This window comes from Pongo abelii, chromosome X (genome assembly GCF_028885655.2).
Source record: "Pongo abelii isolate AG06213 chromosome X, NHGRI_mPonAbe1-v2.0_pri, whole genome shotgun sequence".
Classification (NCBI taxonomy): domain Eukaryota; kingdom Metazoa; phylum Chordata; class Mammalia; order Primates; family Hominidae; genus Pongo; species Pongo abelii.
Genome location: NC_072008.2, coordinates 100314680 through 100386768, shown reverse-complemented (window position 1 = coordinate 100386768; position 72089 = coordinate 100314680). Strand labels below are relative to the sequence as shown.

At 35.0% G+C, this 72089-nt stretch overlaps 1 pseudogene; it reads left to right on the top strand.

The window, feature by feature from the left end:
• Nucleotides 1-32349: 32349 nt before the first annotated feature.
• Nucleotides 32350-63003, top strand: LOC112130736 (bifunctional phosphoribosylaminoimidazole carboxylase/phosphoribosylaminoimidazole succinocarboxamide synthetase-like; annotated as a pseudogene).
• The last annotated feature ends 9086 nt before the right edge of the window (nt 63004-72089 follow it).

Genomic DNA, 72089 nt, shown 5'->3' with positions numbered 1-72089 from the left:
GGTTTGAGAAATAAAGATATTCCAAGCTAGTACCAAGCACCAATAGATTTTTTCAAAGGTCAAGGCAACCTCCATTCAGTCTCTTCTATTGGTTGCCAATTTGTAAACCAGAAAGTATATGAGACGGGTCTCAATCAATTTGGAAATTTATTTTGCCAAGGTTAGGGACATGCCCAGAATAAGAAACATGTAATCACAGAAACAATCTTTGGTCTGTGCCTTTCTCCAAAGATGAATTTGAGAGCTTCAATATTTAGGAGAAAAAAGTAAGCTGGAGGAGAAAGAAGAAGAGTATGGTAATCCACATGATGAAAGGGAAAAGAAACAGGTAGAGGAATAGTAAATTTTGTATGTCTCAAACTCAGTAAATCAGCACTTTACATAAGATACAGTGAACACAGAGTAGCAACCTGTGGAGATATTTAACCTTTTATCTGTAGGTATCTGCTTAGGAACAAAATGAAGGCAGTTAATTGGATGACTCAGCTTTCAGTGTATTTTTTTTTTTCTAACTTTGGCATAGTTAATTGGGGTCCTGAGTTTTTATTTTTTTGTCAGAGCATAGATTTCAGTCCAGATCTAGAGGCCTGAAAACCAGAAGCCCTGAGGGTATGGAAGTTCAGGTAGAGTCAGCAGTCAGGTAGAGTGCTAATTCAACCTTCTTCCTTTTTGTACTATTTAGTCCTTAAACAGATTAATGATGGCCCTCTGCTTTGCTTAGTCCAGCAATTCAAATGCTAATTTTACTCGGAAACACCTGCAGAGACATTCCCAGAAATAATGTTTCATGTGCTATTTGGGCATCCCATCAGCCAGTCAAGTTGACACATAAAATTAGCCATCAAATCAGATATATTGGACTAGATCCTAGCCATGTGACCTCACTTAATTATCTATTTAAAGAGCCTATTTCCACACACAATCATATTTTAAATGGGTACTGGGTAATGAGACTTCAGCATACGAATTTTAGAATGACACGATTTACTCCATAACAATTGAAGATTTTAACATCGTTCTAGTAGTAATTGACAGATTTATCAGGCAAAAAGATTGCAAGGATATAGTTGAACTTAATAGCCTTATCAATCAAGTGGATGCATTTGACATGTATAGGATTTTTTTACCAACAATAGCAAAAATACATTTATCTCAAGCCACACGGAACATTCAGCAAGAGAGACCACATTTTGGGTCATAAATCACCAGGTATGCAAGATAATTCAACATTTAAAAAGCAGTCAAATTTAGTCAACTGATCTTTGACAAAAAAGAAAAGGTAATTCAGTGGAGAAAGCACAGTCTCCAACAACTGCTGCTGGAACAACAGAATGTCCTTATGCAATAAAATGAATATTTTATTTTCACCTGAGTTTCGGGTGATTACTAATACCTGAGTTTCAGGAACAAAATAAACCTTAGATATCAACAAAACATTCAGGGACGAGAAACTCAGGTGTAAGTACTGTCTAGAGCCAGGGAATGTCGCTCCCAGCAAAAGAGCCCAAAATATCAAGTAAATTAACCCATACTTTGTGCAGATCATTGGAGAGAAAACACAAAGAGTTTATAGAAAGGTGACGCAGACACTGAGGCTGAAGAGAAAGGAGGCTTGGAACCCTGCATGGGTTTACCAAATGCTAGGGCTAGTTCCAGGCTTTGAATGGCTGCAATTCAGAAAGCCAGAGTATCTTCCCACTTTCAAATCAGTCGTTTAGTTTCCAGAGGTATGGAGGATGGAGCTGATTGAAATTACTTAAATAAAAGACATAGAATTTAGAAGCTGGAGTGCAAGGAAGCTTATCAAGATTCAGGAGAAAGTTAAAAGCCAATCCAGGAAATCCAAGGAAGTGAATAAAATGACGCAGGGTCTAAAAGGAAAAAAATAGCCATTTTAGAAAAGAACCAAAGTGAACTTCTAGAACTAAAAAAATCACTACAAAAATTTTGTAATACAATCAGAACTATTAACAGCAGAATAGACCAAGCTGAGGAAAGAATCTCGGTGCTCACAGATTGATTAATCAAATAAACTCAGTCAGACAAAAATGAAAAATAAATTCTAATAAACAAAAGTGAAGCAAAATATAGGATTAAGTAAAGAGACAAAAACTATGTCTCATTGGCATTTCTGAGAAAAAAGAGAAAGTAAGGAACTTTGAAAAAATACGTTTAAGGATATAGTCCATGAAAATATCTTCAATCTTGCTAAAGAGTTTGACATACAAAGTCAACAAATACAGAAAACCCCTGCAAGATGATGTACAACCAAATCACCCCCCAGGTATGTAGTCATCAGACTGATCAAGGTCAAAGTGAGAGAAAAACTCTTAAAGGCAGCTACATAGAAGGATCAGGTCACATAAAAAGACAACCCCATCAGGCTAGCAGTGGATATCTCAGAAGAAATCTTACAGGCCAGAAGAAATTAAGGGCCTATTTTCAGCATCCCTAAAAACAGAAATTCCAACCAAGAATTTCGTATCCTGAAAAATAAAGCTTCATGAGTGAAAGAGACCTAAAATCCTTTTCAGGGATGCAAATACTAAGGAAATTAGACTAGCCTTACAAGAGGTCCTTAAGGGAGTGCTAAACATGGAAACAAAATAACATCTGCTACCACAGAAACACACTTCAGCACATAATCTAAAGACACTATAAACAACTACACAATTAAGTCTACAAAACAACCAGCTAACAATGCAAAGACAGGATAAAAATTTTACATGTCAATGCTAACTTTGATTGTAGATCATCTAAATGTCCCACATAAAAGACATAGACTGGCAAGTTGAATAAAATGACAAGCCTCAACTCTTTATTGCCTTCAAAAGACCCATCTCACATGTAATGACATCCACAGTCTCAAAGTAAAACAGATGGAGAAAATCTATCATGCAAATGAAAAACAAAAAAGAGCAAGAGTTGCTATTCTTATATCAGAAAAAAATAGGCTTTGAACACAAAATAATTAAAAAAGGAGGAAAAGGGAAATTACATAATGGTAAAGGGTTCAATTCATCAAGAAGAGTTAACTATTCTAAATGTATATTCACCCAATATTGGCGCACACAGATTCATTTTAAAAAAAGTTCTTTTTAACCTGTAAGAATATTTAGACAGATGCACTATAATAGTGGGAAATTTCAAAACCCTACTGACAGTATTAGACAGAGCTTGAGACAGAAAACTAAGATATTCTAGATTTAATCGCGATCCTTGACCATTTGTACATAATAGACATTTAGAATATTGCATCCAACAACTACAGAGAAAGATTCTTCTCATTAGCACATGGAACTTATAGTAAGATTTAACGTAGGCTTGATCATAAAGCAAGTTTCAGTAAACTAAAAAAATGTAAATTATACTAAGCACAATCTTGGACTACAATGTAATAAAAATAGAAAAAAAATCAAGATCTCTCAAAACTACACAAATACATAAAATTTAAACAACTTCCTCCTGAATAAACTGCTAAATGAATGATGAAATTAAGGCATGAAGAAAAAAATTAAAATTAATGAAAATAGGGAAACAACTTACCAAAATTTGTGGGTTGCAGCTAAAGCAATATTAACAGGAAAGTTTATAGCACTGAATGGCTTAATCAGGAAGTTAGAAAAATCTCAAATTAGCAATTTAACATTGAACATACAGGTATTGAGAAAAAAGAAATAACAAACTCCAAAGCTAGCAGAAGAAAATAAATTTAAACCACAAATAAAATTCTAAGGCATATCAACCATCTGAATGGACCCCTCCTCTTATCCAAGGGCATTCCAGAGTCAACCTAAAAATCAAGTTCAGGCCATGATGGGAGAGACGGAGTTGGACATGCCTCATTATTCCCTACTGCCTTTTGGAAATCAGGAAAAGCTGATCAGCATTAACATCAACACAGACCTTAAGTCTGATAAGAAGCATTTATAATCTATTGTCTCTGAAACTTGCTATTTGGTGGCTTCATGTGCATCATAAAACTATCTCCAAAAACCCTCATTTTAACCTAGACATTCTTTTCTATTGATATAACTCTTTCAACCAATTGCCAATCAGAAAAGTTTTAAATCTTTTTATGACCTGGAAGCCCCCACTTTGAGTTGTTCCACACTTCCAGATCAAGCCAATGTAAATCTTACATGCATTGATTGATGCATTATGTCTCCCTAAAATGTACAAAAAGCTAGCTGTACCCTGACCCCATTGGGCACGTGTCATCAGGACCTCCTGAGACTGTTTCACAGGCATGTCTTTAACCTTGGTAAAATAAACTTTCTAAATTAAGAACAACCTCAAATATTTTATATATATATATATTTATATATTTTTAGAGGGAGTCTTGATCTCTTGATCTATCACCCAGTCTTGAGGGCAGTGGCGTGATCACAGCTCACTGCAACATCTGCCTTCAGGCTCAAGTGATCCTCCTGCCTCAGCCTCCCAAGTAGCTGGGACTATAGGCACATGCCACCATGCCTGGCTAATTTTTGCATTTTTTTGTAGAGACAGGGTCTCAGTATGTTGCCCAAGCTGGTCTCAAACTCCTAAGCTCAAGCAATTTACCTGCTTGACCTTCCAAAGTGCTGGGATTACAGATGTGAGCCATCATGCCTGACCTGTCTCAGATATTTTAGGTTCACAAATTGGAAACCATGAAGGGATTCTGAGCGGAGGTGCCCCTGACTTTAGACAAATCTCCTATCAGTGCTTCGTATTAGCTTTAGCTATTTTTTTGGCTCAAACCAATAGGACAATTTGCAGACACCTGGGTGCTCCCCCTCACTACTCCAGAGAATCCCTGATCTCCCAAAATTTGGTTGAGATATAAAGTTTATTTTGTTGCACACCTTCAAGACATATAGGAAACAGATTATCTAAGAATGACTCCTTCACACACCTATTTTGTTTTACGATGCCTCTCCTTGCAAGTGGATGTGTAAATGAAAGAACATGTCACGTCTTCTAATATTCCAGTTTACTTAAACATTACGTCTGTTCTTGTGCACATTTTAAACTAACAGGGAAATTACATCAAGGAAAATTCAGAGCCAAAAAGTTGACCTGCAACTATAAAGTTTCTAAGTCCTCTGTCAATCTCTCTGTTTTCTTTTCTTCCTGCTTTTTACATGTCCTGTTAATTTTCTATTAGATAAAATCCACTGTTTAAATCCAAATGTTTCTTTTCATTATTTTCTTCTGCAAACCAGTGAGTTTGTATTAATACTTTATGGCTAGAGTTCTGAAGTAAAAGCTATAAGATTTTTGTTTGTATAAGTGTGTATGTATTTATGTGTATGTATTGTATTAGTCCATTTTCACACTGCTGATAAAGACATACCAGAGACTGGGTAATTTACAAAATAAAGAGGTTTAATAGACACATGTAGAACACGGCTGGGGAGGCCTAACAATCATGGTGGAAAGCAAGGAGGAACAAGTCACATCTTACGTGGATGATGGCAGGCAAAGAGAGAGAGCTTGTGCAGGGAAACTACCACTTATAAAACCATCAGATCTTGTGAGACTTATTCACTATCATGAGAACAGCACAGAAAAGACTTCATGATTCAATTACTTCCCACCAGATTCCTTTAATAACACATGGGAATTTGAGATGAGACTTGGGTGGGGACACAGCCAAACCATATTATTCTGCCTCTTGCCCCTCCCAAATCTCATTTCCTCACATGTCAAAACCAATCATGTTTCCCCAACAGTCCCCCAAAGTCTCAACTCATTTCAGCATTAGCTCAAAAGCCCATAGTCCAATGTTGCATCTGAGACAAGGCAAATCACTTCCGCCTATGAGTCTGTAAAATCAAAAGCAAGTTAGCTACTTCCTAGCTACAATGGGGGTACAGGTATTGGGTAAATACACCCATTCCAAATTAAAGAAATTGGCCAAAACAAAAAGGCTACAGGCCCCATGCCAGTCTGAAATCCAGGAGGTCAGTTAAATTTTAAGGCTCCAAAATGATCTCCTTTGACTCCAGGTCTCATATCCAGGTCACACAGACACAAGAGGTGGGTCTCCATGGTCTTGGGCAGCTCTGCCTATGTGGCTTTGCAAGGTGCAGTCTCCCTTCTGGCTGCCTTCACAGGCTGTCATTGAGTGTCTGTGGCTTTTTCAGGCACACAGTGCAAGCCATCAGTTGATCTAACATTCTGGGATCTGGAGGACTGGAGGATGGTGACTCTCTTCTCACAGATCCACTAGGTGGTGCCCCAGTAGGGACACTGTGTGAGGGCTCCAATCCCACATTTCTATTCTACACTGCCCTAGCAGAGATTCTCCATGAGGTCCCTGACCCTGCAGCAAACTTCTGCCTGGACATCCTGGCATTTCCATACATCTTCTGAAATCCATGTGGAGGTCCCCAAACCCCACTTCTTGACTTGTGTACACTCACAGGCTCAACACCACATGGAAGCTGCCAAGGCTTGGTGCTTGCACCCTCTGAAACCATGGCCTGAACTCCAGTTTGGCCCCTTTTAGCCATTGCTGGAGTGGCTGAGACATAGGACAGCAAGTCCATGGACTGCACACAGCACGGGGATCCTGGGTTCAGGCAGCAAAACCACTGTCTCCTACTAGGCCTCCAGGCCTGTGATGGAAGGGTCTGCATGAATACCTCTGACACGCCCTGGAGGCGTTTTTCCCATTGTCTTGGGGATTAACATTTGCCTCCTCATTACTTATGCAAATTTCTGCAGCTGGCTTGAATTTCTCCTCACAAAATGGGATTTTCTTTTCTATTGTATTGTCAGGCTGCAAATTTTCTCAACTTTTATGCTCTGCTTCCCTTATAAAACTGAATGCGTTTAACAGCACCCAAGTCACATCTTGAATGCTTTACTGCTTAGGCATTTCTTCTACCAGATACCCTAAATCATCCCTCTCAACTCTGAAGTTCCACAAATCTTTAGGGCAGGGTCAAAATGCCACCACTCTCTTTGTTAAAACATAACAAGAGTCACCTTTGCTCCAGTTCCCAACAAGTTTCTTATTTCCACCTGAGACCACCTCAGCCTGGACTTTAATATCCGTATCACTAACAGCATTTTGGCCAAAGCCGTTCAAAAAGTCTCTAGGAAGTTCCAAACTTTTATTGTCTTCTGAGCCCCACAAACTGTTCTAACTTTTGCCTGTTACCCAGTTCCAAAGTTTCTTTGACATTTTAAGGTATCTTTTCAGCAGCTTGCCCTCCACTGGTACCTACTTACTGTATTAGCGCATTTTCACACTGCTGATAAAGCCATACTTGAGACTGGGCAATTTACAAAGAAAGAGATTTAATGGACTTACAGTTTCACATGGCTGGGGAGGCCTCACAATTATGGTGGAAGACAAAGAGGAGCAAGTCACATCTTATGTGGATGGCACCAGGCAAAAAGGGAGAGTTTGTGCAGGGAAATTTGGGTGGGGACACGGCCAAACCATATCACATATGCCTATTTTGTTATGTGTTTTTGACCACAAGGTACCAAGTTGACTTAAAGAGTACTCATAAATTAAATAAACAGCCAAACTGCTTTTCAAGTTCATGGGGCTTAAGTAAACTCTAATAAATTAGTTGGCTTTAAAATCATTGGTAAAGTAATATTAGAAATGTTTCAAGAATTGTCAGCCTATATTTCTGTTTGCATTATTGATCAAGTGATTTTATACTTATCCCTGCCAAATACTATAAGGTGTCAAAATTTGCCATAAGGGTTAAAAACTATAAACTCAGCCAAAAACAGAATGACTTTTGCTTGTATAATTTTTTGATAAATAAAACATTAATATTATTGGTTTAATGGAAAGAGCTAAAGTTTGAATTATTGGTAAAATAACCATATCTTTCATCTTAAGATTCTTATGTAAAAACCTGAAATTTGCAGGACTTAAAAATGGTTGACAGGTAAATAACTTTAAATGATGACTATCACATTTTTAATAAATAATCTAGGTAAACTATCAAATAAAATAATTAGGTAACTGTAATGGAATGAATACTTGCAAACCAAGCTTTCATAATTAAGAATTTAAAGTTATATTAGATGAATAATAAATATTTCATTACATTTCTAAATATTTTACAATTTAAAAAAATTACAGAAAAACATTCTAAAAAATGTGTTCTTACTAAAAAGTAAATTGTTTTTGTGTAATTAAAACTCATTTAAAGGTTATGTGTAAAACAAGGTAAAAAGAACCAGAAAATAAAATACATGTAAAGAAAGTTATAAAATCAAGAGTTATTTTTAGTTAGAAAGTTTAAAAAAGTAATTTTATATTAAAAGTAATTATACGGTGAATTTTTGGCTTAAAATAAAATTAGTTTCTTAAGAAAGAGAACATTTAGAAAAAACCTGAAAGTCCAAGCATGCTATGAATAATCTGATTTATAATAAAATTAGTAAAAAAATTATAAAAATGTTATGTAATTAATTGACAATAATTAAAGAAAATTATAATAAATTGTTTTTCTAAAAATTGGACTTTGACATTAAAAATACACTCATACAAACTAAACATTGGGTTAGAGCAAGATTTTTTGAAAATATGGAGTTACTCAATGCAAGAGGGTTTTTAATTTTAAAATTCTATAATATATTTCTTTTTGAAATTATTCATATTGATATCTCAGAAGCTGTACCCTGATGCTTCTGCCAATTCTCTCTTTTGAGAACGTGTAGGATGGTAATTTTTCATCCAACTTTTGGTGGCTTCTGTAATTTTTTAACTAATATTCTAAAATGAGGGGGATACATTTTGAAAACAGGCAAAATAAATAATCTTTTGGATCTGCTTTTGTCTGCCCATCTGTTATATGTATATGTTTATATTTGTCATGTGGAAGTGATGGTTTACTTCTAAACCATATGAAAGAACTCTAAGCAAAATTGTGTTAAAGAAAAGTAAGGGCTTACTAAGCAGATAGAAGTTATCTCAGTTTCCTTTCCATTCACATGATCTTGGTAAAATTAATTAGGTAAATTTAATCTCAAAATTCAGTTTAGTAGTTTAAAAGCTTATAGTAATGTTATGTTAAGTTAAGTAACTTTTCTTTCTGGGAATTAGGACTACTAGGAGATAAAATAGTAGGAGTGTAAAAGGTGTTTTTGGTTAATAAAAACACAAGGATGTGGTTTTTGCCAAAACAAAAATGTATCTTTTTGTGATGCAAATATATGTCATCCAAACACTCTGGAGGTTATTCCTGAGAGAACAACCAGCCTAGTAAAGCAGAGACTTGCCCCTGTAAGGTCTATTCACCCTGAGAATTGGACTGCCCAACTCCCTATAAAATACCAAGTGGAGCACCCCGGATGAACCAGTTGATATGCTTTAAAAGACTAGTTAAGAGTCACTTTAAAATAAAGAAAAAGTTTTACAAATTAAACTAAATGGATAAAGAGAAAAATTAAGCCAGGGCAAAATGTTACCTCTGAGATCTGTGGTTACCAAGAAAATAGTCAATGTGGGGAAGAGCAAAACTAAGTAACTATTAAAATCAGAAGGTATAATGTAAATAAATTGTTTCATTTTCTAGATTGGTATCATCAGCTTCCTGTGAAACATTTGCTATAATGGATTGTAGAAATAACTACTTTAAGGACAGAATCCTTCATTTAAAATGCTACAGAATAAAAGAGCTTGTTTGGTTTAATGCAAGACCAGCAGATTACTATTAAACAATTGCTGATAAATATATGTGATCCAAATACACAGATTATTCCTGAGAGAACAACCAGTCTAGTGAATCAGATAAATGCTACTGTAAGGTCTATTTACCCTGAGAATGGGACTTTCCTACTCTCCCTATAAAATACCAAGTGGAGGACCCCACATGAAACAGTTGCTATGCTACATATGCAAGCCAGTTGGGACTGGCTTTATAATGACCAGGATATTCTCCCACTGAATATGCCTGTTACCCAGTTCATGGTAAATTTTTGTTAAGGGGCTCCTTTTACATGAGTGCCCTGGATGACATTACTCACACAGATTCATATGACTGTTTGAGAAGCCTTATCAAATTTGCTGTCCTTCGTGGGTTTTACAGTTGCTTAATAAAATATTGGAGATAATTAACAAAATAAATGGGAATAGAAAAAGGGAGTCAAACGTTTTGCCACAGAAGTGTAATAGAAAATTTTGGATGGTTATTAAGAAATAAAATAAGTAAAATGAAAATTGAGGAGTTAAAACAAAGAGCTTTCAAACACTATTTGCCCCAGATTGGAAAATTTAAGAAAAATCAAAATGCAAAGATTATAATGAGAAAGCTGACATTGGCTGGACAATGATGAGGCAAATTAAAAAGATTGACAAAACAGCCTGAGTCTCTTGTCCCAATCCTATGTTCAGGACCCAAATCATTTTTATATAGAATCTTGCTACCTGGACCACATAAGGAGAAGAATATGCATAAGCAGAGTCTTTCTTTTCCCTAGGAGGGATTCTAACTATTTGAGAAACTGCTAGATTCCACCATGCCTGATAGACTGCTCTCATGTCACAACAGCTGTTAGGCTTGAGGGAAGCAGTTTCAAGGTGAACAAGCAACATCCTGTTTGAAAGCTGCTCCTCTGATTAAAGAAGAGTCAGGGAAATCTAGTGAAGTATGTTTTTGTGAGCAAATTCACTTTTCTCTTTGAGTTCTCCAAAGTTCAGAAACTGTTCATGAGTATTCTGATTTTATGGCAATATAGTTACTTGCATAAATTTAGTGAGAGTCTTTTCTTTTAAAACAGAGCAGTTGCAGACACTGTTTATTTTACCAAAGCTTTGAGTAGAATAACGTATTTTTAGGTAAAATTCCAGCAAAACTAACTTAAGAAAAGCCTATATAGCCAATCAATTGTTGTTGCACCTTATGTGAATATAATATTCACATATTTGCCAAGTATAATAAGACAAAAACTTATTTGGCACACACACCCTAAATTATCTCTCTCAAGTTCAAAGTTCCACAAATCCCTAGAGCAGGGGCAAAATGCCACCAGTCTCTTTGCCAAAACGTAACAAGAGTCACATCTGCTTCAGTTCCCATCAAGTTTCTCATCTCCATCAGAGACCTCCTCAGACTGAATCTTATTGTCCATATCGCTATCAGCATTTTGGGCAAAGACATTCAACAAGTTGCTAGGAAGTTTCAAACTTTCTCACATTTTCCTGTCCTCTTCTGAGCCCCCCAAACTGCTCCAATATCTGCCTGTTACCCAGTTCCAAGTCCCTTTTACATTTTTGTATATCTTTTCAGCAACATCCCACTCTACTGGTACCAATTTAGCGCATTAGTCTATATTCACGCTGCTGATAAAGACATACCCAAGACTGGGAAGAAAAAATAGATTTAATTGGACTTACAATTCCACATGGCTGGGGAGGCCTCAGAATCATGGCAGGGGGTCAAAGGCACTTCTTACATGGTGGTGGCAAGAGGATGAGGAAGAAGCAAAAGTGGAAACCCCTGATAAACCCATCAAATATCATGAGACTTTTTCACTATGATGAAAATAGAATGGAAACAAATGGTCTCCATGATTCAATTTACCTCCCCCTGGGTCCCTCCCACAACACATGGGAATTCTGGGACATACAACTCAAGTTCAGATTTGGGTGGGGACACAGCCAAACCATATCAACTTATTACTAGACTTTAGCCCTTATTTTTATTTTTTGAGAGCATATTGAATTGTAAATCATTTTTTGGCTGCAATAATCCACTAATGAATATAAGATTATCATTTTTCTCTATATTTTTAGTTTGTGCCCTAATGGAATATGTTCCTTTTTCTCTTCCGACCCACAAATACTCTTTTGATTTTCAAAATATTAATGTTATTTATCTCTCTTTATTTCTAAGGAAACTAGAATCATAGTATTCTAAAGAATAGAAATGCAAATCTCCCTCATTTGGCATCCCACTAGGCCCAATCTGTTTTTCACCATAAATGCCCTGCTGCTAAGGCCATACAAGCACCCTCCCTCTAAGCCCAGGGACTGCCACAATAGAGGTGGGTGCATGAGATTGCAAGGGCCAATTTTGAAGGAAAAAATCAGCTCAGACCCTCCAAATCAAGGATGGGTACACTTTATTCGCTATCATGAAAATATCTCCTGATAAAACAAAAGACTGCTTTCTGAGGTATTATATGGCATCTTTTTATTTATCTCACCATAAAGAATTTCTTGCTTCCTGTAAAATTAGAAGAAAATAATAACTGGGAGGATAAAGGTACCTTGTGGCAAATCCTCCTGGGCATAATACTCTCAGTTATGAGTTGTGCAGATAGATATATATTATTTTTTTAAATTCAGAACAATGCTTATATTTTGTAATGCTAATTGCTATACGTCTGTAACTAAAATCAAGATTAGAGTAGCTCAATGCATAGAAGTTAAAAATCAATCAGTTTTGTGACCTTGCCTTTGGCTTTTTGTTTTTTGACTTTTTACAAAAAAAAAAAAAAAAAGTAGGTAATAAATACCTGTTCACATTTACATCTATTTGGTGTAGAATATTTAATTAGAGTTTTTTGACTCTAAGTCTCTTGACCATAAAGTGTCCCAGCGAGAGACAGGATAAACTTGGGGCAGACAGCCATGCCAGCCTAACGATGCTATGGAATCAAATAAAAATTTGCTGGCTACTGATATTGCCCCTGGCAAATCTTGGGCAGAAGGGGGAGAATGTAAACTAAAAATAAACGTCTAAGGCCTTTCAACCATCTAAATGAACCCTTCTTGTTGGCTAAGGGCATTCCAGAGTTAACACAAAAAACTAGTTAAGGTCATGATGAAAGAGGTGCTTGGATATGCCTTATCATACCCTCCCTTTTGGAATTCAGGGAAAGTTGACCAGCATTAACATCAACACAGACCTTAAGTCTGATAAGAAACATTTACAATCTGTCCTCTCTGAAGTGATAAAACATTCTTCTCTACAATCACTTTTCATAACTTGACATTCCTTTCTATTGCTAATAACTATTTCAACCAATTTTCAGAAAAGTTTTTAATCTACCTATGACCTGAAAGCTCCCACTTCGAGTTGTTCTGCCCTTTCAGATCGAATCAGTGTAAATCTTACATGTATTGATTGATGTATTATGTTTCCCTAAAATGTATAAAAGCAAGCTATACCTCAACTGCTTAGGGCATATGTTGTCCAGACATCCTGAGTCTGTGTCACAGGTGCATCCTTAACCTTGGCAAAATAAACATTCTAAATTGATTGAGACCTGTCTTAGAGACTTTTAGGTTCATAGAAATAACTAAATTAGAAGGGAACTGGGTGAAATTGAGATGGAATAATTCATAGAAAACATCAATGAAACAAAGAGTTGGTTATTCAAAAAATAAAATAAAATAAAAACAAAAAGCATAGACCACAAGCTATATTAGCAAAAATGTAAAGAGAATATTCAAAAACTACCATTAGAAACAACAAAGATGACATTACAACTGATTACACAGAAACACAAAAGATCCTCAGAGACTATTATGAACCACTCTATACATACTAATTAGAAAACCTAGAAGAAATGGGTAAATCCCTGGAAACACACAATCTCTCAAAATTGAACCAGGACAAAAGTGAAAACCTGAAAATACAAATAACAAGTTCCAAGATTGAATTAGTAATAAAAACCTACCAACCAAAAAGAGCACTGGACCAGATGGATTCATAGATTAATGCTACCAGGTGTACAAATAGCTGGTATTAATTCTAATAAAGGTATTCAAAAAATTATAAAGAGAATCCTCCTTAACTCATTCTATAAAGCCAGCTTAAGCCTAATCCAAAATATGGCAGAGACACGGTGAACAAAGAAAACTTTAGGCCAATATTCTTGATGAATATAAATGCAAAAATTATCAACAAAACACTACCAAACTGATTCAGAAGCACATAAAAAAGTAGGCTTTATTCCTGGATTGCAAGCCTGGTTCAACATATGCAAATAAATAAATGCGACTTACCAAATAAACAATTAAAAGCAAAAACAATATGATCATCTCAGTAGATGAAAACAACAACAACAACAACAAAAAAAAAAAAAAACGAAAAAAAGCTTTAGATAAAACATCCTTCATGGTAAAAACTGTCAACAGACTACCCATCAAAGTAACAAACCTCAAAATAATCAGAGCCATGTATGACAAACACACAGCCAACATTACAGTGAATGTGACAATGCTGAAACCACCCTCCTTGAGAACTGGAAAATAATAAGGTTGTCCACTCTCACCACGCCTATTAAACATAGCGCTAGAATTTCTAGACAGAGAAACCAGCCTAGACATTTTTTTTAAAAGAGAATTCAAATAGGGAAAAAAGTCAAGCTATCTCTTTCTGTTTATAATATAATTCTATACCTAGAAAATCCTGAAGATTCTGCCAGAAGGATCCTAGAACTTATAAGCAACCTCAGTAAAGTTTCAAAATATAAAACTATTGTACAAAAATTAGTAGTATTTCTGTATATCAATAACATTCAATCTGAGAGTAAAATAAAGAATAGTGAATAAAATTAAACATTTTGAATTCAAAAAATGAAATACCTGGGAATACAGCTAGCCAATCAAATAAAATATCTCTACAAAGAGAACTACAAAACACTGCTGAAATATATTAGAGATGACAAAAATAAGTGGAAAGGCATTTCATGCTCATGGATTGGAAGAATCAGTATTGTTAAAATTGCCATACTGCTTAAAGCAATCTATAGAATAAATGCTATTCCTATCAGACTACAAATGTCATTTTTTATAGAATTATACAAAAAACTCCTCTAAAGTTCATATGTAACCAAAAGAGACTGAACAGTCAAAGCCATCCTATGCAAAAAGAAGAAAGCCAGAGGCATCACACTACCTGACTTCAAAGTATAATATACTACAGTAACCAAAACAGCATGGTATTAGTACAAAATCAGACCAATACACCATTGAAACACAATAGAAAACCCAGAAATAAAGCTTCACACCTACAACCATTGGATCATCAACAAAATCATCAAAAAAAAAACCAAGAAAATAAACAAGGGGGAGATGACTTTTTATTTAATAAATGGTGCTGTGATAACTGGTTATTTTTCTCACATAGACAGAAGAATAAACTGGATCCCTACATTTCATTATATATACAAATTAATTCAAGAAGGATTAAATAATTTAAAACACCTCAAACACTAAAAATCCTAGAAGACAAGCCAGAAAATACCTTTTCAACATCAGCCTTGGTAATAAATAGTTGGCCAAGTCCCCAAAAGCAACTGTAACAGAAACAAAAACTAACAACTGGGACCTAATAAACTGAAAAGCTTTCACACAACAAAAGAAACTATCAACAAAGTAAACAAACAACCTACACAATGGAAGAAAATGTTTGCAGACTCCTCATTGGACAAAGATTTAATATCCAGAATCTATAAGAAACTTAAGAAATCAACAAACAAAAATTAAATAAATTAAATTAAAATGGAGAAAGGACATGGACTAGGCAATTCTCAAAAGAAGACATGCAAACGGCCAATTAACATAAAAAATGCTCTTTATTTCTAATAATCAGAAAAATGCAAATCAAAGCTACAATGAGATACGACCTTGTATTAGTCTGTCCATGCACTACTATAAAAGAATACCTAAAACTGAGTAATTTATAAAGAAAAGAAATTTAATTCTCACACAGTTCTGCAGGCTATGTAGGAAGCATGGCTAGGGAGAACTCAGAAAATTTTCAATCATAGCAGAAGGTGAAGGGAAAGTAGGCACATCTTACATGACCAGAGCAGGAGGAGAGAAAAGAGGGAAATGCCACACATTTTTTAACAACCAGATCTCATGAGAACTCAGTCACTATCACAAGAATAGTAAAGGGAAAATTTGCCCCCATAATCCCATCACCACCCACCAGGCTCCACCTCCAACATGAGGGATTACAATTTGACATGACATTTGGACAGAGACACAAATCCAAACCATATCACAACTCATGCCAGTCAGAATATTATTAAAAAAATCAAAAAGTAACAGATGCTGCTGAGGCTGCAGAAAAAAAGATAATGCTTATGCACTATTGTTAGGAATGTAAATTAGTTCAACCACTGTGAAAAGGAGTTTGACGTTTTCTCAGATAACATAAAACACAGCTACCATTTGACCCAGTAATCTCATTACTGGGTATTTATCCAAATGGATATAAATTATTCAAATAAAGACACACATGCACTAGTATTTTTACTGCAGAGCTATGCACAATAGCAAATAAATGAAATCAACCTATGTGTCCATCAATGATGGATTACGTAAAGAAAATATTGCATATATACACCATGGAAGACTACACAACCATAAAAAAATGAAATTATGTCCTTTGTAGCAAAATGGATGCACCCGGCGGCCATTATCTTAAGATAATTAACACAGAAAGAGAAAACCAAATAGTGCATGTTCTCATTTATGAGTGGAAGGTAAACATTGAGTACACATAAAAATAAAGATGACAACAATAAACACTGCAGACTACTAGAGGGAGGAGGGAGAAAGAGAGGCATGCATTTAAAATCTATCTATTGCTATGGGGTGTGGTAGATCATGCCCATAATCCCAGCACTTTCATAGGCCGAGGTGGGAAGATCACTTGAGCTCAGGAGTTTGAGACCAGCCTGGACAACATGGTGAAACCCCATCTCTACCAAAAATGCAAAAAAAAAAAAAAAAAAAAAGCTAAGCATGGTAGTACAGGCCTGCAGTTTGAATTACTCAGGAGGCTGAGATGGGAGGATGGTTTGAGCCTCGGAGGTGGAGGTTGCAGTGAGCTGAGATTATGCCACTGCTCTCCAGCCTGTGTGGTGAACTTGAAAGGCTGTCTAGGACAGGAGAACTGCAATTCTTAAAAAAGTCCTGATGCTGTTCTGGGCTTAGAACTGCTGGACTGAGGTGGCATGTGACCTAGTGAGACACAAGACAGAACCACTGGGTGAGTGCTTGAGCCACCACTCCTTCAACCTCAGACAATGCAGTTAACAGTAATGAAAATGACTCTATTTCTGCTTCAAGAATGGAGAGAAATTAGTAAAGATAACTTTGCTTTGCATCTTAGATACCAGTTGAGCCACAGTAAGGTAAGACAACTGTAAGAGCCTTGATGCTCCCATTCCAGGCCCTAACTCCAAAATGACATTTTTAGACACACCCTGGGGCAAAACAGAACCGACTGCCATAAAAAGAAGGACCATAAAAAGAAGGACCCAGTCCTGGCAACCTGCATTACCTGCTAACTGAAAAGCCCTTGGGCTCTGAATTACCAACAGCAATATCCAGGTAGTACACCATGGGCTTTGGGTGAAACTCTGAGACATGTTGGTGTCAGGTACCAGCTTACCCACAGTGGGATAGAGCACCAAGTGGGCTCTTGGAGTCCCTGAGTTCAGTATTAGGCTCTTGGATGGCATTTGTGGGCCTGCCAGGGGCCAGAGGGGAGACCAATGCCCTGAAAAGTGAGTCTCAGGCTTAGTAGTGTTCAACGCAAGCTGACTGAAGAGCTCTTGGACCATAATTGAACATTGGCAGTCGTGGGGCAGAACTTTCTCTGGGACAGTGTTGGTGAGGGTCATAGGGAGAGGCTCATCTACCTGTGGAAAGGGGAGAAAAGGAGCAGGCAAGGCTTCGTCTTGTGTTTGAGTGCCAGCACAGCTGCATTGGAATAGAATACTAAGGTGTTTTATTTCAGTCCCTTGCTTGCAGACAGCATCTCTGGACCTGCTTGGGGCCAGAATAAACTTAGTACCCTGAAGGGAAAAACACTACCTGGCAGACTTTGCCAACTAATGATTGTAGAATCCTAGGGCCTTAAGCAAAAATAGGTGGTAGCCAGGTAGTGGTTACAGTGGACCTTGGGTGAGACTCAGTGATGTGCTGTCTTCAGGTTTGACCCCATCCAATTCCAGTGGTGGTGGCCACGGGACTGCTTTCATCACATCACCCTCAGCTCCAGGCAGCTCAGCACAAAGAGAGAGACTTTGTTTGGAAAAGAAATAAAGAAAACGAACAAGAGTTTCTGCCAAATAATTCAATTTTTTTTAATCTTATCCAAGAACATCAAGGTGGTACCTCTAGGAGTCTGCAAGAAACACAGCATCACTGTGCTTGGTTTCCAAGTTTCTTCAAATACCTGGAAAGCCTACCCAAGAAAGACAGGCACAGATTGCAAAATCCAGACTGCAAAGACTACAGTGAATTTTGAACTCTTCAATACCCAGACACTGATGAACACATACAAGCATCAAGAGCAGATAGAAAAACCTGACCTCACCAAACGAACTAAATATGAAACCAGGAGTCAATTATGTAGAAAGAGAGATATGTTACTCTTCAGACAAAGAGCTCAAAATAGCTATATGGAGGAAACACAACAAAATTTAAGAAAATACAGAGAAGGAATTCAGCATTCTATCAGATAAATGTAGCAAACGGATTAAAATAATTAAAAAGAATCAAGCAAATATTCTAGCACTGAGAAATAAAACTGACATGCTGAGGAATGCAGCAGAGTCTCTTAATCGCAGAACTGATCTAGCAAAGGAAATAATTAGTGAGTTTGAAGAAAGCGTATTTGAAAATACACAGAAAAGACAAAAATTAAAAATTAAAAAAGAATGAGGCATGCATACCAGATCTAGAAAACAGCCTCAAAAGAATAAATCTAAGCGTTATTGGCCTTAAAGAGGATGTAAAGAAAGAGATAGCAGAAGAAAGCTTATAAAAAGAAAGAATATCAGAGAATTTTTCAAACCTAGAGGAAAATATCAATACCCGAGTTCAAAGAGGATATAGAACAATGAGCAGATTTAACTAAAAGAAAACTATCTAAAGTCATTTAATAATTGATATAGTCTGGCTCTGTGTCCCCAACCAAACCACATCTTAAATTGTAATCTTCAGGTGTTGGGGGAGTTGCCTCGTGGGAGATGATTAGATCATGAGGACAGTTGTCCCATGCTGTTTTCATGACAGTGAGTTCTCATGAGACCTGATAATTTTATAACAGGGTTTTCCCAACTTTATTCTGCATTTGTCTCTCCTGCTGCCGTGTGAAGAAGGACGTGTTTGCTTCCCCTCCACCATGATTGTAAGTTTCCTGAGGCCTCCCCAGCCATGCAATATGTGAGTCAATTAACCTCTTTTTTTTCTTCTAAAATACCCAGTCTCAGGTATTTTTTCATAGCAGCAAGAAAATGAAATAATACAGTAAATTGGTACTGGGAGTGGGGCACTTCTATAAGGAATACCTGAAAATGTGAAAGCAACTTTGGAATTGGGTAACAGGCAGAGGTTGGAATAGTTTGGAGGGATCAGAAGAAGAAAGAAAAATGTGGGGAAGTTTGGAACTTCCTAGAGACTTGGAAGGTTCAAAAAACAGGAAGATATGGGAAAGTTGAAACTTCCTAAAGAGTTGCTGAATGTCTTTGGACAAAATGCAGATAGTAGTAGGGACAATGAAGTCCAGGATAAGGTGGTCTCAAACAGAGATTAGAAACTTGCTGGGAACTGTAGTAAAGGTCACTCTTGCTATGCTTTAGCAATGAGACTGGCAGCTTTGTGCCCCTGCCCTAGAGATCTGTGGAACTTTGAACTTGAGAGAGATGATCTGAAATTGAAATTTATGTTTAAAAAAGAAGCAGAGCATAAAAGTTTGGAAAATGTGCAGCCTGATGATGTGGTAGAAAAGAAAAACCTATTTTGGGGGGAGAAATTCAAGTCCGCTGCAGACATTTGTATAAGTAATAAGAAACCAAATGTTCAAATTGCCAAGACCATGGGAAAAATATCTCTAGGGCATGTCAGAAAACTTCAGAGCAGCCCCTCTGAGGCCCAAAGGCCTAGGAGAGAAAAATGGTTTTATGGGCCAGATACAGTGCTGAGCTGTTGTATGCAGCCTGAGGTCTTGTTGCCCTGCATCCCAGCATCTCCAGCTGGGGCTAAAAGAAACCAAGGTACAGCCCAGGCTATTGGTTTGGAGGGTTCAAGTCCCAAGCCTTGGCAGCTCCCACATGGTGTTGGTCCTGCAGGTCTAAAGAAGACAAGAATTAACGTTTGGGAACCTCGGCTGGATTTCAGAGAATGTATGGAAATGCCTGGATGTCCAGGCAGAGGTGTGCTGCAAGTGCAAAACCCTAATGGAGAACCTCTGCTATGGCAGTGCAGAAGGGACATTTGAGGTTGGAGCCCCCATGCAGAGTCCCCACTGTGACACCACCTAGTGGAGAAGAGGGCCACTATACTCCAGACCCCAGGATGGTAGATCTACCAACAACTTTTACTGTGCACCTGGAAAAGCTGCAGACAATCATGGACAGCCCATGAAAGCAGCTGGGAGGGGGCTGTACCCTGCAAAGACACAGTGGCAGAGTTGTGCAAAGCTGTGGAGCCCACTGCTTGCGTCAGTGTAACCTGGATGTGAGACATGGAGTCAAAGGAGATTATTTCAGAGCTTTAAGATTTATTTACTGCCTCGTGGAATTTTGGAATTACATGAAACCTGTAGCCCCTTTGTTTTGGCCAATTTATCCCATTTGGAATGGGAATTCCACATTGGGAATTGTATTTACCCAATTCTTTTACCTCTGTTGCCTCTAGGAAGTAACTAACTGGCTTTTGATTTTACAGGCTCATTGGTGGAAGGCACTTGCCTTGTCTCAGATGAGACTACAGACTTGGACTTTTAGGTTAATTCTGAAATGAGTTAAGACTTTGGGGAACTGTATGGAAAGTATGGAAAGCATAATTGTGCTTTGAAATGTGAGGAAAATGAGATCTGACAGGGGCCAGTGGCAGAATGATATGGTCTGGCTCATGGCAATTCCCCCATGCTATTTTCATATTAGTGAGTGAGTTCTCCTAAGATCTGATGGTTTTATAAGGGGCTTTCCCCCCTTTCACTCTCCTATCCTCTCCTGACACCCACATGAACAGAAACACGTTTGCTTTCCCTTTTGTCATAATTGTACATTTCCTGAGGCCTCCCCAGCCATGTGGAACTGTTAGTCAATTAAACCTCTTTCCTTTATAAATTACCCAGTTAGAGGTATTTCTTCATAGCAGTGTGAAAATGAACTAATACAATAAGCAAACTCCCAAAAGTCAAAAATAAAGGATCCTAAAAGCAGCAAGAGAGAAGGAACAAATAACATACATACAATGGAGCTCCAGTACATCTCTCAGCAGACTTTTCAGTGGAAACCTTACAGGCCAGGAAAGAGTGATATATTTAAATTGCTGAAGAAAAAAAAAAACTTTCACCCTTGAATAGTATATTTGGTGAAAATATCCTTCAAACATGAAGGAGAAGTAAAGACGTTCCAAGACAAACAAAAGCTGAAAGATTTTATCAACACTAGACCTGTCCTACAAGAAATGCTAAAGGAACTTCTTCAGTTTGAAAGAAAAAGATGTTAATGAGCAATAAGAAACCATCTGAAAGTATAAGACTCACTGCTAATAGTATGAACACAGAAAAACACAGACTATTATAACACTGTCGTAGTGGGTGTATACCATGCTAATCTTAAGTAGAACAGCTAAATGATGAACCAGTCAAAATAATAATTAAAACAACTTTTCAGGACTAAGTACAATGACACATAAAACTTAACAATTAGAAGTTAAAAAGTGAGGGGATAATGTCAAGAGTTTTTATTAGTTTATGTTTTGCTTATCTATTTATGCTATCATGTTAAATTGTTATCAGGTTTAAAATAGTCAGTTATTAGATAATATTTTCAAGTCCCATGGTAACCTCAAATCAAAAAACATACAACAGATAGGCAAAAAATACAAAGCAAGAAATAAATCATATCACCAGTGAAAATTACTTTCACTAAAAAACGCACACCAAATAATTATTAGCCGGGCATGGTGGCATGCGCCCGTAGTCCCAGCTACTCGGGAGGCTGAGGCAGGAGAATTGTTTGAACCCAGGAGGCAGAGGTTGCAGTGAGCCAAGATCATGCCGCTGCATTCCAGCCTGGGTGACAGAGCAACACTCCGTCTCAAAAAAAATAATAATAATAATAATTAAAAAACAAATAACCACATGGGACCCAATGGCTTTACTGCCAAATTTCACCAAGCACTTAACAAAAAATGATACAAATTCTACTTAATATATTTCAAAAATTAGAGGAGGAGAGAATACTCCCAAACTCATTCTAAAAGGCCAGTATTACCCTGATACCAAAGCCAAATTAATATAAATAAATAAATAAAAGTTACAGGGCAAGATCTTTCATTAATATTAATGCAAAAGTCTTCAACAAAATACTAGAAAACTGAATTCAACAGTACACTCAAAAGGCCATTCATGTTGATAATGTGGAATTTATCACTGGGATGTGATATGGCTTGGCTCTGTGTCTCCACCCAAACCTCATCTCAAATTGTAATCCTCACATATCAGGGACCTGGTGGGAGGTGATTGCATCATGGGAGCAGTTTCCCCCATGTGGTTCTCATGATAGTGATAGTGAATAAGTTTTCAAGAGATCTGATGGCTTAAAAGTGTAGCATTTTCCCCCTTTGCTTGCCTTATCTCTCCTGCCATACTGTAAGATGTGCCTTGCTTCCTCTTCCCCTTTCACCATAATTGTAAGTTTCCTGAGGCCTCCTCAGTCGTGAGGAACTGTGAGTCAATTAAACCTATTTTCTGTATAAATTACTCAGTCTCAGGTAGTTATTTATAGCAGTGTGAAAATGGACTGATACAGAAAATTGGTACAAGAGAAGTGGGGCAGTGCCATAAAGATACTCAAAAATGTGGAAAGGACCTTGGAACTTGCTAACAGGCAAAGGGTGAAACAGTTTGGAGGGCTTAGAAGAAGACAGGAAGATGTGGGAAAGTTTGGAACTTCTGAGAAACTTGTTAAATGGTTTTGATCAAAATGTTCACAGTGGTATGGATAGTGAAGCCCAGGCTCAGGTGGTCTCAGCTGGAGATGAGAAACTTATTAGGAACTGGAGTAAAGGTCACTTTTGCTATGCCTTAACAAAGAGACTGTCAGCATTTTGCCCCCACCCTAAAGATATGTGTAACTTTGAACTTGGGAGAGATGATTTAAGATATCTAGTGGAAAAAATTTCTAAGTAGTAAAGCATCTAAGATGTGACCTGGCTGTTTCTGAAAGTGCACTCCCATATGTGTAAAAAAAGAGATTCTGAAACTGAAACTTATATTTAAAAAGGAAGCAGAGTAGAAATGTTTGGAAAATTTGCAGCCTGACCATGTGGTAGAAAAAAGAAACTTATTTTCTTGGAAGATATTCAAGCTAGCTGCAGAAATTTGCATAAGTAATCAGAAGCCAAATGTTAATAGCCAAGACAATTGGGAAAATACTTCCAGGGCATTTCAGAGATCTGTGGCAGCCACTTCAATCACAGGCCTGAAGTCCAAGGAGGGAACATGATTTCATGGACCCCACGGCTCTGTGCAGCCTTGGGACTTGGTGCCTTGAATCCCAGCCACTTCAGCTCTAGCCATGGCCAAAAGGGGCCAAGGTATAGCTCAGGCCATTACTTCAGATGGTGCAATTCCCAAGCCTTGGTAGGTTCCACATGATATTGGCCCTGTGGGTGCACAGAAGGCAAAAATGAGGTTTGGAACGTTCTGCCTAGATTTCAGAGGGTGTACAGAAATGCCTGGGTGTCCACGCAGAAATCTGCTGCAAGAGCAGAGCCCTCATGAAGAATCTCTACTAGGGCACTGCAGAGGGAAAATGTGAGGTTGGAGCCCAAACACTGAGTCGCCACTGGGGCACTGCCTATTGGAGCTGTGAGAAGTGGGCCATCATCATCCAGACCAGAGAATAGTAGATCTACCAACAGCTTGCATTGTGCACCTGGAAAAGCCAAGGCACTTAATACCAGGTTGTGAAAGCAGCCATGGAATCTGTATCCAGCAGAGCCACAGGCGTAGAGCTTCTCAAGGTCTTGGAAGCCCACCCCTTGCATCTGTGTGACTTGGAGGTGAGATATGGAATTAAAGGAGATTTTGGAGTTTTGGAGTTTTAAGATTTAATGGCTGCCCTGCTAGGTTTTGGGCTTGCATGGGGCTTGTACCTTTTTTGTTTTGGCCAATTTCTCCTTTAAAAATTGGGGCATTTACCCAATGCCTGTACCCCATCATATCTTGGAAATAACTAATTTGTTTATTTTATTTTTAAGTTCCAAGGTACATGTGCAGGTTTTTTACATAGGTAAATGTGTGCCATGGTGGTTTGCTGCACCTGTCAACCCATCACCTAGGTAATAAGCCCAACATGCATTAGCCCTGTTCCCTAATGCTCTCCCCAACCTCCTTCCCCAGACAGGCCCCAGTTTGTGTTATTCCCTCCCTGTGTCCATGAATTCTAATTCTTCAGCTCCCATGGGTGAAGATGGAAGCCGTTATCCTCAGCAAACTAACACAGATCGGAAAACTAACTTGTTTTTTATTTCACAGCTTTATAGGTGGAAGGGACTTGCCTTGTCTCAGATGAGACTTTGAACTTGAACTTTTGAGTTAATACCACAATGAGTTAAGAGTTTGGGAAACTGTCGGGAAGGCAAGCTTGGTTTTGAAATGTCAAAAGAACATGAGATTTGGGAAGGGCCAGGGACAGAATGATATAATTTGGCTCTGCGTCTCTATCCAAACCTCATCTAAATTGTAATCGCCATGTGTCAGGGGAGGGAATGGTGGGAGATGATTGGATTATGGGGGCAGCTTTCCCACAGTGAGTGAGTTATCATGAGAGTTGATGGTTTAAAAGTCCAGCACTTCCCCGCTTCACTTGCTCTGTCCTGCCACCGTGTAAGAGGTTCTTTGCCGCCCTTTTGCCTTCTGCCATGGTTGTAAGTTTACTGAAGCCTCCCCAGCTATGCCGAACTGTAAGTAAATTAAACCTATTTTCTTTATAATTATCCAGTCTCAGATAGTTATTTATAGCAGTGTGAAAATGGACTAATACAGGATGCAAAGATGGTTTCACATACAGAAATCACTAAATGTGATACATCATATAAACAGAATAAAGGACAAAAACCATATGATTATTCAATTGATGCTGAAAAAGCATTTGGTAAAATTCTATATTTCATCATGATAAAAATCTTTAACAAACTGGGTAAAGAAGATATACTTCCACATTACAAAAACATATATACCATTGGTATTCAATGTAGTACTGGAAGTCTTAGTTAGAGCAATCAGACAAGAAAAAAGAAAAAGACATCCAAATTGGAAAAAAAGAAGGCAATTTTTTTGTTTATATATAATATAATCTTATATTTGGAAAAATCTAAAGAATCCACAAGAAAACTGTTAGAACTGATAAACAAATTTGGTGAATTTTCAAGATACAAAGTCAATATAAAAAAACTAGTAGCATTTCTAAATGCCCACAGTGAACTGCCTGAAAAAAAATGAAAAATTAGCCCACAATAGCCACTATGAAAATTAAATGCCTAAGAATTAACCAAATATATGAAAGATATCCACAATGAAAACAGTAAACATTAATAAAAAATTGAAGAGAGCAACAAATAATGAAAATATATTTCAATTTTTGGATTGGAAGAATCAATACTGTTAAAATGTCCATAGTACTAAAAGCAATTTACAGATTGAATTCAATTCTTATCAAAATACCAATGACATTCTTTAAAGAAAAAAAAATTCTACAATTTTATTTGCAACCACAGAAGACCCAAAGTAGACAACCTATCCTGAGAGAAAAAAAAAAAAAAAAAAGAATCAAATTACCTGACTTCAAACTCTACTATAGCACTATAGTGAACAAAACAGCATGGTACTGGCATAAGTCCAGACACATAGGCCAAAGGAACAGAATAAGCATTTTACAAACAAATCCATACACCCACAGTGAACTCATTTTAAACAAAGGTGCCAAAAACATACATTGGCAAAAAAAGTCTCTTCGATAAATCATCCAAGAAAAACTGTGCATCTATATGCAGAATAATGAAACTAGACATCTGTCTCACATCATATAAAAATAAAAGCAAAATGGATTAAATACTTAAATTTAAGACCTCAATCAATAAAACTCCTAAAAGAAAACTTTGCAAAAACTTTGATTGGGCAAACATTTCTTGAATTTAACCCCACAAGCACAGGCAGCAAAAACAAAAATGGACAAACTGGATTGCATCAAGTTAAAAAGCTTCTACACAGCAGAAAACAAAAACAAAAACAAAAACAAAATCAACAAAGTGAACGACAACCATTGAATGGGAGAAAATATTTGCAAACTACCCATCTGAGTAGGAATTAATAACTGAAATACATAAAGAGTTCAAACAACTCTGTAGAAAAAAATCTAACTATAGGATCTAAAAGTATGTTAAAGATTCGAATACATTTTTCAAAAGAAGACATACAAATGGTGAACAGTCATATGAAAAGGTGCTGAACATAATTGATCATCAGAGAAATGCAAATAAAAACTACAATGAGGTATTATCTCACCCCAGTTAAAGTGGCTTATATCCAAAACACAGGCAATAATAAATACTGGAGAAGATGTGGAATAAAGGGAACACTTATACGCTGTTGGTGGAAAATTAAATTACTACAACCACTATAGAAAACAGTTTCAAGTTTCCTCCAAAAGCAAAAATACAGCTACCATAGGATTCAGCAATCTCACTGCTTGGTAAATACCCCAAAGAAAGAAAATTAGTATATCAAAGAGATATCTGTACTCCCATGTTCATTTCAGCATTATTCACTGTAGCAAGACTTGGAAGCAATTTAAGTGTCCATCAGCAGACAAATGTATAAAAAAATGTGATACATATACACAGTGGAGTACTATTCATCCTTAAATATAATGAGATCCCATCATTTGCAACAACTTAGATGGGACTTGAGGTCATTATGTTACGTGAAATAAGCTAGGCACAGAAAGACAAATATCCAATGTTCTCACTTATTTGTGGGAGCCTAAAATTAAAACAATTGACCTTCTAGAGATAGTGGAAGGATGTTTACCAGAGGCTGAAAAGAGTAGTGAGGGTGTGGGCAATTTCTGGATGGTTAATGGGTACAAAAACTGATTAGAAGAATTAATAAGACCTGGTATTTGATAACACAGGAGGGTGACTATAGTCAATAATAATTTAGTTGTACATTTTAAAATAACTAAGAGAGTCTAACTGGATTGTTTGTAACACAAAGGATAAATGCTTGAGGGGATAGATACTCCATTCTCCATGATGTGATTTTTACACATTGCATGCCTGTATCAAAGCATCTCATGTACTTCATAAATATATACATATACTATGTGCCCACCAAATTTACAAATTAAAAAAATAAGTTGGATTTAATTAAAATTGAAAACATTTATTTTTTTGTGAATGATAATGTTGAAAAATTTAAGACAAGCAACAGACTGTGAGAAAATTTTTTCAAAAATTTGTCTGATAAAGTGCTCATGTTCAACTTATACACAGAGCTCTTAAAAATTAATATGTAAAACAGCAAACCAATTGAATAGTAGGCAAAATATCTGAAAAGACACAACAAACAATACATACAGAAAATGATATAAGCAAATGAAAATATTCTACCATCATTTTTATTTCATTATAGTTTATTATTACTATTATCATTATTATTACTTTGAGATGGGGTTTTGTCCTGTGACCCAGGCTGGAAAGCAGCAATACAATCACAACCATAGCTTCAACCTCCTGGACTTGAGAAATCTTCCTACCTGCCTGAGCTTTAAAGAGGTCAAACGTAAGGAAATTTTTAGGAGTATAAAATGATTATGTGACACTATCATGGTGGATAATACTAGGCATCTGTCAAAACCCATAGAACTTTACAGCATAAAGAGTGAACTTTAATGTCTGTAAATTAGTTGGGATAGAATGAAAAACAGATTAAAGATTGTTAGAAAACAATCTAACAGTATTACAAATGCATAATACTTCCTCAGGGAAGAGGGTTCAGGGAATAGATTCTTTCCTAAGTAATTTTGAAAATGAATGCAGTGAGACTAAATTTTAAAAAGCCTGTATATAATTACTCTACTCTGATTGATAAAATTGTTTCCCATGATGGCATAGGTTAACAAGTCCAATACTGGTATACATGTATACTGAAATTGAAGAATGGAAGGCAGTGGGATCTGGTTTTCTCACTGTTAGAATGGGAGGCTACAAATAAGTAAGGGTAGGAGGCTAGAATAATCCATGATTAGGAGTCATTAGTGTAAACCCATGTATTGTCTAATATGGATAACCAATTATACATGCACCTGCACATGTACACACACACACAGTTTGTTAGTTGAGAGGGTCACAAAGCAAGGACACTACAGTTGCAGTGAGCACATCTTGGTTTCTAATACCATTCCCCAGTAAAAGGAACCAAGATTACTTGGAGAAATGGCTGATTTTATGACTGGGTCAGAACAAAAAGAACCGGGAGCATATTGCAGTCCCAGAGAATAATGAAGTGCTCACACACACCTACGCCCTTACCACTCCCTCTCATTCACACAATGCACACATGCAGAAGCACACTAATTGATGAGGTGTAGGTGTGTCAAAGAGACACAGGCACCAACAGAAAGAGGTCCCAATGGCCAAATCTGGAACGATTTGAGCAACATAATAAAGTAGTACTAGATTATAGTGCAAAATGTAAAATAAATAACAATGAGTCAATAATGATACAAACAAATAATTAAATAACAAAATAGATTTCTGTGTGTGTGGAGATAGAATAATAAATCTGTCATGCAAAAGAATTCTAAACAGTTTGCATTTATACTGCATCCTCAAACTATTGGGACATAACTTCCCATTTTTTAAATATAGAATGTTCATAGTGACTTCCTTTTAAAGAGTATAGTACAGTGGGGAAATCAGACAAATACTATCTCAGTCAGGTAATCAAGGTCACAATCAGTGATAAGCAATGTGTAGAGTACGTTTCCCCTGATTTGTTGTGTTGAAAATGACAATTTGTGCTCCGTGGTATTCTCCTTTAAATCACAAAATCTCAGTCTAGGATAAACCACTAGACAATCTCCAACTAATGGACATTTGAATTAGTCAATGTTCTCCAGCGAGATCAAACCAATAATACAGAGATACATGTAATATAGATACATATATAAATATACATAGATATATAATTGGGAATTTATTGGAGAATTGGTTTATATGATTATGGAGGCTAAGTCCTTGGACATTCTCTCTGCAAACTAGAGACCCTGGGATGAGGCTAGCATGGCTCAGTCCAAGTATGAAAGCCTCAGAAACAAAACAGCCAAAAGGGTAATTCTCAGTCCAAGCCTGAAGGCCTGAGAAACCGGGCAGTGTGGGTGGGGGTGCTACTGGTGTAAGTCCTAAAGTCCCAAGGTTGAGTTCTTATGTCAAAAGCAGAAGGAGGAATGTCTCACATCAAAGAGAGAAAGACAGAAAATCTTTTTTCCCTACTTTTATTTTTTCTATTTGGAACCTCAGATGAGTGGATGATGCCCACCCACATTGAAGGAAAAGCGTCCCTATTCAGTCCTCTGATTAGCAGGCCAGTCGCCTCTGGAAACACTCTTAAAGACACACACAGAAGTAGTGTTTTACCAATTCTCCAAGTATTCGTTAATCCAGTCAAGATGATACCTAAAAATGACCATGAAGACATTGCACAAAATAACTGAGCAGAATTCTACAAATCTCAGAAGGCCATCAAGATAGGGAAAGTTTGAGAAACTATCACAATCCAAATGTGTCTATGGAGACATGGTGACTAAAGGTAATGTGGTATCATAAATAGAATCCTGGAACAGAGAAAAAAAGATTAAGCAAAAACTTAAGATAAATTATGGATTTTCATTAATAATAATATTGGTTTATTGATTGTAACAAATGGACCATATTTAAGTGAATTATTATTTATAGGAAGAAATTAGTTGTGGTGTATTTAGAAACTTAGTACTATATTCAAAAATTTTCTTTCAAAATACAACATTTAGAAGCATACTATTTATTTAAAGCAAGTGAAATAAAATATATATGAGCAAACAAAAATAACAAAAGAAGCAAAATGTTTCTTTTTTAAAGAAAAGAATAGTAAATTCTCAACTAGACTGAAAAGGAAAAAAGATAAAACACAAACTACCAAGATCAAAATTCAGAGGGGGCATCACTGTAGATCCTAAAGACTTTAAAAGGAAAATAAGCACAATATAAAAAAAATGCTTGAATAATGTTAACAACATAGATACCATGAAAAAAAACTTGATAAGATAGTATAGCAAATTCATTCAAGAATACCTTTTTAAAAACTGAAAAGCGCTGAAAATATTAATAAAATTTAATTCATAATTATAAACCTTCTCTGAAGAAATTATTGCAGTTGGTAATTTCACCAGTAAATTCTATCAAGCATTTAAGAAAGAAACACTACCATATTACATAAACAGTTTACAACAATAGAAGAGTAAGCACATCTCTATTTATGAAGGGAAAGTACTTCTGATAACAAAATTTAACAAAGATATAACAGGAAAGTACAATTATATATTAATGTCTTTTATGTATGCAAATACATAATTCCTAAACATAATATTAACAAATTGAATCTAGCAACATTTATACAGTCAATATTGTACCAAATATTCTAGTCAGGGTAATAAGACCTGACAAAACATATAGGAATAAGGATTGGAAAGAAATAAGCAAAACTGTCTCCTTATAGGTGACACTATTGTCTACATGGAAAATATTAAGCAGTTTTCAAAAATATTGCTAGAATTAATATTCTTTTATCAAGTTCCCAGGATGCAAGATCTATATACAAAAACCAATTGTGTTTCTAAATTTTTGCAAAACAAATTAAAAAATAATTTTAAGAGGTATTTAAACAGCGTGGAAATCAATGAAATGCAAAATATAATTTCAGTGAATGATCCATACAACTTCTATACTTATAACAACAAAAATTTGCTGAGACAAATTGAAGAACACCTAAATAAATGGAAACATATACCTTGTATACAGATTGAAATATTTAATATTGTTATGATGTTAATTTTTTCAAAATAATTTCTAGATTTAATTCAGTCCTAATTAAAGTTCTAGTATCTTTTTGTAGAAATTGACAAATTGTTTCTAAAATTTATAAAAAATATAGAAGACATAGAATGGCCAAAATTACTTCAAAATAGAAATAAATTGAGAACACGTACTTCCTAATTTTGAGGCTTACTATAGAGTTATAGTTTTCAAGACAGTATGGTATTGGAATAAGCATTATTAAATTAAAAAATAAAATAAAATATAGATGTTCTCCAAATTTATATGTATAGTCAGTTTATTTTTGAATTTTTACTCTTACCTCAAACTACAGACTAAATTAGTTAGATGTGGATTACACCACTCAAAAAATAGTTGTAAGTATGTGTCTAAAAGAAAATATTTTAAAATTTTTATAATATTAAGGTAGGCAAATATTTTACAAAAAAATACAAACATAGAAGACAGGTGATGAATTGTACTTTATCAAAATTCCAATTTGCACCCTTCAATACACAGCACTAAGAATATGAAAAGAAAGTGATGTCAGCAAGATGGTTGACTGGAGTTTCCTGGAGCTTGTCTCCCAATATAAAAGAAACAAAATAACAAGTAAACCGTTATATTTTGATGGGACTGACTGAGAGAGTATGCTGAAGAGCAGCAGAAGTGTGGTGAAATCCTTGTGGAGCATAAATTAGATATAATAACCCATTGATGAAATGGTGCTATGTAAATCTTTCAATCCACTACTATGAAAGTTTAAAGTTGAAATGATAAAATCAGTAATAAAACAGCAACTATAATTAGTTGCTAAGAAACACACAATAGATAAAGAAGCAAATTAAAGCAACAAAAATATAAATTGTGGAGAAAGAAAAAATGTCTAGAATATTTTTATATGCCCAAAGTTTCTATCAGCTTAAAATAGTCTATTACAACTAAAAGACTCTTTATTCCAGCTCCATGGTAACCACATAGAAAAAATTACATCAGATACATGACTAAAAAAGAGAAAAGAATCAAAGCTTAGAACCACAGAAAACCACCAAATCAAAGAGGTAAATAACAAGAAAGGAAAAAAAAGCTAAGATTCTACAACACAACCAGAAAAATGACGAAAAAAATGACAAGAGTAAGTCCCTATGTATCAATAATAGCCTTGAATATCAATGAATTAAATAATCCAATTAAAAGATATAGAGTAGATGAATAGACAAGAAGGACAAAATCTAATTTTATGCTGCCTGCAAGAGATGTGCTTCACCATTAAAGACAAATGTAGACTGAATGTGAACGGATGGAAAAAGGTATTCCATGCAAATGGAAACCAAAAGCAAGCAGAAATAGTCATATTCTTATCAGATGTAATGGGCTTTCAGTCCAAAACTGAAAAGAGGTATGTCATTGTTTAATGGTAAAGGGAACCATTCAATGAGAGAATATAACAATTGCAAATATGCATATGCACAATATCAGAGTGACCAGATATATAAATAAAATATTATTAGACCTAAAGAAAGAGACTGACATGCAATACCACCTTACTCCTGCAAGAATAGCCATAATCTGTTGCATATGTATACAATGGAATACTACTCAGCCATAAAAAAGAATGAAATAATGGCATTCACAGCAACCTGGATGAGATTGGAGACTACTATTTTCAGTGAAGTAACTCAGGAATGGAAAACCAAACATCGCATGTTCTCACTCATGTGGGAGTTAAGCCATGAGGATGCAAAGACATAAGAATGACACAGTGGACTTTGGGGACCTCGGGGGGGGAGTGTACGAGGGGGCAGAGGGATAAAAAACTACAAATAGGGTGCGGTGTACACTGCTCAGGTGATGGGTGCACCAAAATCTCACAAATCACCACTAAAAACTTATTCATGTAACCAAGCACTACCTGTATTCCAATAACCTATGGGAAAATGAAAAAAAAAATTAGAAGAAATTGCCAACTCTAATTAATGCAGAAATTAAAGCAGAAAATCACAAAATAAACATAAACTGAAAGTCATAATGCTATAATCCTTCTATATATACGTACATACATACGTGTATACATATACATATTATATTAGAGCAAAAATGAAATATTATAGCTTAAAAAATAAAAAAGTGATTTTTGATCCTACATATTAAAAAATTTTAAATTAGCACTTAGTTAAACTTTTAAAAATATATTTTATTGTATTATTAATGCAGGTATCATTGATGATTGTGAGAATATTTATTATTTGCTTTTCATTATTTTGTAATTGAGTTTAATGTATAATTTATTACTTTCCCTTTTATTAAAAACACATCACAAGCAAAGTTTTTATTAATCTTGCTCATTTTGGAGGTACAGTCTACTTGTTACAATGTGAGTATGTAACAGAGTTCCCCATTAAAATTTTGTTTTGTTTTGTTTTGTTTTTCCTTTGGCTTTGATCTTAATAATGTAATAACCTCTGCTCTCTTTTTACCACAAAACACTCTCTTGCACAACATTTTCCCATATCTAATTATGTGCTTACTTGGAAGTTCCAGGGTCTAAATCTCGAAACAATTCAGGCAGCTACAGAATGTACACACACCTGAAGATTACTTTAAGGCAGTAGTTAATTTACAACCCAGCTGTACCTCAGATGGCATGAGCCAAACACCAGAGGGGGAAATAATCCAAGATATTCACTAGAATAAGTCAGATGCACCAGTGGCTCCTTGCTACTTTTGTCTATACCTCATAACAAATTTTTCTTATTAATCCCCTGCACTCAGCCCAGAATAAAAAATGGTTTCTTTAAGGCATAAGCTTGGCCATTTCCCCACTTTTGGCTTTTGGATTAAAGTCACTTTCCTTTCACAGCATCTCATCCTTGTTCATTCAGCATGACAAGTGACAAGCAGCTGAGCTTTCATTCAGTTACAAGTAGCTTCCAATAGAAATATATTTAAGAGACAATGGCAAAAAAGACTAATATACTTTATCATGAGCCAGGTCTTAAAATGTGTTTATAATGGTACATAGAACATTACCCTTTATTGCTTTAAGTATCATTTAAAAATGTCAATAAATCTTCCAACTGTTTAATTCAAATTTAACTTTCAGTAAAAAATGCTGTTTTGATCCTATTCCTGTAGTCACTGCTACCTACATCACTTTCTGTAGTCATTTCATACCTATGAAAACTGATATGAGATTTGTTCAGCTGATAAATAGGCTTCTAAAGAGGTCACAACTTACAAGTTACTAGAATCATTTATCCTGTTTAGAAGTCACTTTCTTAAAGTTAGACAAATGAAGAACTTCATATTGGTTTTACCAATTTGATTCTCAACATATCCTTAGTTTTAAGTTGGAACACATTATTTTTTCAATTACTAATACAATATATTATTTTAAACCTGAGTTATATTTGTCTTTTTAAGAATACAATTGTCTTTCAAAAGTATTATTCATATTGACTATTAAAAGACATTATATTTCACGGGTTATATGAAGTTAGACATGACAGCTTAATTGGTCTATCCTGACAAGTTATGCACAGATAAATTTCAAATTAAATAGTGGCACAATAATTCTCGAGACCAATATTTGATGGCAATTTTTTTGGTAGGATTCCACAGATTTCAGACCATTATTATATTGCTCTTGTTTCCTCTTCTAACAGTATTTGACATCATTTTCCATTTAATTACTGAATGAATTTTTTTTCTCTTTTGTTTTCCTGGGTTTTCTGAAACCAGAAAATTTGTAGATCTTTATAGTGGATTAATTTGTATTGAAGGCCTACCCTGTTCCAGGCACTGATCTAGGATACAAGCTTGACAGTTCCTGTTCATGTTGGCAGAATAGCTCATCAAACTTAAGATGAGGTAGTTGGCCGTATAGTGCCAAAACTAGAAAAGTAACTTTCATCTTATTAAAGTTTTAGCATGGAATTTTATAGTATAATATCTTTAGCTTGGTTCAGAATCAAGAATATTTACATACAGGAGGAAGAGAAAATAATTTAATTTCTCTAAGGGAACTTGCCTGGCAAAATCTTTAAATAATTTTAATATCAGCAGAAATCTAAGTGTTTGCAGATTTCTGTGTAGTTAATATCTTAATATTATCTGTATTGGACTCTTTCACTTTTTCTTCTGTCATTGTCAATTTATAACATAGTAATTATAGTTTTTATGATATAAAGTATTTAAAATGTATTACCTATAATTTATAAAGTAAATGAGATATTTGAAGACCTCGCCAGTTAAAACACACACTCAGATTTATGGGGAAGAGAGTATGAGTATTTTAATTTAAGGTATGGAATAACTTTAGAGTTACAAATTCACTCAAATTCCTGCTCATATTTAAAAACATTCAATGAAGTATCATTTTTAGGAGCATGGAGACCACTGTTAAAGAGTAACCAGAACTAGGTAGTAAAGTATTAAAAGCAGATTTTATTCAGGAAGTATTGTAATAGGTGGAAAGTGTCCTCAATTCCAAATTCAATAAGAAAAATGGATAAAAATAGCCAAAAATGGTTAAAAGATTACTAAGAGAGAACATCAGGGGCAAGAGGAAATCCTGGTTAACCTGACATCACAGGATTCTTGTTAAAGGTAGAACAGGGTTACCAGGTATCACCTGGAAGAAAATGAGGATAAATAATTTGATTATATATCAATGAGATCAGGAATTCTCTCTTAAAATAATTGGGAGGCTATTAGGCTGAGAGGGCTCCAGTGCCTTCAGTTTCCATGTAAGCAAACTGAAACCTAACAATATAAACAATAAAACAAAACTTAAGCTTAACCAATCAGTAACCACCAACTAACCTGTAACTAGAGATTTTACCAATTAGAAATTGACAACAAACCTCTCACTAGGGACTTTACACTTTAATCAATTAAATATATTTTATTTGTCTCACTTTCACAAACACCTTATAAACATTTTCCTCTTGCATCTTTTCGGTGGAGCCCTGAACCACTTGCAATCTAGCACTGCCTGATTCATGAATAATTGTTTTGTCAAATAAACTCTTTAAAATTTTAATGTGCCTAAGTTTATCTTTTAACATCACTAAACTGAGTTACCAGGATACTTCCTAAAACTGAGTTACAGAGGTCTGGCAAGGATGGGACCAAGAAAAGATTGATTCAGAAGAGCCTGATTAAAGATTAGTCAGTGAAATAATCTTTGTCACCACATTCATTTGAATTCCAGTTCTTGCTCTCTCACAATTAGTTGGAGGAATTTTGATAAATGCACTGAACCTTTATCTGATCATAAGAGAGTATGAGAATAAATGTGATACAGTGATTACAATCTCACTGTTCTTGAGAATTTGTTCCATAGTAAGATTTTGAGAAATGATGAGCTACTACTATTATTATCATTACCTTTGGAAATTATATATCATCACAATTTATTCAAGGGTCATGGGAAGCATAACAGAATAGCAATAAAGAGTTCAGGATCTAGAGTCAAATATCCTCAGGTAAACCTCACCTACAGAACCTCTTAGTTTTGTAATCTTAGTAAGTAAACTGACCACTATGAGTGTTATTTTCCTGAGCCACAAAATGAAAAAAAAAATAGCATTTAATTTATAGGGCCATTGTAAGAACCAAGTGAGACTGTATTTGTCTGTTCTCATGCTGCTATGAATAAATAAATTAAACTGAGTAATATATAAAGAAAAGAGATTTAATTGATTCACATTTCTGCAAGGCTGGAGAGGCCTCAGGAAACTTACAATAATGGCAGAGGACACCTTTTCACAGGGTAGTGTGAGAGAGAATGAGTGCTGTGCAAAGGAGGAAGCCCCTTATAAAACCATCAGATCTCATGAGAACTCACTGTCATGAGAATAGCATGGGGGAAACTGCCCCCCATAATTCAGTTATCTCCACCTGGTCCTGCCCTTGATATGTGGAGATTATTACAATTCAAGGTGAGATTTGGGTAGAGATAAAGCCAAACCGTATTATTCCACTACTGGCCTGTCCAAAATCTCATGTCCTCATATTTTAAAACACAATTGTACCTGTTCAACAGTCCTCCAAAGTTTCATCTGAGACAAGGCAAGTCCCTTCTGCCTATGAGCCTGTAAAATCAAAACCAATTTAGTTACTCCCTACATACAATTAGGTTACAGGCATTGGGTAAATACACCAATTCCAAATAGGAGAAATTGGCCAAAACAAAGAGGCTACAGGCCCTTTGCAAGTCCAAAATCAAATAGGGCAGTCATTATACTTTAAAGTACCAAAATGATCTCCTTCAACACCATGTCTCACATCCAGGTTATTTTGATGCAAAAGTTGGGCTCTCATGGCCTCAGGTAGCCCTGCCCCTGTGACTTTGCAGTGTATAGCCTCCCTCCCGATTGCTTTCATGGTTGCTTTCATGGGCTGATGTTGAGTGTCTGCAGCTTTTCTAGGTGAATGGTGCAAGCTGTTTGTTGATCTACCATTCTGGGGTCTGGAGGACAGTGGCCCTCTTCTCACAGCTCCACTTGGCAGTGCCTTAGTGGGGACTTTGTGTGGGGGCTCCCACCCCACATTTTCCTTCCACACTGCCCTAGCAGAGGTTCTCAATGAGGGCTCCTCTCCTGCAACAAACTTCTGCCTAGACACTCAGGCCTTTTCACACATCCTCTGAAATCTAGGTGAAGGTTCCTAAACCTCAATTCTTGACTTCAGTGCATCCACAGGCTCAACACCATGTGGAGGCCACCAAGGCTTGGGGCCTGCACCCTTTGAAGCAATGGCCAAGCTTTACCTTTGCCCCTTTTAGCCTCAGTTGAAGTCGAAGCAGCTGGGATGCAGGGTACCATGTTCCAAGGCTGCATAGAGCAGGGGGCCCCTGGGCCCTGCCCACAAAACCATTTTTCCATCTTAGGCCTCTGGGTCTGTCATGGAAGGAGCTGTCATGAAAGTCTCTGACATGCCATAGAGACGTTTTTCCCATTGTACTGGTTATTAGCATTTGGCTCCTCATTACTTATGTAAACTTCTGTCGTGGGCTTGAATTACCCACCAGAAAATAGGTTTTTATTTTCTATTGCATCATCAAGCAGTAAATTTTCCAAACTTTTATGCTCTGCTTCCTCTTGAATGCTTTGCCGCTTAGAAATGTCTTCCACCAGATACCCTAAATCATCTCTCTCAAGATCAAAGTTCCACAGATCTCTAGGGCAGAAACAAAATGCTGCCAGTCTCTTTGCTAAAGCACAACAATAGTCACTTTTGCTCCAGTTCCCAAAAAGTTCCTCATCTCCATCTGAGACCACCTCAGCTTAGACTCCATTGTCAACATCACTATCAGCATTTTGGTCAAAACTATTCAACGGGCCTCTAGGAAGTTCCAAATTTTCCCACGTCTTCCTGTCTTCTTCTGAGCCCTGCACATTGGTTGAACCTCTGCCTGTTACCAATTCCAAAGTCAGTTTCATATTTTTGGGTATTATTATAGCAGCACCCGACGCTCTGCATTGGTAATTTACTGTATTAATCCATTTTCATGCTATGAAGAAATACCCTAGACTGGGTAACTTATAAAGAAAGAGGTTTAATTGACTTACAGTTCGACATGGCTGGGAAGGCCTCAGGAAACTTACAATCATGGTGGAAGGCACCTCTTCACAGGGTGGCAAGAGAGAGAATGAGTGCCAAGCAAAGAGGGGAGCCCCTTGTAAAACTATCACGTCTCATGATAACTCAATCACTATCACGAGAACAGCATGGGGGAAACTACCCCCATGATTCAGTTATTTCCACCTGGTCCTGCCCTTGACATGTGGGGATTATTACATTTCAAGGTGCAATTTGAGGGTGGACACAGAGCCAAACCTTATCAGAGACCATCTTAATAAAGTACATAACAAATTATATGGCTCATGGCTGGACATGGTGGCTCAATTCTAATTCTGGCACTTTGGGAGGCTGAGTGGGTAGATTAATTGTGTCTAGAAGTTCAAGACCAGCCTAGGCAATATAGTGAGACCCTGTCTCTACAAAAAAATAGCTGGGCTTGGTAGCATAGGCCTGTAGTCCCAGCTACTTAGGAGACTGAGGTAGGAGGAATACTTGAGCCCAGAGATTGAGGCTACAGTGAGCCATAATCATGACACTGCACTCCGGCCTGGGTGACAAAGTGAGACCCTGTCTCAAAAACGTATATATGGCTCATGATATATATTCAATAAAATTATTAGTAGTAGTAGTAGAAGAAGACACAATTATGCCAGTATAATGCTATTCTACTTTTCTCTAGGCCTACTTTTCTCTAGGGCTGTCTTGTGGAACAAGAATCTCCCAGTGGAGCAGAAAAGAAAATTGAAAGTATTTTCTTTCAAATAGGAGACCCTCTATCAATGTTAATTTGTTTGTTTTTCTCACAAACAGCATGCCTTCTGCCTTCCGTCATGAAGATCTTGTTGCAAATCTGCCCTGTGAGGCCACATTATTTAGACATGATTATACTTTTGCTCATCACTTCTGACTTCTCAGAAAAAAAGGCAGCATGAGAATTTATGTTGCTCCTTTTTCTTTCCATCTGTTTATTTTGCTTTATTAGTAGCAGTCTTCAATTCACTCATGAGATTATAAACTCAACTATGAACATGGCTTTCTATTTTTATTCAATCACAAGCATTGAAGAAAGGAAATATTTAAACACTCTCTCTTGAGAAGCTATTTGATGCATGCACTCTTTTCCCGAAAATGTCATTTTAAATGTGTTTACTACAAGGTTTCCTATTATTATAAGTAAACAATCTCACAGTCTTGAATACTTGTATTTGAATATTTCAGAGTTAGAATTTATGATTTTAATTAGCATTGAAATTATAATATAAGCCAGAAATCTTTTGTTGTTATTAATTTTTCTCTGATGAGATTTGTGTTAGGTTACTACAATTCTAGGACATTTGAGAGAAAGGTAAATACTCCTGCTTCATTTGGGGGTGCTGAAATTATTTGCCATAAATTGGCCAAATTTTTATATGGGAAAAAGCATAAATATAGACTAGTTCCTTGTGAATATAAACTGTATTTGTTTTCTTATTTGCATTTATAATATGCATAGAGTATATTTCTGAAATGAGAAAAAGGAAAATCTTAGAATTATCCTAATTTTTAACAGTTAATTTTATGAATTATACAAAGATGAATTTGATGATTGTTTTCCCTTAAAATATTTTCATTTCTTATTTTTCTTCTCAAACTCAGTGAAACAGAAAAGCCTACTACAAAATTTGACCCAATGTTTTTCTAAACTGTTTATATTCCCTCATATTTCCCAACAGAAATCAGAAAATATTTTAAAGTATTGTTAAAATTCTTGTTTCTGAAAACTCAGTCGTTTTTATATTGTAAGAGTAAACTGAAATACATTCAAGAGGTGAATGAAGGAGCACACAAAATTTTACTCAAAAATATATCTCCCTAGAATAAAGAATATTTTGAATTAAAAAACCTTAGAAATCAACAGGCCTTGGAAGAGACTGTGTCCCTATCTATATAAAGATTAGACTGACCCACCGAAAAAATAAACATTTTTTTTCTCCTCCCTGTTGTCTCATTATCTATTGCAGGAAAGAAGACCAAGAATGTAATCAGACCTGGCCCAAACTTTTTACAAAGTAATATGTCTTTCAGATGTATTCAGTTTCCAAAGAGAACTATTTTGTAAGTCAACTTATATTCATTGCATCTCTTCATTCTTTCAGTAGCTAATCATTCTTTCTAGTAACCATTTATTGCCCCTCAACATAATTACCTATGTTTTCCAACTTTTCTTCCCCTCTGAAACAACAGTGAATTCCTATGTTAGCAAAAGCTAATTTCCATGGGTCTGCAGCAAACTCAATTCTTGCCTCCTCAGAAGAAAGAATTTAACTAGGGGCATGAGGCAGAGTGAGAGACTGAGGCAAGATTTTAGAGCAGGGGTAAAAGTTTATTTTAAAAGTTTAGAGCAGGAAGAAAAGGAAGTAAAGTACACTTGAAAGAACAAGTGGGTGGCTTGAGAGATAAAGTACATAATTTGACACTTGACTTGGGGTCTTATATGTTAACATTCTTCATGTGCAGTGGCCTGCCAACACTTGGGAGGAACTGCATGTGCAGTGTGTTTACTGGAGTTGTATGCATGGTCACCTGAGACATTTTTCCTTTATCAGTTTAGTGTTCCTATAAGGTCAGATACCAGTTAAACTCCGGAATTTAGCCTCTTAGTTTGCATGTTTGAGCCCACTCACCCAACTCCTGAGAGCTTCTCAGGAGATCATCAGTTTCAAGGTTTTCTATCTATCAGGAGACTGCCTTTCCCTGGTGCTGGTTATGACTAGTTATTATTTTAGAGAGACAGCTTAACAACTGCCAGATCATCACCGGATGGTCACCTGACATTCCTAGTTGTGGGGGAGGTTCATCTTCTGCCCTGCTCATGTCTGACCCACTACCTAGTATATTTTTCCCCTCAAGAGTTCAAGACCCAAATTCTTTGGGAAAAATGGATGAAGTTCAGTGTTTTGTAACTTCTTCCTGCTGACAAGAGGAGCTCTGGTAGTGATTCTGTGAGTTTTGAACTCTTGCTAGCTCTCAGGGCGGGGTGGTTCCCTGATTTGGTGAAAGCAGTATCCAGCTAGATACAAGGGTAACAGGGGCAGGATCTCACTTTTGTCATGTCCCATTGATGGGCAATCTAGGACTACTCTGTAGTAGGATGGTTCTTGAATATTAATAGGCCAGCATTTCTCATTGAGGATTATCTGAAGCTGATGGTCCATCCCTGTGGTTTCTTTTAAGTTGATGTCAGGAATTATTGGTTGGTTTACAGAAACAAGCAGGGTTAGTCTAAATTGTAGAAAAACTCAGAAGCAACTGATGAGACCAGAATCCAATAACAGGTGTACCATAATTATTAAAACATAATCTTTCTCTCTTCAGTCCTCATTTTTAATAAAAACGAATTATGGTGAGACTGATTTGTTTGCAAAATAAGCTTTAGTCTTATTATACTTAGCCTTATTGTTTGCATAAGGCACAGCAAAAATAATTATTTTTCATATAGTCTTCTTTTTAAATTGGCTTTGATGAAACTTTGTTTCACAAGGATCTAGTTAAGACACTTTTTTAAAATCCTTGAATCCAGCCATGGATTTGTGCTGCTGAAAACCTGTGCAAGTTGAGTAAATTCCTCTCCTCTTGAGGTTCCAAGACAATGAGGCTGCTGGGCCTGTCAGAAAGTGACATTCTTTTCTTACCACAGGTCAGGAACCATGTAAAGGGCCTATATAAACAAGATATGAGGCCAGTTTTTCTAAGGGGCTTTTATTGGCCCTATAAATAAACATTGATTCCTTAAATGGAAGCACATCATTCCTATTAAAGCCTTGATAAAATAAACAGCTTCTCCAATAGTGTCCTGTTGCAAAATAAAACAAATTCTTATTGCATTTATGCAAATAACTAATAACTATTAGTTAGGAATACTCACAGATAATTTCCAAATTTTGAAGAAATCAGGTAGTGAGAAATATGCTCCAAATTTTGCTTATAGGAGTATATTTTATTCAATTGTTAAAAGAAATAGCTTTAAATTTTCTTGGCTGTGAAAAACAAACAAATAATCAGCAACGTTTTAAGCAAAAATCATAAAAGGATTATTTCAGTCTTCTGTTAGTTCAGTCCATGTAGTTAACTCATATTCTGCTTGATCATTAAGAACATTTTCACTCTCAGAGTCCTGAATGTTTTTTTCTTTATTCTAATGTCACAATCTCTAAAGTTACCAGAAACCTGCATTCAAAAGCAGACATATAGACCACCATAACAAAATAGAGAAGCTGGAGACAAATCCATATACCCAGAGCGAAATCATTTTTGACAAATGTACCAAGAATAAAAACTGGGTAAAAGACAGTCTCTTCAGTAAATAGTCCTGGGAAAACTGGGTATGCATATGCAGAAAAATGAAAGTAGATCTTTATCTCCTGCTACATTCAAAAATCAAACAAAGATAGATTAAAGACTTAAATTGAAGCCCTCAAACTATAAATCTACTCCAAGGAAACATTAAGAAAAAACTCTACGACATTGTTCTGGGCAAAGATTTTTTGAGCAATACCCCACAAGCACAGGCAACCAAAACAAAAATGAACAAATTGGATCATATCAAGTTAAAACGCTTCTGTGCAGCAAAGGGAAACCATCAACAAAGTGAAGAGACAACCCATAGAATGGGATAAGACATTTGCAAATTATGCATTTGACAAGAGGATAATAAACAGAATATATAAGGCACTCAAACTACTCTATAAGAAAAAATCTAATAATCCAGTAAAAAAATGGGCAAAATATTTGAATAGACATTTCTCAAAAGAAGACATACAAATGACAAACAGGTACATGAAAAGGTGCTTAACATTATTGAACATAAGATAAAAGCAAATTAAAACTATAATGAGATAGCATCTCACCCCAGTTCAAATGGTTTATATCCAACAGGCAGACAATAAATAACAAATATGGATAATTATGTGGAGAAAAGGCAATCCTTGTACCCTGCTGGGTGGGAATGTACATTAGTGCTACCACTATAGACAACAGTGTGGAGGTTCTTCAACGAACTAAAAATTGAGCTACCATATGATCCAGCAATCTCACTGCTGGGCATATAGCTAAGATTGGAGGCAACCTAAGTGTCTATGGACAGATTCCTGTATAAAGAAAATGTGGTACATATACACAACAGAGTGCTATTTAGCCATAAAAATGAGATACAGTCATTTGCAACAACATGAATGAAACTAGAGATTATTATGTGAAGTGAAATGAGCCTGGCACAGAAGACAAATACAACATGTTCTAGCTTATTTGTGAAATCTGAAAATCAAAATAATTAAACTTATGGACGTAGAGAATCGAATGATGGCTTCCATAGGCTGAGAAGGGTAGGAGGCAATTGTGGGGAAAGTGGGGATGGCTAATGGGTACAAATAAAATAGTTCAAAAGTATGAATAAGACCTAATAATTGATAGCACAACAGGGTGACTATAGTCAATAACTTAACTGTACATTTTAAAATAATGCAAAAAGTGTAATTGGATTGTTTGTAACTCAAAGTACGACTGTTTGAGGGGGTGGATGCTCAGTTTTTCATGATATGTTTATTTCACATTGCACACCTGTATCAAAACATCTTATGTCCCATTTAACTATACACATCTACTATGTACCCACAAACATAACAAAATTAAAAAATAAATATTAAACATACATCTACCATTTGAAATCGCCATTGAGAAAATGAAAAGTGTATATGCCCATACAAAGACTTATACACAGATGTTCATAGCAGTTTTTTTGTAATATCCCCAAACTGGAAACAACCCAAATATTCATAAACAGTTGAATGAATAAATAAAATGCGATATATCAATACAATAAAATATTATTCAGCAGTAACTACTGAAATTAAATATATGCAACATTAAATACATAAAACATGGAGGATGGAAAAATGAGGAATTGTTCAACAAAGTTTCAGTTACACAAGATGAATACATTCTAGAGACTTGCTATACAACATGGTGCCTATGCTTAACAAGACAGTATTGTGCCCTTCAACGTTTGCTGAGGGTACATCTCATGTTACATGTTCTTACCATGAAAAACAGAAAGGAACACAGGAAAGGTGCTGGATATGTCTATTACTTTGATAGCAGTAATGATGTCACAGGTGTTTGCATATGTCCAAACTCATCAACTTGTATACATTAAATATGTGCAGTTTTGTATATTAATTATACCTCATGAAGCTATTAAAAATAAAACATAGAATTTTATTCCCAAAATAGAGGACTTCAAAAAACTTTTCACAAGATATTCACTCTAATCTACATTAAATGAAATGAGCCAGTTACAGAAGGACAGATATGGCATGACTACACTTATATGAGGTATCTAAAATAATCAGAGTCATACAAATGGAGATAGGAATGGTGGGACTACAGAAAGGAGAAAATGGAGAGTTGTTGCTCAATTGGTATAAAGTTTAAATTATTCAAGATGAATGTGTTCTAGAGATTTGCTGTACAACATAGTACCTTATTTAACAATATTTTATTGTGCACTTAAAATTATCTTAAAAAGGTAGACCTCATATTAAGTGTTCTTACCAAAAAAAAAGAGACACAACAAAACTTTTGAAGGTGATGGGTATATCTATAACCTTGATTCTGGTGATGGTTTCACAGGTAAGATGAAACTCACAACATTACATACAAAATATACAAATTTGGTATCAATTGAACTTTAATAAATCTTTTAAAATTAATTTAAAGTAAATGAAGGTTTATTTATCAACTTTATCCTATTCCACTGGTCTACATGTCTTTATTTTAGCACCAGGCTATTTTGATTACTGTCAGTTTGTTGTAAGTTTTGAAATCAGAAAATGTCAGCCCTTTGAGTTTTTTTCAAGACTGTTTCGGACATCTAGAGTCCCTTGATTTTCCAAATGAATTTTAGGAAGGATTTTTCCATTTCTGCCAAAAAAAAGTCATGAGCATTTTTATAGAGATTGCATTGCACTTATAGATCACTTTGGAAAGTTTGTCATTTAAATAATATTATTTCTCTAATTCCTAAAAATAGGATTAACACAATGTGGTACATCAATGTAATAGATTACTATTACTCAGCAGTAAAACATCAGGAATTTATTATATGCTACCACATAAATGAATCTTGAAAACATCATAATAAATGAAATGAGCCACGAACAAAAGGACAGATATTACATGATTCCACTTATGTAAGTTACCTAGTATAGAGAAATTCATATAGAGTGAAAATAAAATGGAGGTTTTCAGTGGCTCAGGGTATATATAAATGAGGAGTTATTTTTTAGTAGGTACAATGTTCTATTGGGATGATAAAAGAGTTCTCAAAATTCATACTGATGATGGTTGCACAAAGTTGTGAATGTACTTAATGCCGCTAAAAATGTACACTAAAAATTGTTAAATGGTAAATATTGTTATGTATATTTACCACAATAAAAGTATCTTGCCAGAAAAAAAAACATTGTATGCATTTAAAGGCTATTTCAAACATGTGCTATGAGTAATAATGGCAAACATAAAAAGGAAATTTCTATTTCTGGAAGTAAATGGAATTAATGAAATTAGAAGACATAGTAATTTATCTAGAGCTATAGTTAAAATTTTTAAAGATTTGATGTAGAAGGTTAAAATCTATTTGGAATATGTGAAAATGCTACATATCACATGCAGAAACAAATTAGCAGTGGCAGGAGTTCACATTCCTTTCAAATGGTGCAATACTTCCTTTTGATATTTAAAATCCTAGGGTGTTCCAAACCTAGACCATATGCATATAAGCAATTTTATTTTCCACTGAATTCAAGAACTACACTTGGTTGCAATCACTCCTTTACCTCCATTAGCTCCCCATCTCTTATTTTTTTACTACCTATATAATCTATATGTTCTTCATGGTTTCTAATAGCTGCACTGCTTGTACTGGCTTCACTTTAATGGTTTCTACTGGTTCTATAATTTCCCTAACTTCTGAAGTTTCCTTCTCTCCCATTACTTCCATCTCTATTATCTTGTTTACAGCTTTTACCTCTTCCACCTCTGCCTTAACTTGGCCTAATCACAAGCTCAAAATAATAAAAGAAAGCCACCCAACAAAAACACATTTGAATTTTAGTAAATGAAACACAATTACTATTTATCTTATACCTATCTACCATGTCTAGCCACATTTTTGTCTGAGAGGTTAGACAAGAAAATAAAATAAATGTATCTAAATTAAAAGGGAAGCGGTAACATCTCTGTAGATGAAATGAACTGATATGGAGAAAAAAGATTCCACATGAAAAACATCTGTTAAACCTAATAAATGAATTCAGCAAATGTTTAGGATAAAAATTAAAACTCAAAGCTATGCTATTTCTCTAAACAATAAACAATAAGAAAAATAAATTAATAAAATAATTACATTTGGAATAGCATCAAAATGCATAAGGTACTTAGGGATAAACTTAACCAAGGAGGCAAAAGACTTGTGCACTGAAAACTAAAAAACATTACTGATATAAATTAAAGAAGATACAGATAAAATGGAAAGACACCTATGTTTATAAATTGAAGTCAATATTGTTAAAATATCCAAATGACCCAAAGTGATCTACAAGTTCAATATAATCTCTGAAAAATCCCAACAACCTTCTTATCAATGATAGAAAAACCCATTCCAAAATTTATAGGTAAATTCAAGGGACGTCAAACAGCCCATAGAGTTGTACAAAAGAGCAACTCACATTTTCTGATTTCAAAATTTATTGCAAGGCTACAGTAATCAAAGCAGCATGGTACTTTCATGAAGGCAGACATATGGATGAATGGAATAAAAGAGAAAGTTCAGAAATAAACCCTCACATATATGGTCAATTACTTTTTGACAAGGATTCCGTGACCATCAAATGTGGAAAGAAGAATCTTTTCAACCAACGGTGCTGTGAAAACTGGATATCCACATGCAAAAGAATGAAGCTGGACCCTTACCTTAAAACATATATTTGTAAAGATTAACTAAAATGTGGATTCAAGACCTAAATATAAAAGATAAAATTGTAAAACTCTCTGTTAGAAAAAAGCATTCAAAAAATGCTTCATGACTCTGTATTTGGCTATGATTTCATCTATATGAGACAAAAAGCACAGGCAAAAAAAGAAAGAAAAATACATTGGACTTCATTAAAAGTAAAAAAAAAAATTATATATCACAGAGACGTAAAAACTGAGTAAAAATACAGCCCACAGAATGGAAGAAAATAATTTTACATTAAATATATTGTAAAGGATTGATATCTAGAATATATCAAAAAACTTTTACAACTCGACAACAATAAAAAACCCGATTAATAATAGAGAAATAACTTGAATATCAACTTTTCTGCAAAGAAAATATACAAATGGATAATAAGCACATAAAAAGACACTTGCCATCACTAGCCATTAGGATAATGCAAATCAAAACCATAATGAGGTAACTTAGGCACATTAGAGTGACTATTATTAAAATAACAGAAAATTCTAAATATTGGAAAGGATATCTATATATATATCAAAACTGACGCGCATTGTTGAAATATTATCTGCTATGGAAAATAGTATGGTGATTCTAGTAATTCTATTTTTGGGTATGTACTTCAAATTATTGAAATCAGAGATACTAACAGATATTTGTACACTGATGGTAACAGCAGAATTATCCATAATAGCCAAAAGGTGTAAACAACTCAAATATCTATCAACCAATGAATGGATAAAAAAAACATGGTGCAATGGACTGGATGTTTGTGTTACCCCCAAATTTATGTGTTGAATCTCTAAAACCAAATGTGATGTTCTTTCTTAGAAGGTAGGACTTCTGAGAGATAATTAGGTCATGAGAGTAGAGCTCTCATAAATTGAATTAGTGATCTTACTAAAGTGACCAAAAAGAGCTCTCTAGTCCTCTTAGCTTCACATAAAGATGCAATTAGAAATTGGCTGTCTGCAACATAAAAGCGGGCCCTCGCCAGAACCTGATTACATTAGCACCTTAATCCCAAGTTTCTAGCATCTGGAACTATAAGAAATATATTTCTGATGTTTATAATACATCCAGTAGATAGTAATTTGTTATAGCAACATTATCTAAGACAGAATTTGGTACTAAGAAATGATAGTGCTGCTGCAACAAATACCAAAAACTATGAAAGTGGCTTTGGAAATGGGTAAGTGGTAGAGGCTTAGAGAGTTTAAGGTACACGGTAGAGAAAGCCTAGATTGCTGGTGAACAAAGTTTTAAAGGTAATTCTAATGAAAGCTCAGAAAGAAAAGAGGAAATGTGTAAAGAAGTTTCTATTTTCTGAGAGAATGCCTAAGTGATCATGAACAGAACGTTAGGAAAAATATGAAAACTAAAGGCTATTTTGATGAGGTCTCAGTCATAAATGAGAAACATATTATTGGAAACTGGAGGAAAAGTAATAGTTGTTTTTTAGTGGCAAATAACTTTGCTGAATTATGTTTGTGTTCTAGTATTTTGTGAAAGATAGTACTTGTGAGTGATGATATTGGGTATTTAGCTGAGGTGATCTCTAAGCAAAGTTTTGAAGAAGTGGTTTGGTTCCTCCTGACTACTTATAGTAAAACGTGAGGAGAGAGAAAGGAAGATGGAATTGTTAAGCAAAAAGAAACCAGAACTTAAAAATTTGGAAAATTCTCAGCCTATTCGTACTGCAAAAAAAAAAGAAAGAGAGAGAGAGAAAGAATATTTGGAAAGGAACACTAAGGTGTTGTCAAGCAATTGTTTGAAATATATATATGTGTGTGTGTATATATATATGTGTGTGTGTGTGTGTGTGTGTGTATATGAACCGTAGATTTAATAAATCACCTCAACAAAACCTAGGAATAATAATGGGATTATAGCAGCAGAAATCAGCAGAAATACTTTTAGTTAAGACTAAAGGGAACAGAGAAAATTGGACAAAATGAAGGAAGACCTTCAGACTTCTTAGACCTTGCAGGACTGGACTAAAAAACTATTTGTCTATAAGCACATTTTATCCTTTATGACAAGAGAAGGACCTGAACAGCATTCAGGGATCATCAGGGCTGCCACTCCCACTATATGCTAAGAGTGCACTATCCTTGCAGGGAGGGGAAGGGTTGCCTCCACCTTGATTTCAAAGTGTAAGACCAACACTCAGCAGAGTCATAGGGATGGGACCACTTGGTGTTGCCCTGATAGTATAACCCCTATCCTAATAGAGAACTACAGCGTTGATGGGTCCACAACAAAGTACATCAAATTAGAGACAGCTCTCTATCAATCTATGTGGGTGGCATTGCTATCCAGTGGGTCCAGAAGGCAGGACTGCTGCTCTACAGGGTCTGGAAGGTAAAGAATTGAGCCAGAGAGGATTATTTTTGAGACTTAATGTCTTACAGAGTTTGCCATACTAAGTGTTGGACTTGCTTGGAATCTGTCACCCCTTCCTTCTTCCCTATTTCTCATTTTTGGAATGGGAATGACTAATCAATGCCTGTTGTACCATTGTATTTTGGAAGCGTATACCTTGCTTGGTTTCATGGCTAGAGAGGAATTTTACCTCGGGCTGAATCATATCTTGAATCATACTCATATCTGATCTAAATATTTTGATGAGACTTTGAACTTTGATGAGACTTTTGGGCTTTAGAGTTGACACTGTAAAGAGTTAATACTTGAGATTTTTGGGAAGGAATAAATGTGTTTTACACATGAGAAAGGCATGTATTTGTGAGAAGGAGGCAAAGGTTGGGGTGCAATAAACTGAATATGTGTGTCCCCCCAAAAATGTATATGTTAAAATTCTAACCCTCAATGTAATGGTATCATTTCAGCTTTTGTGGAGCAATTAGGTCATGATGCTAGAGTCCTTATGAAAGGGATTAGTTCCCTCAAAACAGGAATTTCAGAGGGCAGTCTAGCCCTCTTTCTACCATGTGAAGATACAATGAGAAGTTGACTATCTGCAACCTGGAAGAGTGTCCTCACTACAATTCAACTATGGTGACACCTTGATCTGGAACTTATGGACTTCTGAACTGTGGGAAATAACCTTCTATTGTTTATAAATGACCTAGTTTATGGTGCTTTTTATAGAAGCCCAAACTCAACAAGACATGTGGTTTACACATATAATGGAATATTATTCAGTCTTAAAAAGAAATAAAATGTCAGTGTAGGCTACAACAGAAATTAACCTTAAAATATTGTGCTAAGTGAAAAATGCCAGACTTAAAATGGCAAACATTGTATAATTCTATGTATATGAGGTAGTCGTAAAAGTCAAATGCATACAAACAGAAAGTAGAATAGTGGTATACAAGAGTGGTAAACAAGAGAGGAGAGAATGGAGAGTTATAGTTCAATAGGCAGAATTTCAGTTTAAAATAAAGTTCTTGGATGTATAGTGGTGATGGCTGCACAATATGAATGTACTTAATGTCACTGAATTTTACATTTAAAAATTATCAAAATGGTGAATGTTATGTATATTTTACTATAATAAAAAATTTAAATATCTTGAGCAGACAAAATTTATCTAAGGCAAAAATAAAAACAAGAACAAGAAAAAAATAGATTGGTTTCCTGGAGGGTGGTGAAATTGACTAGGAAGGGGCATGTGGCAAAGTTGTGGGTTGATGGAAACATTTCATTTCATCATAGGCATTTACACTATTAAAAGGTTTATCAAAATTTTTTCTGTCATTATACATTTGTCAAAATTTATGTAATGTACAACACGAAGAGTTAACCCTAGTGTAAAAAGTGGACTTTAGCTAATAATAATGTATCAAAATTGTTTCATGGATTATAAAAATCAAACCACACCAATTCAAGTTGTTAATATTAATAAGATAAACTGTAATAGGAGGATATGTGGAAACCTTCCTTACATTCTGCTCAAATTTTCTAAAAACTTAAATTGCCCTGAAATGAATAAAAATATAATAATGTAAAACAAACCCATAAAATCTCTTTAAATTGTATCATTAATACATGTGCATATTTTCATAGCCAAATGCTTCCTCAAACAAATAAATAAATATTAAATTATGTTAAATATATGAATGCTGAGGTGGTTGGGAGAGAAGTGTACTGACATGTGCAACTTACTTTAAAATGCATAAAAAAGAACATGAACTGATGGATAGAGAGAAATGGAGAGAGGCAGAGATGTGATTAAAGCAAAAGGGGCAAATGTTAAATTGGAGAATCTAGGTGATGGATATGTGGATATTCACTGTATATTTTGTCAATCTTTTTGTATTGCTGAATATTTTCCTAAAAAAATTGTGTGAGGGGGAGTATTAATGCAAAAAAGTTTATATAGAAAGGCACTTGAATACTAAAGAAGATTACAGTTGAAAGACTAACACTACCCTATTTAAAGACTTCATATAAAGCTATAGTAATCAAGACAATGTGTTACTGGCAACATAATGGAAAAAATATCAACCGACTAGAATAGAAACCCAAGAAATAGAGTCACATAATGTAGTCAACTGATTTTTGACAAAGAACTTGAAGAAATTTAATAGAGAAAGAATAGATAGTATTTGTAACAAATTGTGCTGGGACAACCAAATACCAAATATTCAACCCCGCCCCCCACCACAAAAAAGTAATCTAAATACTTAGCATAAGCTTTACACAAAAATTAACTCTAATGGATTATGTACCTAAATGTAAAATAAAAATCTATGTAACTTCTGGAAGATAATATAGGGAAAAATCTAGATGACCTTGAATTTAGCAATAATTTTTAGATGCAATTCCAAAAGCATAATCCCTGAAAGAAAAATTTGATAAGCAATTCATTTCCAGCTGTGAAACAAGTACACCTAAGAATTGAACTTTAATTGGTAAAATTGTTTCCTACAGAGACGTAGGTTAAAAATTCTGACACTCCTCTCCAACAATAGGAAAAATGACCCCACCATCTGTCATTCATTTATTTGATTGCTTATTTCCAAGACACATGAATATTTTTTTTATCCGTTAGCCCAGTCAGAGATTGCCTCAGCTCCAGAGAGCCTCCTGTACACTCAACTCAACTCCATCTCAGAGTCTGCTTCCCAGGGAAACAAACCTGTAATAAAGTCTTACCATTAAAATGGTCATTATCATTAGTGTAAAATATCATTAAATTATTTTTTCTTCATCTTTGTGGGTTTCTTTTTTTATTTAAAAATATTGTTATTTTTGATCCAGGCTTAAGTAGTGACAGGATTATTCTACTACACTCTGAGGTGCAGGCAATATACCTTGGCTATTGTCATATTAAGCGGGATTTCTGGTGACGATGATAAAAAATGATGCATATATTTGATTACTTTGCATGTCTACACTAATACCCAGCTGTAAGGGTGGCAGAATATTGTCTTAGAAGATGTCATGGTAGTTTATCTCAATGAAGATGCAACCTAAAACTATTTTGTGTAGCAGGCTGCAGGTAAAATCATGTGTGTATAGTCTGTGAGGACATTCTCTTGTTTTTACATATCAGTAACTTGTTCTTCTCAAATACGATCACACCATCTGAGAGTTTAGAGCATTTTCTGATTAATCAACTACAGAGTAGAGGGTGATTTTGAAATCAGAAAATCCATATCTTCCTTCAAATACAACCTGGTTACATTGAGGTATGTCAAGATACCTTCTCTTGAAAAAGAAATGTTTCTTGAATAAGAAATTGATTTGGAAAAATTTAACAAGTGCAATAAGGCAAACACAATAAAATGAGGTATGTCTGGAGCCTCAATGTTCAAAATGTCTGCTAGATGAATCTAAAGACATAATAGCAGAAATGACTATAGGTACAAATTTTGCTGACAAGGCTATATGGCTATTTAAGTAGAAGGAAACTGGAAGTAGGAGCCACTGACATATTTTGATAGTCTGCACATATATCACATAAATTGAGCATAAAAATTGATGAAGTTAATCTATTCTGTTGAATGAAGATTTATTCATTATATTCTTTATTTCATCGTGGGTTGCTTTCTACAAAAATACTTAAAGGTCAGGAGTTCTAGTTCCTTCTATGCCTTTCTTTATCCAGGACGAAAACAAATTGAGCTGATAGGGATTTTGAAAATCTGATATTTGAATTGTCTTATCTGAATTACCTGTTAATCTCTTATTAAGTCTCTGGTCTAATCACTCTGGGATCCAGTTATTATGGTTGACTTGTTAACTGTTATTGGATGACTACATAATGTGATATAATAATTGATAGCTTGACAACCCAACTACAAAATGGTTTACCAAGTGGCGTCCAAAGTCGTGGTATACATTTTGTAAATTTTGGTCATGTGGTATGTAGATCGTTAGTAAAGTAGAACTTATGATTAAAATGAATGAAAGGATTAATTTTCTTAAAATTAAGTTTGCTTGTGTTTATAAGCACAGTGCTCCCAATCATACTCTCATTACCCAACACTAAATGATAGAGGATCTATGGTGCTATATAAAATTTTATATCTCTATTTGGTGCAATTTTTTAAATGTCAATATTTATTTTTTTAATAAAATATTATTCCAGTAAGTAGTAAAATAAGTCACTTGTTTTCTAAGTTTTCTATTCTTAAAATAAGCTTTGCTATTTCTTAATAAGAATTTATTATTGAGAGTTACTTGTATGTTTCCCTAAAAGAATGTCTGTTTCTCATCATCATTATTAGAACTGAACAATTTAGGGGCCCTTACTGTGGAAATGCATCAGTTCTAATTGTAATTAATGAACAAAAACATTCAAAATTCCATTTTGATGGAAGAAAAATAATTCTGATGACTACTGCTCAATGTCTTCTAGTTAAGTGTCTTAGATATGCTTAATTAAATGTGGCTGAAATGTTTCTGAATGGGAAGTAGCAACAGTTAAACTATTCACTGATATTCATGAAAATTCATCTGGAAGACATTCTGTTCCTAATAAATGAACAAACACATAGTTGCCAACATTTTTAGAGCACTAACTGCTTAAATTTTCAAAAATAATACTTATTTTTTAGGAAACATTATTCAACAAGCTCACCATTTAGAGATACCTTTTTTCCATAAATAGATTTATGTTTCATAAAATGAAATTATAATATACATTGTTTGCAGAAGTGTTCATTTATTATCACATATATATTTTCACGTTATTAAATATTCTACCTCACCATTTGAATGGCTATATGGTAGCTTATTGCATAGCTGTACATAAATTTATTTATTTATTTTACATATTTAAGTATTTTCTATTAAAAAATTACAGTATTATAAACAACATTGCAATATACATTCTCGAAGATAGAGCCATGATGAGTTCAATGTGATAAATTTCTAGAATCGGATTGCTCACTTGAAAAGGTGTATGTGATTTTAATATTATACAGACATGCACACACATACAATTAATAACCAAATCTCCAGGGAAGTTGTTAGCATTACACTCCCTTTAGATAAGAGAATGTCTACTTTCTCACTTCCTTCACATCACCAGGTTTTAACGTTCTCCTTAATCTTTACCAATTAGTTATTTTTAATTTTTCACTATTTTAATTGTAATTTTTTGGTTATTTGGAGTTGGTCTTTTTTGTGTTTATCAGTCATTTTTATTTATGTTTTTGTGAGTTAACCGTGAACACCCGTTTCCAATATTTTCTACTAAAATATTTATCATTTGAGTTGTTTCTCATTGAAATATTTAATCTAGAATGTATTTTTGTATAAGCTACATAACAGAAACTTAATTTGTCTCAAATTTATGACAAGTAATCTTTAATATGCAACTAAGATGTTTGCCTTAGTGAGTAAGAAACAAAATGCTTTATGTCATTATGGATATTTAAATAATATGAAATATGAAATGCAGTTTATTAAAGTGCCATTTTAGTTAATATGTAGTAAGGTCCATATCCTCCACTGCTTTTAAAATATCTTCCTACAATATCCCATCAACACTTTTAAATGACTGATACTATGCAGTTAATTCAATTTAAACTTCTCTAACCCAAGTAGGAGTTTATCATGTTACTGGCACAGAAATTTTTCTGTAATAGGACTTTTGCTAGTATTGCAAAATTAATCCTGGAATTACATTTACTTTGTACCTCCAAAAACCACACAGCTTCAATAATAATGCTGTAGTCATTGTGCCAAACAAAAACAAAAAGAATTAAAAAAAATAGTTTCTGAAAAGTTTTCACTGACATGCAAGCTGTCCAGAGCTAGATTGCTAATTTCAGTAACTTAATTCTGATGATTTTATCTTTTTTTTTTAATTTTTTTTTTTTGAGATGGAGTCTCGCTCTCACTCTGTCACCCAGGCTGGAGTGCAGTGCATTGATCTCTCTTCACTGCAATCTCCACCTCTCAGGTTCAAGCAATTCTCCTGCCTCAGCCTCCTGAGTAGCTGGGACTACAGGCGCGTGCCACTGCACCCGGGTAATTTTTTTTTTTGTATTTTTTGTATTTTTAGTAGAGACGGATTTTCACTGTGTTAACTAGGATGGTCTTGATCTCCTGATCTCGTGATCTGCCCGCTTCAGCCTCCCAAAATGATGGGATTACAGGCGTGAACCAATTCTGATGATTTTGTCTTAATGAAGTAAATGGTATGTCTTAGATTATGATATTTTACAAAAACTCCAAATGAATTAAATGGGATAGAAATTTGTGAAAAAGTTAGCTTTTGTTAGTATACTGCATGGTCTTGAATAGGATAGGATTTTAGCAAAATTGTCAAATTATTGGATAGATGATGCTTGCACTTTTTATTTTACTCTTACTACCATGATATTTTACAAACACTCCAAATGAATTAAATGGGATAGAAATTTGTGAAAAAGTTAGCTTTTGTTAGTATACTGCATGGCTTTGAATAGGATAGGATTTTAGCAAAATTGTCAAATTATTGGATAGATGATGCTTGCACTTTTTATTTTACTCTTTTATTACCATGACGGCTGATTTTGTAACAAATTGTGTAAAGCATACTCTTCCTGCAAAACCATAAGGAAGAGGTCTACCAAGTATAGTACTTACTTTTGAGATAAAAATAATACTAATATCAATAACAATGTTGTTGATTAAAAAATACTTGTAGAACCAACCATGTATTTCAAGAGTTAGAGGTGCTATAATAATATTTGTAGCATACAGTTTGAATAAAAAACTAAAAATGTTGCCAGGGTGCTAATTAACAAGTAGCTTATGGTTTCTCCACAAAAGATAGAGCCTAAGGGGTAAGACATTGTCAGAGGGTAAACATGTTCTGTTGAATCAACTAGTTAATGAAAGAGCTACGGTGACTCTTTTAAACAGGAGACATTTTCTGATCCAAGTATCTTTATATCATACATATCTCCAACGTGCCATATATGCTTAATGTTAAAATTCAATTTCCTTTGATAATTGGGAGGTAGTCAGGATTTTACATAAAATCAATTATATTCACCATGCAGAGAAAGTAATTTATTCCCCCAGTGCTGTTTTGCTCTAGTCAATGAAAATATTTGCATATAGAATGAAACAATGCATTCAAGTTTAAATGTGTATTTGATGTTGCCACTTTGAGAGAAGTTACACCTTAATTCAATTGTATATATGAATTTGGGTTTACAGATGTAAATTCTAAAGAAAAAGTCTTTTAAAAATATTTTATATCCAACATTTCTAGTTATCTTAAACATGTAGGTGAATGTGACAAGCAAACGTTAAGGAGAGCCCATTGAGCTCCAGCTCCTTATGTCCACATTCTAATATAACTTTTTGTTTGTTAGCAGAACCTGTGACTTTCACCTAACAAACAGAGAATGGTGAGGTGCTGGTATGTCATGCCTGTAATTGTATTGCATTTTGTAATTCTCTGTGTTGCTAACAGACTTGCTTTCTCCCTGTGTTGCTGCTTTTAAAGAAGCAAGCTGCCATGAACTCTAAAATTGCAAGGAAGTGTATTTTTACAATAATATGAAGTAGGTTGAAAGCAGTTCTTTCCCGCATCAAGGCTCTGATAAATACTCATCCTGGGCTGACACCATGATTTCCAGCCCTGTGAGACCCCAGTGAGACATCCCAGATAAGCCATGTTGGAGAGACTAGACCACAGAAAGCATGCAATAATAAATGTGTCTTGTCTTAAGCTTCTTAGTTTATGATAATTTGTTATACAGCATAGAAAACTAATACTGTGGGTCTGGTGCTTGTTAGCTAGCATATATTGAATATATAGATCACTATGACAAATAATGGAGTATTTGGGGGAATAAAGGTATTTTGGTTAAAAGTGCTTTCTAAAAGGAATAGCTGTCTTGTGAAAAAATATTTCCTAATTAATCACTTAAAATTTTTAATTGACAGAATTTCTTTATTTTCTTCTCTGCATAGCAGGAAAACAAAGTTTTAACACCTACCTACAGCATAATTTTAACTTCTTAAACTTATTTTGATAAATATTGCCTTTCAGAGATCATTATACCTTCACGAGATATTTTAAAAGATTATTCTCAACCATTTAAATGTAAACTCCAGTGGCTTTTGTAAGAATCACACAGCATTTTAAAATATAAATAAATGTAGGACACAAATGATTGTATATATTTTTTAAAAGTATATGAAGGCGAGTTTTAAGAATATTCAAGTCACATGCTTCATGAATAAAAACTTCAAAAAACAAAAACAAACTGTACTCTGTAAAATTATAAAATAATGAATTTACTGTTAGTAGTTTTATAAAACACACTGCACATTCAATTACATGTTGTCATGATTTTGAAATATTTTCAAAGGCAATGTATGAGTCACATAAGAAATCACTTTTCATACTTAAATCTTATTTTTATTCAGCAATGGTGCTATCCAGCTTATCAGTTTCTATTCCTTATCTATTTCTATTCTTCCTTCTCTATTTCTATTTCTGACACCCTAACTGTTAAAAAAAATTGTATATAATCTCAGAAGGAAAACGTTTGTCATGATTAAAAGAAGTATAATGATGTTGGAAGACAACTGCAACAAAAGAGAGATTCCTTTAATACTGTCAATATCATCAAAATAATTGTATTAATAAAATACATTGCTCATGTGTTTTAACATTAAGCTTAAAGTTATATTAAATCACATTTTTATCTCATATAATATTTTAGTATCTCCATGAAGTAGTTTTAGTACTATCCCCATTGTATACTTGAGAAAACCATGCATTTCCTGATGTTTCAGTGCAGGAAAACATATCTGATTGAAATGCTGGTGTTCAAAATGCCCTTACAGAATTATATCCACAATATCACAACCACCGCTAAATTTATTTCATTGTAACTGGCAAAATTATCTTAAGTGGAGAGTTATTTGGTTTCAATTTAATTTAACTTAAATCTCAGCTAGCTCATTTACTGACTGTGACTTTGAGTAAAAGCAATAACAACAACAAAAATGTTTGCAGAGTACTTCCAGGCACTGCTCTAAGTGCTTTACGTATGTTAACTCAGTCTTCACAACAAACACGTAAAATACCGTATATATTTTTCGTCATCTTCATTTTGTAGATGAGAAACTGACACACAGTGGAGTTAAGTAATTTGTTCAATGTGATAAATCCAATAAAGAACAGAAATTTGACTTCTGTCTAACTCCAAAAGCTATTGTAATTTAAGATTATGCTCTATCACTGTGGACCTTAATTATCTCAACTACAAGATTTGGATGACAATTCTCCATAAACTATTTAAGGATAGGGGCCATATCTTCAAAATAGTAGTTTGAACACTGATAGTAATTTTACTCGACCTTAAAATAGTAAGTGTTGCCCTTCAGAGAGGAAAAAGATAGAAGGCAGAGAAGCTTCAAGAGGGTACAGGCAGCACCTCCTCAGGATTAGGAACAGAAAGCTTAGTCGCCACATGCTAAAGATCTGACAGCAGATATATTGCCTAGAGAGAAATTCTGAGAGGGAGAGAGATGTAAAAATGTTGACTTATCAATGCTTAACTGAACCTGCTACATCTTCTTGCAGTTAACAATTTCCATTTTCATTTCTAGGGGTGATTTGGTTGGTGAGTAGGATATCAACAAAGTATTCTGTACTACAAAAGAAGAGCATAGTGCTTCAGAAATCCTAATGTAAAAATATGCCTTCTCCCATCTTTTAAACAAATTATGATTTTGCGTTCCTCTCAGCCAAAAAGCAGTCTCCTTTCTGCTGGATTCCTTAGTAGAATGTTGATAAGAGCTCCATAAAATACTTGATTGAAGAATTACCAGAAAGATGACTTTGTACCCATTGTAAATATGGGAAAATATTTTTTAAAATTGAGATTTCTGCCTTTCTTCCTAGTATGGTCACAACCCTCAGCCCACTCAGGATAATAGCAACAACAGATGTATTGAACATTGGAAAAAAGTGTATGAGGGTAAAACAACACATGTCTATGAATTATAGATAGTCCAGGACAAGTCCTCCTACAGTCCAAGGACCAGATTATAGCTGGAAATGCAGCATAATTTTAACTTCTTAAACTTACGCAGCTAGAAACAATCAATTGACAAATTAGATCCCATTTGTCCATTTTGGCTTTTGTTGCCATTTCTTTTGGTGTTTTAGTCATGGAGTCTTTGCCCATGCCTATGTCCTGAATGGTATTGCCTAAGTTTTCTTCTAGGGATTTTATGGTTTTAGGTCTTATATTTAAGTCTTTAATCCATCTTGAGTTAATTTTTGTATAAGGTGTAAGCAAGGGGTCCAGTTTCAGTTGTCTGCATATGGGTAGCCAGTTTTCCCAACACCATTTATTAAATAGGGAATCCTTTCCCCATTGCTTGTCTTTGTCAGGTTTGCCAAAGATCAGATGGTTGTAGATGTGTGGCATTATTTCTGAGAACTTCTTTCTTTTCCATTGGTCTATATATCTGTTTTGGTACCAGTACCATGCTGTTTTGATTACTGTAGCCTTGTAGTATAGTTTGAAGTCAGGTAGCATGATGCCTCCAGCTTTGTTCTTCTTGCTTAGGATTGTCTTGGCTATGTGGGCTCTTTTCCAGTTCCATATGAAATTTAAAGTAGGTTTTTCCAATTCTGTGAAGAAAGTCAATGGTAGCTTGATAGGGATAACATTGAACCTTTAAATTATTTTGGGCAGCATGGTGATTTTCATGATATTGATTCTTCCTATCCATGAGCATGGAATGTTTTTCCATTTTTTTGTGTCCTCTCTTAATTCCTTGAGCAGTGGTTTGCAGTTCCCCTTGAAGAGGTCCTTAACATCTCTGGTAAGTTCTATTCCTAGGTATTTTATTGTCTTTGTAGCAATGATGAATGGGAGTTCACTCATGGATGGCTCTTTGTTTATCTACTATTGATGTATAGGAATGCTTGTGATATTTGCACATTGATTTTTTATCCTGAGACTTTGCTGAAGTTGCTTATCAGCTTAAGGAGATTTTGGGCTGAGACAATGGGGTTTTCTAAATATACAATCATGTTATCTGCAAACAGAGACAATTTGACTTCCTCTCTTCCTATTTGAATATCTTTATTTCCTTCTTTTGCCTGATTGCCCTGGCCAGAACTTCCAATACTATGTTGAATAGGAATGGTGAGAGACGGCATCTTTGTCTTGCGGTGTTTTTTAAAGGGAATGCTTCCAGCTTTTTCCCAATCCGTATGATATTGACTTTGGGTTTGTCATAAATAGCTCTTATTATTTTGAGATATGTTCTAGCAATACCTAGTTTATTGAGAGTTTTTAGTATGAAGGGGTGTTGAATTGTATAGAAGGTCTTTTGTGCATCTCTTGATATAATTATGTGGCTTTTGTCGTTGGTTCTGTTTATGTGATGGATTACATTTATTGCTTTGCATATGTTGAACGAGCCTTGCATCCCAGGCATGAAGCTAACTTGATCATGGTGGATAAGCTTTTTGATGTGCTGCTGTATTTGGTTTAACAGTATTTTATTGAGGATTTTTGCATCAATGTTCATCAGGGATATTGGCTTGAATTTTTCTTTATTTGTTGTGTCTCTGCCAGGTTTTGGTATCAGGATGATGCTGGCCTCATAAAATGAGTTTGGGAGGAGTCTCTCTTTTTCTATTGTTTGGAATAGTTTCAGAAGGAATGGTACTAGCTCCTCTTTGTACCTCTGGTAGAATTTGGCTGTGAATCCATCTGGTCCTGGGCTTTTCTTGGTTGGTAGGCTATTGATTACTGCCTCAATTTCAGAACTTATTATTGGTCTATTCAGGGATTTGACTTCTTCCTGGCTTAGTCTTGGGAGGGTGTATGTGTCTAGGAATTTATCCATTTCTTCTAGGTGTTCTAGTTTATTTGCATAGAGGTGTTTATAGTATTCTCTGATGATAGTTTGTATTTCTGTGGGATCATTGGCCATATCCCCTTTAACATTTTTTATTGGGTCTATTTGATTCTTAGAGTAGAGATGTTTTTCAAGGATGATGCCAATAATGACCCACAGTGGCCTGAGGAATAGCTAATTTTTGCAAAATTTTGCTATGTTGGATTTTCTATAGGCCATACAGAAGTGGATATCATGAGTCATGCTACACAGGCTATTTTTTAAATACTGGAGAAATCCTGGTTGCCCCAGAACTGTACACTGGTTGGAATGAAGACTACATTTGGTGTTGATGTAACCATCCAGTAAATTGTTCTTGCTGGTATTATTGATAATGATTTTTGGGGACTCTGGCCATCAGGAGATTGAAGCCAACAGAAAGACAAACTGTTGTATTGCAAACTCAAAGAAGTAAATTTTCAAGGGCTCCAAATGGTAAAAAAAAAAAAAAAAAAAAAAAAATTTGAATGGGTTGCAGAGAGAATTGTCACTTTAAAAAAATCAGAAGGCCTATGGAAATTTTGGAATTCCATGTGAACTTTGAGTAACATCCACACATAATGGACCAGATGAAACTCTGAAGAGTAAAGCTGAATATGAAGGGAATAGCATTTATACTGTATTTGTGGTAGTGGCAAGTGGAAAAAATGGTTTGGGACCAGTAATGTATGGCAGCTCTACATATCCAGTCATTAGCTGTGTTCTTCTTACACTAGTCTGGAGAACTTAGGATGTGTGATCTTCTCTTCAACTACCCAGTGGTCCCAGTGGTCTTGCCTGTTAAACCATATTTTCTCCAGAAGGATCAGCTCATATTGCTGCTCAGATATTTGGAATAAATAAGCATTAGGCATGAGGAGAACTGCAAGGAATCATTTTGAACACATGGATTCTCTTGAAGCAGGCCCACAAGAAAATCAGAGAATGTAATTTATAAGAAAGAACATCATTGTATTTCTTATAGAGAAAAGTATAAATTTCTAATTTAGCTACAAAAAAATCAAGCAAGATAAAAAGGTGATTTTAAATTGGAGAACACAAATGAAATGCATTAGTGAATAAATGCTTCTCTAGCTCCATATTAATAAATATGAACACCCAATTCCTAAAAAAAGAAAATATTCTATATGGGTATTTCATTTATCACAGTGTCTGTATTAGTCCATTCTCATGCTACTATCAAGAACTGCTGGGGAATGGGTAATTTATAAAGGAAAGAGGTTTAATTAACTCACAATTTCACATGGCTGGGGAGGCCTCAGGAAACTTACAATCATAGTGGAAAGAGAGGCAAACATGCCTTCTTTATATGATGGCAGAAAGGAGAAGTGCATAGCAAAAGAGGGATAAGTCTATTATAAAACCACCAGATCTTGTGAGAACTCACTCATTCTCATGAGAACAGCATGAGGGTAACTGCACCAATGATTCAGTTACATTCCACTGGGTCCCTCCCACAACACATGGGGATTATAGGATTACAACTTAAGATGAGATTTTTGGGTGGATGCCGCCAAACCAAATCATTCTGCCCCTGGTGCCTCCCATATCTCATGTCCTCACATTTTAAAACACAATCATGTCTTTCCATCAGTCCCCCAAAGTCTTAACTCATTCCAGCACTAACCCAAAAGGTCAAGTCCAAGATCTCATCTAAGACAAGGCAAGTCCCTTCCACCTATTAGCCTTTAACATGAAAAGGAAGTTAGTTACTTCCTACATACAATGGGGGTACAGGCATTGGGTAAATACATCCATTCCAAACCGTAGTAATTAGCAAAAACAGAAGGGGCTACAAGCTCCATGCAAGTCCTAAATCCAGTAGGGCAATTATTAAAACTTCAAGTTCCAAAATGATCTCCTTCAACTTCATGTCTCACATCTGATGCAGGAGGTGGGCTCCCAAGGCCTTGAACAACTTCATCCTGTGGTTTTGCAGGGTGCAGGCCCCCCCTGGAAGCTTTCATAGGCTGGCATTGAGTGTCTGTGGCTTTTCCAGGTGCAAGGTACAAGCTTTTGGTGTATCTATCATTCTGGGGTCTGGAGGACAGTGGCCCAGTTGGGACTCTGTGTGGGGACTCCAACCCCACATTCCCCTTCCACACTGCCTTACCAGAGGTTCTCCATGAGGGCTCCACCTCTGCAACAAACTTCTGCTTGGACATCCAGGAATTTCCATACATGCTCTGAAATCTAGGTGGAGGTTCCCAAACCTCAATTTTTGACTTCTGTGCACCCACAGGCCCAATATCACGTACAAGCTGCCAAGGCTTTGGGCTTACACACTTTGAAGCAACAGTCAGAGCTGTATGTTGGCCCCTTTTAGCCATGGCTGAGATGCAGGGCACCAAGTATCAAGACTGTACAAAGCATCAAGGCCCTGGGCCTGGCCCATAAAACCATTTTTTCCTCCTAGGCCTCTGGGCCTGTGATAGACGGGGCTTCTGTGAAGATCTCTGACATGCCCCGGAGACATTATCCCCATTGTTTTGGCAATTAACATTTGACCCTTTGTTACTTATGCAAATTTCTGCAGCCAGCTTGAGTTTCTCCTCAGAAAATTGGAGAAATTTTTTTTTCTTTTTTATCACATCACCAGGATGCAAATTTTCCAAACTTTTATGCTCTGCTTCCCTATCAAATATAAGTTCCAATTCCGAACTATATCTTTGTTAATACATAAAACTGAATGTTTTTAACAGCACTCAAATGACCTCTTGAACATTTTGCTGTTTAGAAGTTTTTCCTCCCAGATACCGTAAATCATCTGTCTCAAGTTCAAAGTTTCACAGATCTCTAGGGCAGGGGCAAAATGCCACCAGTCTCTTTGCTAAAGCATAGCAAAAGTCACCTTTATTCTAGTTCCCAACATGTTCCTCCCTCTGAGACCACCTCAGCTTGGACATCATTGTCCATATCACTATCATCATTTTGGTCAAAGCCATTCAACAAGTCTCCCGGAAGTTCCAAACTTTCCCACATCTTCTTGTCTTCCTCTGAGCCCTTCAAACTGTTCCAACCTCTGCCTGTTACCCAGTTCCAAAGTTGTTTTCACATTTTTGAGTATCCTTATAGCAGTGCCCCACTACCTTGTGGTAACAATTTATTGTATTAGTCTGTTCTCATGCTGCTATAAAGTACCGCCTGGGACTGGGTAATTCATAAAGAAAAGAGGCGTAATTGACTCATGGTTTGTCATGGCTGGGGAGGTCTCGGGAAACTTACAATTATGGCAAAAGAGGAAGAAATCATATTATTCTTCACATGAAGACAGGAAGAAGAGGTACCTAGTACAAGTGGGAAAAGCCCCTTATAAAACCATTCTGTCTCACGAGAAATCACTCACTGTCATGAGAACAGGATGAGGGTAACCATCCCCATGATTCAATTACCTCCTACTGTGTCCTTTCAACGACATGTGGGGATTATGGGAACTACAATTCAAGATTCGGAAGGTCACACAGGCAAACCATATCACTATCTAAACAATAAAAACCACCTTGCAAAATCAGTTTGACCAAAAATTCATTTCTAACAAGTGTTCAGATTACACATCATTTATATTACTTCCTCCTGAAGATTAAACATGAAATTTATAGGTGGCTTAGAATCTTTGTTTCCATAAAAAAAATTAATAATATAATTTATTTTGATAAAATAACACCAATAAGGTATAATGAATTATGGTGAAATAATCCTTTCTATAATGCTAATAAAGTAATTTAATATTGCAACAGACATCAATATACTGTATCTCAAAAGCACAAGCCATATTTCAAACTCAACACAAAATTGAATCTGTATCAATTTTTGCTTAAAAAAATATAAAACTTTGGTAAATACAGAATCTATTTTCCTTTATTTAAATATATGTTAGTTAACGTATCCAGGATATAGACTGACAGGTAAGACAGATGATAGATATAAATACCAATGTGGGTCTCTCTCTCTCTCTAGATATATATATATTATATACATATAATATATATAATACTCTTTTTAAATATGTATTCTAAATAGAGTTTTATTTTAAAGACAAAGAAGGCTTTGTGTCTACCAGTAAAATCATTTTTGCGATAGCTTTTTGCAAATTTGGAAGTGAAAGACTGAGATAGATCATAGTCACCTTTAGATGGAGCTGTTTCTCCTTAGAAATAATGGTTCAGACACATTTTATTTGACTAATCAGAAAAATAAGAATACTTTATATAATGCTATAAAGCAGTAATGGATTTTTTTAAAACATTTATTCTCAACACAGCTAAAAGAGAAAATAATTTTAAAAATCCACTGCAAACTTGCTCATGTTCTCACCAGACTCTAAAGAAATTTAGTCTAAATTAAAACCAACTCACAGTGCTGTTTGGTACATACACAAGTCAGTTTCAGAGATGATATGATTCTGACGATTCTGAAGCTTTTATAGAGTAAATGGTAGAAAGTGCTATAAAGTGTCGTGGTTGACATCTAGAAGTTAATAAAGTTATCTATTTCAATGTCTTAGTTTGAAAGAGCACTCAAGAAATAATGCCATAATTTTAAAGAGACAAAAGAAAATCTCAGTGATTGCTTTTTAAGGGCATAAGTATACATTTAGGAAATAACATGATTGTTGGCAAACTGATTATTAGGTGAGGAAGACAAAACTTAAAACTCAATGAGGATGAAAAATGTAGAAACAAACTGGGCAAATTGTGAGCAGTTATTTAAAGGCTTAAAGCTAATTGTGTGTTAATTACCTTCAGTCATTTTAGAAAGACTGACATTCCTGAAGAGGCTACATTAGGAACAGTATTGTGGATATTTCTTTATTTTGTTTCCCCATTGTACAAATGGTAAAAGAAGCACGTACAATAAACTATTATAGCATGTTCGTATTTGAGTTTTTTTCTATGTAAAATAGAAGTGTTTTCCAAGCAAAGCATGATGAAATTTTCTAAATATATTTAATTTATTTCTTTCCCTGAGGATATAAAATAGACATACATATATGCATGTGCATATACATACATGGAAGCACACAAGGGTCAGGAAAGATTTGTTGAATATTGTTGAGCAATATGATCTGACCTCTGTTTAGAAGAAAACCCTGGTAGAACTGTACAGTTTAACCAGACTGAAGAAATGCTATAAACAGCAAAATTCCTTCAGATACTGTTGTAAATGAGAGGTCATGAATGTCTGATTTAGTGAATAGTGAATAAAAATTTTAAAAAGAGAGAGAGAGAGAGAAAGAGGCATAACAGGCATTATTGAGGTAAGAACTGTTATGCATACACTGAGTTGGTAATTGATCATCTGTGAGTAGAATTAATAATGACAAATATAAGTAGTCTATTCGTATTGTTTGAGCTAAGTAATACATCAAAGAATACATTGCAGAAAGATAAATTTTGAAGAAAATTGTTTTATAATGTAAGGGTCTGAGTGCAAACATAATAATCTTATATTGTGTTGTTTATTATAGGTTTCTAACACAATTGAATAGAACTAGAACCAAACAAACTGTTTCTGTGATCTTCACAGTTAAGGCCAAAACCAGAGACATTTGAATTTGACACAGAGAAAATTTCTTATTCAAAGAAGCCTCAGCATTTTCACTAAAAAAAAATAAAAAATAAAAATTAACAAGCTTTAGGTAACCATCCTGCTATTTCTATGTTTCTCATATTTCTTTAGCCACCTACTCCTTTATATATACACAAATATGTAATGGTAAAATCACCTGATTCCAATGGATATTAAACTTTATATGCTAATAATTTTTCAGTTTAAATGCTCTTCTGTTTGCCTTCTATTTCTAAACCCACTTTAAAAATAGACATACATCATTGTTGACTCATTTCACCCAGAATGAACATATTTATTATTAACAGCTCAATGTAAAGATATTCATGAAATCATATATCATCAAACACTACTTTATAATGAGAAAAGTTTTATTTTACACACCACCAATCATTCTGTTGAATTTGTATTATAAAACATATATATTTTTTTAAACCGAAGGTTTTCTCATACAAAGTTTAGTCTCCAGTCACATGATATTACATTATTTGGATAATAGGTGAAATAAAAATCAGTGATCTATATGCTATGTATTCACCTTGTTAGCTTTGAAAATCTGGGATAAATTTGTGAGAGTATTAAGATGTAATTAAAGTCATAACAAAATAAGGTGTGCTTAAATCATCCTGCTTTTCTGGGAAATTTTTTAACATGTATACATAAATGGAGCATAAAGCCAATAAGAAACAAGGCCTGTTAATAGAAAAACCAAACCCTGTAATACATTTAAAGAGGTTTATTCCTAGCTAATATGACAGACCATGGCTGAGGGAACAGTCTCAAGAGGCCCTGAGAAAGTGTGCCCAAATAAGTTGGCTTAGAATTTGGTTTTATACAATTTAGGAAAATGGGAATTGTAGGTAAAATTAGAAAATTAATACATGGGAAGTGTACATTGGTACAACCTAAAGAGCATATTTTGAAGCTGAAGGGGGTTGTTTATGGGTTACAGGTGAATTCAAAGATTTTCTAATTGTCAATTGGTTGAGAAAGTTAAGTTTCGTCGAAGTACTTGAAGTAATTAGAAAGAAATATTTGAGTTAAGATAAGGGAGATTGTGGAGGTTAAGGTTTTGTTATGTAGATGAAGTCTCATAGGTAGCAGCCTTCACAGGGAATAGTTGTTAAATGTCTCTTTTCAGAATTTAAGGGTGTCAGACTCTCATTTACTCTCTCCTAGATCTGGGAAAGGCCTAGAAAGGAAAGGCTTTCCTGCATTAATGGAGATTCTCTACATTTGCAAATTTCACTAACAAAAATGGCTTTATAAGGCCATTTCAAAATATGTCAAAGAAATGTATTTTGGGGTACATTATTTTCATTTTTTTCAGGATATGTCATCTGCCAAATGATGCTGGACCAGAGTCAGGTCAGAAATTAGTATCTTATTGCTGCAAAAAGTCTGTTTTGTTAATCCTCTGATCTCTGTTTTAATGATAATGCTAGTCAGTTGAACCTAAAGTCCAAAAGGGAGGAGATACAATAAGTTGTGCCCAACCTCCTTCCGATTATGTCTTATGATTCAAATTTTCAGGTTTCTCTGAGGTTCCCTTGGCCCAGAGGGGTCTGCTTAGTCAGTTGGGGAGACTAAGATTTTATTTTTGGATTACAGATTCATTTTCATTCTTATCTAGGGCACTCCTAAATACCACCTATCACACATTCCAATGCAGCTTAGGCTTAAAATTCAATAGGCATTCTATTCTACTTCCTTGTAAGCCTAAATCTAAAGCTTGAACTCCTGCTATTTTCTGGATAACCATATTTTGCAGGGACACAAAACAATAATTAGCACACTTAGGCTGGGATGGGTAGAAAAAAATACATTGATTGATTCATTGAGTACAGGTCCTCTTGACAGAAGCTTCTTCCTGGGTTGGTTTAAATATAATGACTTTCCTCATTTGTAAACACAGTCCAATCATAGTCCATTTCAATGTGCATTATTTCCTCTTGAGGAGAAGGAGACAGTTTTCCTTCGTTTTAGTAACTAATAATCTGAAAAAATATATAAACAGAGCATCTGGGTTTTCAACTGACACACAAGTGGTTTGGTACCTTGGAAAGAAAGCAGAAAGGCTAAGGTTGCATTAGCAGGTTTGGGAGATGGAAGATGACCGGGAATCATTTATAATAGGACCTGGTTTGAGGACAACAAATTAGCATTAGGACTGATTACAAAAATAACTCAATTTAAATTAGAAGTAAATTTCAAAGAATTACAATTTTCATATGCCTACAAAGCCTAAGGTTAAGCATATGAAAAGATGTACCACATAATATGTCATCAGGGTCATTTAAATGAAAATAACCATGAGGTACTACTACATACCTATTAGAATGGCCAAAATCTAAAACTCTGGAAATATTAATATACAGTGTAGTTTATGTTTGAACATAGGTTCAACTTAAAAATAAAAACTGAGCTTTTTCCAATTTGCAATATTGCTTCTTATAAAGTTGTCCCTTATTTCTGAGGCCAAAGCTACATATGATTTTCATAAAAATCCCCTTTTGGAAATTAATTTTTATGCCCCCATATGTTCTGAACAGAAAGGCTTTGGATATGCTAAGACATGATGATTGACTACCTGGTTCTATTATGATTTTGTTGCTTCAGAACTATTTTTTATTCCATTGGCCATTACTTGGAAATATATACACTTATTAATTTATATTAAATAACTTTGAGTTAGACTAAACATTATATACTCTGTATAGTTGACTTTAACTATAAATAAAGTGCTTTTTAAAATTGTCAGTGTGAAGCAGAAAATGTTTCCTCTACCTCTTATGTTCTGTAACCGGAGGACAGTGAATTAAACTGAAAAATAGAGATTAATGGGAGAAAAAGTTTTATATGTATGTGTACAGAAGTCAACCAAGAAATAGGTGGCTCATTAAATAATTTAACTTAGAAGCTTGTATACCTAACTTAGCTGAAAATGGAAGGGTGCAAGAAAGGTTCTTACAGGAAGAACATGGATCCCTTTAGGGAAAAAATGGGATTTTAGGAGAACAAATGAAACAACATCTTTCTATACATAAATGAGTGGACTTTCCATATTCTTCAGGGTTATAAATCTCTTTAAATAAGGGTTTATGCAGGTTTATCCTTATTCTTTCTGTTGGGATTAGGCTCTTCTTAAAGAGACTATATGGAAGCCTCATTTTCCAGAAGTTGAAGTTTTAGTTCTATAAGGGAAGCTCAAAAAGGGCTTCCTTTTGTATTTGTTGAATCTCAAATTTCTGCAGCCTAAAATAATTTTTATACCAACCCTGGGGTCCTGAATGGGTCCACACATTAGTATTAGGTGCTATTGGGATATAAAAAATTAATTGTAGATTCTGATTTAAAATATATAGCCTAAAAATATTTATTTAATTTAGTAAACACAATGTGTTCTCCTTATTATATGTCAGATACTATTTTAATAATAATATCATTATAATTTAATTATACTAAATTTTTATACATTTAATATATTTTTATGCAATTAATTTAATTATAAACACAATTAATGCAACTACTTTGGATTTGGTAACATAGCATTTTCCCAGAAAAATCTTATACAGTAGCAACTTTTAGTATTTGTAGTTGACAAATAAGGATACTGAAATATAGAAAAGAAGGTAATTTGCTAATGATCACATAACTAGCAAGTGTAGAGTAGCAATCAAAACGTTATGATTTGAATGTTCCCTCCAAAACTCACGTGGAAATTGAATCGTCAATGTAATTGAATTCAATGGTGGGGCCTTGAAAAGGTGCCCAGGGCAGGCAGATTTATGCCATTATTGCAGGAGTGGGTTAGTTATTACAGTAGTTCAGGTTCCTCTTTCTCTTTGTCTCATGTATTGTCTATTTCTCTCTTAACTTTCAGCATGGAATGCCCCTCAGCAGATGCTAATACTATGCTCTTGGACTTCCCAGTTTCCAGAAGTTTGAGTAAAAATAGTTTATTTTCCTTATAAATTACCCAGTCTATAGTATTCTGTTATAGTAGCAGAAAATGGTGTAAGACACAGACCCAAGAAGTTTGAATTGATAGTTGTGTGATACAATTTAATCAGTTGTGTTGATTAAGCTCTAATGCCTATGATGTTACACAGTGGCAACAGAAAGTATGTGCAAATTTTTAAAATACTACAAACTTAGTAAAATACTAATTATTATGTAGCTATAATCAAAAGCAGCTATTAGAACTGGTTTTAAGTCTCCAAAAAGTTAACAAAAACTACCTGAGTAGTGTTCGGGAAATTTAATTTAAAACAAAATGTTCTCCCAACCCAGAAAACCTCTCCAAAAAGGTAATAGAGAAGGAAAAGAGTTTTCTTATTGAATAAGCATGAAAGTAGAATGTGATGTCCATCACAGGCAATCTTTTAAGAAATTTTAAGACAGAAAGGAATCTCACCCTCTTATGCAGCCAAACAGACACAACCCACTATATAC